The 64287-nt window shown below is 39.1% G+C and overlaps 4 protein-coding genes across 8 annotated transcripts in view; 2 read left to right on the forward strand and 2 right to left on the reverse strand.

Moving 5' to 3' along the window:
• Nucleotides 1-22870: 22870 nt before the first annotated feature.
• On the reverse strand, nt 22871-31322 carry stx7l (syntaxin 7-like). The gene is made up of 10 exons (XM_044105853.1): nt 31208-31322; nt 28956-29048; nt 28781-28850; nt 28469-28559; nt 28240-28377; nt 26892-26932; nt 26697-26787; nt 26526-26598; nt 24877-24959; nt 22871-24130 (listed from the first exon to the last, which is right to left on the reverse strand). Exons 2-10 carry the CDS (start codon nt 29038-29040, stop codon nt 24035-24037), a joined length of 768 nt encoding a protein of 255 aa, XP_043961788.1. The 5' UTR covers nt 29041-29048; nt 31208-31322; the 3' UTR covers nt 22871-24034.
• Nucleotides 31323-32449: 1127 nt separating this feature from the next.
• On the forward strand, nt 32450-35155 carry LOC122824933 (protein LEG1 homolog). The gene is made up of 8 exons (XM_044105854.1): nt 32450-32955; nt 33057-33143; nt 33239-33312; nt 33401-33505; nt 33989-34107; nt 34390-34531; nt 34617-34713; nt 34804-35155. The coding sequence occupies exons 1-8, from the start codon at nt 32658-32660 to the stop codon at nt 34953-34955; spliced, it is 1074 nt and encodes a 357-aa protein (XP_043961789.1). The 5' UTR covers nt 32450-32657; the 3' UTR covers nt 34956-35155.
• Nucleotides 35156-36399: 1244 nt separating this feature from the next.
• Nucleotides 36400-60439, reverse strand: dpf3 (D4, zinc and double PHD fingers, family 3). 2 transcript variants are annotated; one of them, XM_044105855.1, is made up of 12 exons: nt 60298-60439; nt 50708-50868; nt 48552-48659; nt 46147-46280; nt 45734-45829; nt 44630-44702; nt 44177-44218; nt 43184-43321; nt 42978-43106; nt 40576-40688; nt 40400-40481; nt 36400-40236 (listed from the first exon to the last, which is right to left on the reverse strand). In XM_044105855.1, exons 1-12 carry the CDS (start codon nt 60327-60329, stop codon nt 40169-40171), a joined length of 1176 nt encoding a protein of 391 aa, XP_043961790.1. In that variant the 5' UTR covers nt 60330-60439; the 3' UTR covers nt 36400-40168. The 2 variants fall into 2 exon arrangements, with proteins under 2 accessions (XP_043961790.1, XP_043961791.1); XM_044105856.1 differs by lacking the exon at nt 44177-44218.
• A 1038-nt stretch (nt 60440-61477) lies between these two features.
• wdr21 (WD repeat domain 21) overlaps nt 61478-64287 on the forward strand; it is a 4817-nt gene continuing 2007 nt past the window's right edge. Inside the window, exons 1-6 of one of the 4 annotated variants that reach the window (XM_044105865.1) lie at nt 61478-62028; nt 62148-62257; nt 62658-62809; nt 62959-63041; nt 63380-63482; nt 64084-64230. In XM_044105865.1, the coding sequence (XP_043961800.1) occupies nt 61949-62028; nt 62148-62257; nt 62658-62809; nt 62959-63041; nt 63380-63482; nt 64084-64230 (675 nt within the window). In that variant the 5' untranslated portion in view covers nt 61478-61948. Of the gene's footprint in view, nt 62032-62147; nt 62258-62657; nt 62810-62958; nt 63042-63379; nt 63483-64083; nt 64231-64287 lie in introns of all 4 variants that reach the window. The other 3 variants (XM_044105866.1, XM_044105864.1, XM_044105863.1) reach the window with 3 other exon arrangements.

The raw sequence follows: 64287 nt of genomic DNA on the forward strand, positions 1-64287 counted from the left end.
TTTTTCCACCAATAAATGAGAAATATTTAGATGAATCATTCAGAAAACATTTCCTAAAAATACTCCCAGTGTTGCTTTATGACAGGGATAGAGCTGGAATATGTGTGATTGACGAAGAATCTGTCTATCGGATTGGAAAATCCTTTAGCTTGTTTAGTTAAAATTGAGGGTTCAAAGAGACCTAAATTGCCCAGTTACCACTGTTTTTCATCTACATTCTTCAGTTTTTGTTACGCTCCATGGATAATTTTGATTTTTGCACAATGAATGCTTGAGCTTTGCCTGTAGGACTTAAAGTTTCCTGTGGATATTAGTCCAATGACTGTATTTATTCTCTCTAGTTTCCAGATCTGATTATGTGGATGGGATGGTTGAGGTGGCCAAAGGAAATACACAGCTCTGTGTGAGGTAGAGTCGGATATGTCAAGGCTAAGTATAGATGGAAGTATTTGTCTAAGAGAGTTGCTTCAGGTTTAAATCAGAGCTGGATGTCTGGTGGTGCTGTAATGGTAGTCTGCTCAACTTTGCACTTGTTGGCATCGGTTCTATTAAAGGAGGTGAACTGTCTGATCTTTCGTCTTGTTCAGATTCAACACAATAGAAACTGAATGTGAAGCTATTACGTAGTGAGTCTCATTTTCAGTTATCTTTCTGTGAGTGTGATTTTACCTCACATGAGTCTGGTAGCTGTTAGGTTTGATTATCTCTGTAGAGATGTTTTACATAATACTAATTGTACAAACTCAAATCCATTAACAAAAATCTTTATCTGCCAGAGAGATACAAATTATACTGCATAAGTGAAGAAACACTAAATCGCAATAACAAATCAAATGGAATAACAGAGTTGATGATACAGGCACTCTTCTGGTGTCATTTCATGGATGTGGTGCTGCTTGTAGGCGGATACAGTCAAAACTCAGGAGATCAGTACCAGTTCAGGGTTAGTGTCCAAGCTGATCCTAAAACTGTTAAAATACGGAAACATCTGAAGACCAGGATGGACATTGGATGATGCAGGCAGTTCAAATATGCCAAATAAGGATGGGCATCCTGGTGAAGTTTTGCACCAGGAGGCTGTCTTAGAAGGGTTTACATTCTGCAAAGACTTCTGTCTTCTGGGAGCCTACACATGGGTAAACCAACTGATAGTCTAGCTAATGCTAGTCAATGAGACTGGGTTCAGTGAGGCTAGGTGCTAAAAACAAAAAACCTTTTTCAGTTGTTTTTTTTCTTTTGTTTTGTTTGAGTGGGGTTGCTTATAGGATTGAGACCTGGTATGGTATTGCAGCAGCAACCAAACTGTTTAAGACATTAATATTACCTCTAACAAGTCTGTCCATTCTCTTTAACCTCTGTTGTCAAAAATACATTTGTCTACAGGTATTTTCTCTTTTCAGACCTGAGAGAAGATTGTGTTGAAAATCCCAAAAGGTCAGCAATTTCTAACATACTGGTATGAACAACTACCTCTGACCAAGTTAGTAATAAATCTCTTCTCTTTCCTGATGCTTGGCTTGAATTTCAGCGAGTTATTCTCACCACAAGTGAGACGAGTTGCTTTCATGTGATTGGGATTATTGGGTTATTTGTCTTAACGATTGATCAGTCCGTACTGGAATCAGTTTCATATGGATTCCACTTTACTGCTTTCCTTTTTTCTATATCATTTGCTAATAATCTTCAATAACGAAAAAATTACAGAGAAAATCAAACAACGCATAGCCTGCACAGACTAAGTTTCTAAATTAGAGCTCTTGTTTCCATCAGATCTGAGCTCACCCAGCTCAAACAGTATTTACAGGCCCAGGCCTGTCTCCTGTCCTAGTCCAGATTTACACAAGCTACTATCCGCCAGTTATAGCACGGTGTGATATTCACGCTCATTCATAGTTACCCTATGACATCACAAGCCCGCTAAAGCAAAACAGCTGGGGGGGTTTCCACCTTTAGGCTCTGTGGAGAAGACCGACTTTGTGTCGCACAACAACACCTTCCTCATTTAGTCTCACCTTCGGGGTCAGAAAGTGGAAATTGCACAGCTCTCCGTGGATCATGATGTCAAAGCCTGATGGTGACGTTACAGAGAGAGCCTCTGTGCCCCTTGTGGGCCATCCCATCACTGTTTCCATGATTCCCAAACACTGCCCGCAGTCAGCGGAGGCAAACTCATACCTTCCCGTGATTTCACAGCTCCGCAGGAAGAAAAAGAGACTAAAAACAAAAACCGCAGCAAACGTGTTGTTTTCCGTTTGTGCTTCACGTTTGCTCATTTTTGTTTAATCTTCATCTCGTTCCCTTTGGACAAGACCAGAGCAATCAAGTTAGGGTTCAGAGATTTAATGACATCTAATGCTCCCAGTTTCGAATTCATCAGGCCCATCTGGTTCACGGCAATTCGGACTAACGAAGCCTTCATGAAAGGAATAATCTGTTTCTGCTGATTCAGCTGTGCTAACGCTCTAAATATACATTACATGAAGGTGCATTCTGTGTATGCAGAGGTATACCTTAGACGTGCTAAGCTGGTGGGTTTTTCCCAAAGCGGCTCCACATTTGAAACTTCACTTGTGTTGCCTGCATTCAGCTGAATTAAACTGAATTCCATTAGTGGTTGCTGGCAAGCTATTTGAAGAATGTTCCATGGCTTTAACTTCAAACACCCCATCTATATACCACTGTGCAAACTGAACATGAGACCCAAAGCTCAAAATGATTTTCCTGCCTGCGTATTTTTCCCCACTTTGAACTATTTTTCCACTCTTTCGGTTGGAAATCATCGTGGATGCAAACAGCAGAGAACGCTCTTGTTTTTTTTTTCTACTTATTTACTTATATATTTATTTATTTTTTTATGATTGTAAAATCATAAACTAAAAGGAATGCAGAATTTGATCTGCCAAGGCAGTAGATTTAGTTTATAACATTCCATTGTCGTTTGTAATATTTGTGTTTGATCAGCAAAGCAAAACAGGGTGAAAAAAAAAAAAAAAAAAAAAAGAAAGTCTGGGAAAGTGAGCTGTTGCTTTCTTTTACAGTTTGAAGCCGGTCTGCAAAAACAGTTGTGGGGGGAAAAGTCTTAAATGTTTTGGATGGTGATCTGTGGACATTTAACAATGAAGGAGGCATGCGCCAGTTTTTGACAGATGAAAGGGTTGGAGGCCGATGGAAACTTTCTGAGGTTCATCCGTGAAGAGACAAGCAGTGGAAACTAATAATGGATTTGGAGCCTGTGGTGATCTATTGAGATTTAACAATGGGGTTGGTGGGCAGATGAACTGTGAAGATGGAAAGTGTGCCTATTTAAAGCCCCGAGCGGTGGAAAACGTCAAGCCTGGAAACACGCATCAGGGCTAATCTTTTTTACGCATAGCCTGCACAGAATGGCTGGGTCTAGTGTTACTTACGGTAATGGGCTGAGATATGATGTATTTTTGATGTCAGCGGGATTTTTGTTTGAAGGTGGATTTCTGTTTTCGGTCAAATTTTCTTTTTAATCATTCTGTTATGGCGAAGCGAGAGGGATATCCGTTTCATTACCTCTGGACAAATCGTTCTCGGCCGGTTGTATAAAAAAAGAAATTCGCAGGTGGAAAGTTGCTGCGGACCAAAAGTCGGGAAACATCTGCGCAGATATAACGAGCGGAGCCGACGGGTGGCTGAAATCTCAGAAACAGAAACAGAAAGTGGAAACTATCTATTTATACAGCAGCCGTGGAACGTGTTTAGACTAGAGACACTGATGAGAATTGGGGGCCGTAGCTCTTTCAACAAACAAAGAGGAGCTCGTCTCGGCGGCAGATTTACTGCCACACACAGCGGCACGGAAGTCAGGTGGTCTTTACCAAAACACGGCTACATGTGGGTCCCCGACTGCCTGGGCTCTGTTTTTGTGACCTCTCAGCTGGAAGTCAAAGGGTGGGTTTCTAATTTTAAACGTACTGTACACATTAACCCCGTGAGCTTCCTCTTTCGGACCTCCCACTGAACATACCAGCAATCTCAACAAGTAGTGAAAGCCGTCAACAGTGGTGAGGAGATTTCTCCAAACTGCGCAAAGTCTTGGGACCATGAAGTGTTTGTGACCCTTACAATGGTCTGTACTTTACAGATGATATCCCCTTATTCTACCGTGGGACAGGCCACACAAAGAGCTACAGTAGAAAGACTGCTAAAAGCAGTTCAAAGTCTGCTTAATAAAATCGTCGAAGCTGAGAGAGTCGGTTATCAAGTATTGAGCCAAAGGAACTGACTTCACATTCAGGGAGCACTTTGATATTGAATTCAGAAAAACAAATAATAATAATAAAAAAAACCCTTTGTATTATTTTCCTTCCCCTTCTCTCATTTGTTACCAATGGCAATCCATTCGACAATGAATGTGTTGTGACTTTCCAAGACAAGTCTTTTAATCTAAACAACACACACTGCTCTGACCTTTTGGGGCCACCGCCTCTCTGCAGGAATGTCAGTTCCCCCACATTAGCTTGGCACACGACCGCATACCTCGGCTAATTAGCTTCCTGTAAAAGCGTTGGATGAAAACATCGGCTTTAATCACACGCTGCTGCTTCGTCTCATTCACTGCCAAGGAAAATGTTACTCCAAGCACAGAAAAACAAAAACAAACACACACACACACACACAAAAACCAGGCCAGTTTCTGCTTCTCGGACAGGTGTTTCCGCGATGTGCAGGTCAAGATGTTACCTTAGCATTCCTTCAAAGATTCTGAGTGTTTTTTCCTTTAAATTGACCCAAGAGATTGTTTTCTTCTACTCTGGGTGCATTTTGAGGTGTCAAATTGGTTTTTAAGAGTGTGCATTTACTGTCTGTTTTACTGGATGGTTATTTACCGGTTGGCCGTGGTCTCATTGCGGATTCATGAACGCTCCCTGTATTTTCCAGCTGTTGCAGTTTGCTAACTGTCACTCTGCAAACAGCATAACTGCACCATGACTTGTCGATGAGTTTCTGACTTACAAATGCTTGTTAAAAACACAAGATTTTGTCTATTGAACAAAATTGCTGTTCAATAAACAGTAAAGGTTCCCTCTGAGATTTCTGTTTACAAGTCCATAGACGAGATGTAAGATCTAAATGCCTTCATTTGAGATTGCAGGGGGATGAACAACAAACCGGTCATTAGCTTTTAAAAGCCAATTACCTGCCTATTAATCAGTGTTTTCTAATTCCTGCAAAGGTGGTCTTTGTTAACTTGTTGTCTCTTTGTCACAAAGACTATAAAACACTTGCAAAGCTTAAGTATTTTCCTCTCATCAATGATGCAATTTCCAAAGTAAACTGTGGAAAAATGTGTATTCTTCATTTTTGGTGAAGAATACACAGACGTTTTATTTCTTTAATTGTCTACTACTAAATAAATACTTCTGGGAGGTGGATGGCCCGAGCTGGGCTACGGCCCCGGGAAAGGTCACCATTTAATCACAGAGACAAAACATGGAGACAATCTTGGACATGCACACACTTCACTTAAGGGCCTGACATGCATGTTTTTGGATCCTCACAGGGAAACCAGATTGTGTAAAGAAAACCTGCGCACGAATGGTTAGGAGATACAAACTCCCCAGAGAGGATTTTAATATAATTGAGCACATTGGCATGGGTAACCCCAAATTCCTCAACACCTACTAAATGAACCGATGTAATAAACTGGTCACTGAGGGATTTCCTATCAGTTCCAGAGCTTTGGAGTAATTTGGATCATGAGATAAGGTTTTATTTTATTTTATTTTATTTTTTTAAATAGAGCCCACGCCAAGTTCAAATCTATAAGTCAACCTCAAAAATGCTGAATTGGACATTCCCATTAATGCAGCTCATATATTTTTGTTAGGCCCTCCCTGCTTGGTCAGCAGCCATGTCTGTTCAACACCAGAAACTTGAGTTCGCAATGCAGCATTACTGTTATAAAACCCGAAGCTGAGACAAGCTTGGCATCATCATTGGGTGAAAGCTGTGAGACTCTGCCTAACTTCCCAGGAGCTGGAAAAAGACATAGTAAACACAGGGTGAAAAGATACAGACAGAGTCTAAATGAATCTCTTCCTCAAGTAAACAATTAGCAAAGATGACTTTTTGTTAAGGGTCAAACAGATTTGCTTTCTGCTCTAATTACAAGGTTTTCTTCTGTTATATAAACTCCTATTTTCTGTTATGTAATCTAATGAAACAGCATTAGCACAGCTGCAGAACTAATAATAATATTTGTGTGTGTCGCTTTGGTATGGAACCAGCTCACATGTTTAATGACCTACTCTGTCATAAACACCAAAAAAAAAAAAATAAAGTAAAGAGGGAGAACTCTCCAGAACAAAAACACAATGTTCAAGCCACAAAGCCTCTTACTGGTGAAGTGTGCAATCAGGGCTTCTCACCAACTGCTGTGCTTTTGGCTTTGGCTGGGAAATCTGGTCAGACGTTCTGGCATTACTGGGGAAAAATAAAAAAAAATGTAAAAAAATCCCAGCCTCTGTGTGATCCTGCGAGAGAAGGAACATTGGATAAAGTCAACACTAGATGGGTTTGTTACGACTGAGCACAGCAGAAGGAAACTGTTTTCAGATGACTAATGTAGAGGACAAAAGGTGAAAGATAAGTTCTGGGACTGCCTGCATTCAACAAGCAGCTGTAACAATGTTGCTTTTTAAGATCCGCGTGAGGTGTGGTCAGTAAAATAAAGTATGAGGCGGCATCGCTAGCAATGATAGTGAAAGTTGCCTTTTCCTCACTTGTGGTTTCGGTGTGAACACCGGAGATCAAATTGTTCCCAAAAAGCTCTGCAGAGGATTGTGCTGCTCTGTACAAAAATGGTCTGGTCTGGGTTTTCATCTGAGCTAATTGTTTCCAGATATGAAGTTTCTGCAACAGTGGCTAACAGGACCCCTCCCTGTCTGTCTGCACCTCTGGAACCAAATGGCCATTTGCCATCTGCCGACGAGCTGCAAGGTCAGACTGAAGTCTACACCTTTTCCCCGCATATCTGTGGCGTGTTTCTGCCAGTCCGGTCACGATCAGAACTTCTCTGAGTGTCTGTTGTTGCGACCAGATTCTCCTAAAAGTTGACAACATCACTCTTTTTGAGATTTTCTACAAATTGTGAAGTGCCACACAAAACCCAGCACACAGAGGACAATCTGTCCACCCAGATAACTATTTACTACTGTTACCTCATTCCGCTTTACCTTCCCACAATACCTTCGCTGCTGGAAACTGACAGTGGAAAATATTATCTTCCCATCATCCTCTTCTTTTTCTTCTTCTTTTTCACAACAACATGGATTATTCCACAGCCAGAGGAGTCAAAGGTGAATTCCTCACTAAAGTGAGGAGGAAGTGATGACGCAGGAGGAGGGGGTCGTCACGCACCTACATGGCGAAGCAGCAGCAGACAACACAAAGTTTCACGTTTCTCCTACCTAAGTCCACACAGACTAGAAACACATAATCCAAGTCAATTAGAAAATCTCAGAATTGTTATGTTGAAAAGTGTGGAGAAAACAACAAAGTATGTTTCATTAAAAACAAACAAACAAACAAAAAAATCACCTAGACTGACAATTTGTTAAATTGATTCAGATAAATTGAATTTTCAAAATTTCACTGATGTGGCCATTTTTAAAAAATCTGGATGGAAATTTTATTTCAGTATTTTTTCACATCATTGTTCTGTACAGTGTGAGATTTCTTTATAAAAATGTATTTAGGAACTAGTTACTTTTCTGAAGCCAGCACTAGTACCTAAAGTTAATGTAATACTTCATCATGACTAAGCTCTAGCTGAACAATAAATCCGCTTCTCAGGGTAACAGGTTTTTTAGCGAATGTCTAACTTTGTTTAGTTTTTTTTAATGCCGCAAAAATATTTTTTACACTCGGAAGAACAGACAAGTCGCCAGTCCATCACAGGGCAACATAAACACACACAATGCACACACACTCACACCCAAGCGCAATATGTTGATCCCGAAGTTCAAATGTGTTTGAACTTTGGGAAACCTGCTTGTTTTTTTCTGCCAGTATGCGAAAGTTTATGAGGGCCAACTGAAAACAATCTTGAGAGTCCCTAATCAAGTCAAGTCAAGTTTATTTGTACTTAAACAACAAGGTAGTTCAAGGTGCATAAAAACACAAAAATGCAAAGTAATAGAACACAAAAATCCAATGGCCTTGAATTTTACAATTACATGCGGTCAGTTGTTTAATAAACTATGGTGCAAATGTGTTAAGTGTGATTTCAGTCTGAATGATACGACCCTTCCCCCACCAGATCATATCCCGCTGCCTCAATCAGGAGCCAAATAGCAGCAATGTAACATCATAGTGAGAGGATTATGACTCATCCCAATGTGTAATGTTTATAAATCCTCTTCCCCCCTGAATGCAGGATCTTTATCCATGTGTCTAACAACCAAATGTGAGTTGTGCATCACCAGCTGTCAGCTCACTGTTATTTCTCCAGCTGAACTTCGCCATTGGTATGATGCAGCTCTGTCAGAGCAGAGGTGGAGGCGGTGATGACGCATGAAGAGCTCATCACTTAGGTACCTGTCAACTCAGTTGCAGCAAACTGGGATTTTTAAAACTTGATGTAATGCATTCTGTTGTGAAAATCAAATTGCAGTGTTTTTCTAAAAGTGTTGCATTGTGTTATACACCAACTTCAAAAGTCTTTGGAGGGGAAGTATTGTGTATTTTCCAGACAGAAAGTGCCATTTTATTGCAAGTAAAAGTTACCTTCAGTTGTTATACATATATCAAATGTGACTTAAAAGAAATGTAGCTTTGCAATTTGATGGATTGAAATTGGCCTCTGTCTCTTTAAGAAGCTCCTGTTCCTTCTGACACTCAGCACAACATCACCAGCTTCTCGTTATGCAGTTTGCGAACTGTTGGACTGAGAAGTAGCTTCTATACAAACAGTTCCACTGATCACTGCTGCCGCTAGTCTGAAGGAGCTGAGTGGGGAAAGCACTGAGGAGGACTTTACATGATATATTTACAAAGAGTGCCTGAAGTTGACGCGTGGAGGCCCATTGGCTAGAGAGTAAGATTTCAAGCTGTAATAGCTTGCGGGACCAGGGTCTCCTGAGGGGTCTCTCTTACCGCCCAATGATTGAAGAGTGCGATGGTTATGTAACTATGTGGTGATTCTGTGTGAATGTGAGGCCTTGTCCTGGTAGGAAGAGTCTTTTACAGGCCATGTCTGACAGGTAGGTGTTCTGCTGAGTGGGTCAGTCCTCAGCCCGTCTCTGGATGGTCATTACACGTTTTTCCTTTGTATCCTTTGAGTTAATTATCCCCTAAAAAGTTTCCAAGTCGCTATCACCCAATCTGATTTTTCTTGCCACATTTTCCATTTGTCTCCGTCTCCTCCACCCCATCCTTCATCTCGTTTCTTTTTCACTAAGATCTCTGTTCTATGTCACATGTCTGAGGTGTTCCTTCGCAGGGACGGCTTGTCTGCACCTTGCTCGACTGACTTTCATTAGGTATGTGCAGACTCGGGGCTGTAGCTGTCGTTTAAGTGCTGCCGTTTGTGGGAAACTGTATTCCCTGTTACCTTTGCTTCTCACGGTAACTGTTCCCAGGTATGTTATTTCCCTGCTTCTCGGACATGTGGTTTAGCGTGCCTTGGAGGGCGGTGGGTCGCTCTCCTGGCTCGGAGTGTTTGTGCAGGTGCAGGATTTACCCGGCACACCGCCCTGCTGAGTGTTTTGGAGGTGCTTTTTGGAGCAGCTCACCCCGTAGCGTTAGAAGGTGCCGCCTATATGTGGCATTTAGTGGGACAACCCAGAACAGGCATTTCCTCGGCATGGTGGAAACTGAGCAGTTACAGCAGACAGACAGCGAGAGACTCATGAAAGCAAGAAATGTTTTAATAGTAAGAGATTGATAGATGCTTAACCAAACATTGTGAGGTAACCAACAGGTATTTCCACTGCTTTGCAAGGATAATTATACTTTCCAAACTTTTCCACATGTCACATAAAAACTGAAACCCTGAATGTATTTTATGGTAATTTCATGTTTGTGTTGTGGCAGAACAACACAAAGTAATGGATAAATGTGATGTGGAAAGAACAAGACAAGTAGCCTTCACCTTTTCTTCTTCTTTTTCTTCTTATTATTATTATTTATTTATTTATTTTTTACAATAAACATATTTAAAGTGTGGCATTCAGTGGTATCATTACAGCTCCACCCCAAAGAAGATCAGACCAATTCCTTCATGATTAGTAAATACTGTGTGTAATTAGTTACTATAAATAGTAGTGGTATTAATAGAAATAAATTTTATTCTGAATATGCTGACCCATTTCATCCAGCTGTTTTGTGCAGGCTTCAAAAGTTTATTATAGAGAATATTTGCCAACAAACAGCACAAATAGATCCCCACAGCAGATAGATCAAGGAGAAAGTTGCGATGTTTAGTAGATTGATCAATTATTAAACGATATCCCAAGGTTTAAACATCTTACAATCCACTGCACAACTGCAAGACCAGAAAAACGTGACCGTCCTCCTAAACTGTCTGACAGAGCAAGGAGAGCATTAATCCAAAAATCAGTCAAAAGGTCAGAGCAGCGGAGATCCATCACTCAGGTGGAAGTCTGTTAACTGAACAACATTTTTATGGATAAGTGGCAAAGAGAAAGCCATAAGAAGTTCATGTTACACTTTAGTCCATACAGCATGAGCCAGAAGAAGTCAGGGATGAAGAAGAGGAGCAAGAAGGTGCTCTGGTCAGACGAGATGCAAATACACATTTTTTGCCTCCATGCTTTATGTAGAAAAAAACTAAACACGCCACACCCCAAATGAAACATGGTGGCAGGATCATGTTGGGGAAACATGAAGCTAGAAGCAGGGCAATTCTAGAGTTACACTTTCTGTCAGGAAATAACTCCGAATGTATCTATTGTAATCCCATTCTGTTCTTGCAGTCATGGTCAATAAATTATAATGTGCATTCTGATGAAGCTTGTTCATGACATTAAAAATATCTTTTAAATGCGACAACCTTCCAGCAGGTGCTAAGAATACTTTTCACAAAACCCATAAATTTCTATTAAAAATTGTTTTTATTGATCTGATGTAATGTTTTTATCTTAAAGACCATATTTTTATGGCAACTCATTGGCTTACCATTTTTCTTATTAACTATATGACTATAATATGGGTCATGATAGAAGCAGTCAAACCCAGGATTTCTTTGGGGTCTTAATAATAAAACACAAAATGTGCTGCATTCAAGTAAAATTACAGTAAAATTACAAACTATATCTTAATTTTTTTTATGACTATCTATCCAATAGTTTCCTACATCAGGGTATTCAGAAAACCTTATAGTTTTAATATGGGGTTGGTTACTATTATCCTTACTTCCAGGGTTACAGCTCATATATTCCAGACGGTGAAGGTCACTGAAAGAGGAATTAACGAGTCTCCTGTTTCACTGTCAGAAACTGCCTTGAATGCTTGATCGAAACTGTTGTGAAAGATTTCCGGGATAATGAATTCCTCTGGTTTGGTCAGCCAACGTTAAAAATCAGAATGAGCGGAAAGGAGGACTTAATGAGGCAGACGGGAGGCGTGAGGGGCTTGTCCAGTCAGCATGAAGGGCATTAAAAAGAACACCGTATTTTGGATAATTGCAGATTATTGACCAAATTAGTGGATTTAGCTAGAATGAATGAGTGGCGAAACATTTACAGCACATATACCCGTTTTTATCCAACAGACATCCATCTGGGCCTCTTCCATCCTGTCTATGCACGGCCCAAACTGTTGTTGGCTGGAATTACAATAAGTGTATTTTACAGTGTGTTCCAGTTTAAAGCTTGTGAACCTTGGCACTGTCTTACAATGACCACACGGTCAATGGGCCATACTGTTGCTGTATTGATACAAGCGCAGATGCACACCTAATGCACACCTCAAGGCACAGCAAGCACACACACATGCTTGTACATCTGAGCGAACTAGGTTGAGAAATCTGAAAGAAAACAAACAGGATTCCTGTGCAGTACGGTGTGGCATGAGGCTGCTGGACGGAAAAACAAAGAGAGGCCTGTTCGCGGCGCGCAGGAGCATTCCAGCTAACAGAACAGGCTCAGGGACGCTGTTGACCTAAGCTACTTTAGAATGTTTGTGCAATACCTTTTGACCACTTCATTAAAAATACCGTTTGATGCCGAGGCGGCCGTGTGCTGGCGAGGGGCAGTTCAGACTGGTCTGAGCAGAGCAGCACGCCGCCGCATGAAGGAAGAGCTGTTTTTGAAAAGCAGAGCTCCGACCTGTTTATCTGGAGCAATGAGCCACCGGCAGACCAGCGGCGGTCACCGTCTGTGTCACCACCATCAATTTCTCTTTAGATATTTCACTATCTGTCCTGTGGAGGACTTAACTACAGTGCTCTTCTAGTTTCGGATGGGTCCGTTCTCCAACGCTGCTGATCCAGATGTCTGTCTGAATTAAACTCCTCATCATGTCATCAGGTCCCGCAGAGGCATGGCAATGAACCATTCATTGGATTCAGGTGTGCTGAAGCGGGGAAACATCTAAAACACGCAGGGCACTGGCCCTCAAGGACTGACATTGGAGACTGCTCTGTAAAGTGACACAATAGACTGACTGTGTTTTCCCTAGTTACACAAACCCCAAGGTATTTATACACCTTGGGGTTTTTTTTTTCTTCTCATTTTGTAGTGTTACGATCATAAGCTTTAACCTTGGAGGTTTGCTGGCTACATTGGTGGACAAACAGCATCATGGAGACCAAGAAAAACAAGAGACAAGACAAGGTTAAAAGGTTAAAGTGGGCTGGGTCATGTAACTCTGCTTTGAACATTTGCCGAAGTCCATCATATGATAATGGAAAGAGATATGGCAAAACCACAAACCTACCAAAACAACACTGTCCACTTCAATTGACAGGTTAGGCAAGGAAAGAATAAAATAAAAAAAAGCAGGTGCTCTGGTCAAATGATCCCAAAGTAATTGTTTTTCGTGCATTCAAAGCACTATGCCTTGATGAAAAACCAGCAATTTACACCACTGACCATCTGCTCTTACAAACATGGAGGTGATGTTGCATCATGTTTTTTCTCTTGCAGGGATGAATAAACTAGTCAGACTTGATGGGAACCATCATGGAGCGAAATTAATAATTAAAATGTTGTTGGTGGAGCAGCAAAAAACTGGAGACCTTCCAAAGCCCAGAACTAAATCCAATTAAGAATCTGTGGCAAGACTTAAAAATTGATTTTCACAAAAATATCATCCTGATAAAGATAAAAAGGGAACTTTTCTTAAAGATTTGAAAAGAAAATAACTTAAACCCATATATAGTTTCCTTTCCTTTTTTACAGTTATATGCTTTTTTTGTGTAAAGGTGCAAGATACACAAATGTTTCTGATTGCAACAAGACAAAATGGTAAAGCCTTCGGTCGCCGCGTTTTATTACAAATGTGCACAAAACTAATGTACAAAAATACAATTTGCAATTGCGGTTTTTCACTGAATAAGAATTGCAGTCAAAACTTTGTGAGCGAGTTTGTTCGTGCGATCAGTCCTCAAACAATAAAAACGCACCATCATCCTCCCACCACTTCTCGTCACCTTCCATGTCTTTTTTCCATGCCTTTTCTCATGACAGAGTGATGCGAGAGAAGTGTTTCCATTGCAGTTCTGCAAAAATAAACTAGTGCCAAAAGACTTTTCTCAAAACTGCCATGTTTTCATTAAGCAAATTTATTTTCGGAAATCCAATTTGTGCAACATTAAGGTCAATGGAAACAGCTGCTGACATGAACACTTTTGCTGGGTATTTTAACCAGTGCTATAAATTATATAATTGATTGATTGATTGATTGATTGATTGATTGATTGATTGATTGATTGATTGATTGATTGATTGATTGATTGATTGATTGATTGATTGATTGATTGATTGATTGATTGATTGATTGATTGATTGATTGATTGATTGATTGCAGTTTGTTCTGGGTCTAGAAAAAACAATATGAAATGACCGTCACCTCAAGATTCCTCATTTTGGAAAAGAATATGAGTGCAACCTGAACATAGCGTGCCCATGTACACCACTGTGGCTTGTTAATTTGTTGCTGAATCAATATAACACATTGGTTCAGATTTAATTTACAGTAAGCTGCTTTTTGCTAAGAAGCTTGATGAGAAGATTGAGGCAGAGTTACAGATTTGTTATTCTGGTAAGTGAGTCTGACCTTCTCCCCTCCCCTTTTGCCTGAGAGCAATTTCTGCACATCAAAATTGCTCGGATGGAGCAGCCTGCCTGGCCGACACTAAGAGGCTGTGGTCGCACTCGGCATCTGGCAGGTTTCGATGTGCGTTGACCGGCCTGTTTGAACGTGTGAAGTGGGGGGTTGATGAAAGAGAGCATGTGTTCCTGGCAAATATCCTCAAGATAAATTAAAGCAAAAACCAAAGGTCTTTTATAAGAGGTGGGAAAAAAATGCTTTAATGTGGTGACAGGCGTGAACCTTTGAGGGTTAGACTGATCTGTCCTGAACAGAAACATGGGGTTAGGCTGGTCTGGTTAGATCCTCTTTAGCCAGTTGTGTCTTCTTCTCTTATGCTTGAAGTTTGATTTTAAAAAAATGAAATTGCAGATTGAAAAGAAGAAAAAAAAACATTTAGCTGAAGAAATCAGCTATTAGAGTCTGGGAAACAAAACAAGTTGATTCATATAAAAAAAAAACAAAAAAACAGGGAAGGTGAAGTATTTTTGAACTGGCTTTTAGTTTAGAAAACTTGTCAGAAAACGTCTTTTTATTGATCATTTAATCCAATAATGCAAACTTTAAAACCCATCAAACCACAGCTGGGACACTTGAATGCCACTTTTCTTCATTCCTGATCTGAACAAGACTGATTCCCTCCTGCTAGTGATTAAGAAGATTTTGAGAATTGCCCAGGAGCCTTACAAGGTACAAAATATGAAACCTCAGAGACGGAAGCAACCGCTGCACAGCAAATCAACAGCCAATATGTCAGTAATGTATTTCCTCAGACATGTACGTAAAAGTAGCAGAACAATGTAGAACCTGCAATATGTTGCAAACCTGCATGATGTACAATACCAACATGATGTTTGTTCTAATAACATTTAATATGGACGTAGAAAATTCCCATCAATGTCCAGTCATGGTTTAAGTAAAGGAGTAGTGAAGATGCAGATTCTGTATGGAATCTTACATTTATTAAACAATGACCTAATGAGTTGTAATCACACAGATCATCAGCAGACTTGCTGCAGACTACACACCCTCAGTAGCAGTGGTTTAATGTTGGCATAATTTGGTACATCAGTTGACACATTGAGCTGGAACATTGAGTTGGAACATTGAGTGTTTTGTACCTCCAAGCTAAGTTACTGAAGCTGATTCAATAGCATGCAACCATTTTTCATATCTCGTCGTTTTCTTTTAACTCTGTAACTTTTGCTCTATTTGTTGCTGCCTCTTGGCCAGGACTGCCTTTGCAGTTTTTAATCTCGATGGGATCCTATTCTGGTTAAGCGAAGGTTGAATAAAAAAGCTGAAATGAAATGCAAGACAAGGAAGTGGAATCACAAGTGGGGCCAACAGGCAGTATCCGAGCCATCTGACAGTCAGCCAAAACTGAAAGTGAAGGTCAGATAACAGAGATTGATGAGGTCATGTGGGTTTGGTTGCATTGTACAACTTACAAAAGGTCCAATGTTGAAACCACGGAGTGCTTAATAAAGGATAAGAGTCCAAAAAACGTTTACATGTACCTGTCGATCAATACAACTCAAGTCTCGCCCATGTTGTTGAGAAACAAACAGTCATAGACTCTGCAAACATGGCGTGGAGAGTTGTATGGTATATATGACTGACTGCACATAACTACTTTCCGTTCACGTGAGAGACGGCACCACACAGGGACATGACGAACATATCACGACATCGTGAATAAACCCGAGGGCCTCCCTCCTTTAACGTTTCTCTTTTTTTTTCAACTTCCCTCACACTCATCTTCTTTCTGTTGCTGTCCGTGTAGTTTGTGTGTTTGTGACGACAAACTGTGTTTGCTGACCGGCTTTCACCCAACCACCACAGCGTCCCACCCGTCATCGCCTCTCGACCTTTGACCCCAAAGGCCCCACCTGCTCACTCAAACATGCTTGAGCTCCTCTTCGCACCTCCTCTGCCGTTTGCTTTGTCTTCTTTTGACGTCAAATGCTGTCCACCGCTGAAAATTACAGGGATAAATCACTGAGTGCTCCTGACAAGGATATGTTAATAATAGCAGTGAAATCCTGTTTTCAATAAGCTGCATGTTTTTGCATTTTTACTTCATGTGGTCACATTGAAGTTCAGAACCACTAAAAAGTTAAATTCTCGAGAGCGCTGATAGTAAAAAAAAAATTAAATTGATGCGGACCTGGCTGATTTACTGCCTCAAATTACACATTTTGAGTGGAGCGCTGCTTGGCACACTCTTCTGGTATGTTTTTCCAACTCCCTCCAGAATCTCCAACTCTGGTTTAGCAGGAACTTCCTGCTCCAGGCCAAATCCCTCCAGTCCCACCAAGACATACACCCTCAATTTATTACCCACCATTACAGAAACCAAGAGTAAAATACCTGAACATACTTATCCAGAATCTAATTCCTCTGGTTGTCCACCACAAAGTTAAATCTTACTGCTGCACAGCAATAACAAGAGCTGCAGTTAGGCATGACCTTGCTACTACGACTGGGTTGAGGTGTGTGCGTGTGCTGGCGTGTGTATGTGTGTGTGGCCTGACCAGTGCCCACATCCTTCCTGCACAACATCATGGCCACCTAGAAGACACTCGTCCTGCCTTTCTCTGTCTCTACCTCCATCTGTCCTTCATTCCCCCCTATGGCGAGGTCATCACGTCTGTTGGGCAGAGCGACTTTAGCTTACTTTGTCTTCCGCCCCCCGTTGGTAACATTTGCTGTGCACATAGTGTTGTGTGTTTACTGGAGATGATTCAAGTTGAGCAAACGAGGATGGTATTTAAGTCTGCAATATGTGAAGAACAGCTGACTTTAACGGCAAAGTGCAAGAAAGTGTTCTTTAATGTTACCTGTGTGTAAACAAATAAATCAGCATATTGTCCACTTGACCAGTAGCTTGGAGATGCACGTGTGCCTTATTTTATTACTTTAGAAATAAACTGGGCTTACTGAGAATCTTTTTGTAATCATGCCTGAAAACTGCAATTATTTAAAGCTCATTGGAGTTTTAAATCTTTGCTTTTCTAGATTCCTGCGGCAGCTAGCGGAGCTGAGGAGCTGACTCTTGTTTGTGTGCGGGTCTGAACAACAAATGAAGATTCAATTTCAGTTTTTTATTTTTTATTTTATTCCTTTCAGTGTTTTATTATTGTATTAGATAACGTTGATGTTTCTGAAGCCAGTTACGTTGCTATGTCCTTCAACCACCACAAGGTGGGGCTGCTCATTGGTCACTTTATTAGGTGCACCTTTCTAGTGATAGGATACATCTTTAATGAGAAGTGCCTCATTAAATAAGGTATTGGAGATATTACTGCCTGGTTGAATGATGATGTTAGTACTAAAATACAACATTAATACATCACAACTGCAAAGATTACATCAAGCTAGGGCAAACAGTGACTTAAATGCTACAAATGCTTGCTAAATGTTGAATTTTGCAGCTGCTTTATGTTACAGATTTTAGTACATACATCCTGGATATTCCTAAGTCATTCAGAAGTGAGTGAAAACATGAACCAAATCTAACAAAAACTTAATAAAAATCAGATTTTTTAATTTATATTTTTATTTTTGCTTGTTCTGAACTTAGGACCAATCCCTCCTAAACAAATAAGGACGTTTTGGCAGCTTTTTTATGGAAGCAGAGTGAACGCTGTCTGTCCCATGAATCCTTTCTCCCAAAATGTTTTTTATCTTTATTTTTGGTGGATTAGCAGCATCTGGGAACTTTTTGTAGCGTTGGTATTTTAGAAGTTCCCATGAGCTTCCTGTTCTCTCCTCTCCTTAAGCTGCACCAAGTGCTGAATTTGGCTCTTTGTGATTTTAAGTGAACAGGGGCCTCTTTCTGAGTGACCTTCAACTACTCAAACTTCAATGGCCAGGCCAAGACAGTTACAATGTGTTGAAGAAATGCTGCACATTTGCTTAATTTCTTGCTCTACTTGCAAAATGGACCCAAACCAAACTGAATGAAAGTGCTTAAATGCACCAAGCAAACACAACAACAGGTGAGTGCAGCGGTGATAAATCATGCATAGAACATCCTGTCTCATGGCCGAAGGCTACTTCCTCCTCCTTAAAACATCAATATTTACCAGAATATAAAGAAGCCTCCAAATCCCCCCTAAAAAAACAAGCAAAAAACCTGATGGCACATTTTTTTTGTTGTGCTGCCAGGTGTCATACCATCAGTGCCAACTGTATCTCATCTTTATTTATGACTTTTCTCTAAATATTCATGCATCACACAGAGAGGACAGTTTCGAAGCAAACAGTGCATTCCTCATGCTGCACTCCAAAATAAATGTCACATTCCTGGGTCTCAGGTAGGAATGCTGCCCTCTACAGCTCCGGACATCCCGGAGGATTACAAGTGAACGGATAACACATGTCGTCAACAACACACTTTACTTCGTCTAGAGCTTCTATTGAAAGAGCTTTTGTCCATGTGTGCATTGATGAATGAGAATGTCCTTAAACTAATATTCTCGTTTATTTTGTAAACGCTACAGTGATTTATTATTATTATTTTTCTGGTAAGAGAAAAATGTTAAAAAACTTTAGACTGCAAGAAATGCAGGCTGATTCAGCATTGCAGGTGGAGATTGGAGGAGGACAGGGAAGAGGAACATGGTTGAAGATGCAATAAGTTTGTGCTCTTTTCTCCAGAAACTGGTCATCAGTTTATGCCTTAGATCAGACTAAAAATCCCTGTCTTGATCCAGGGGCACATCAATCTCACCGTGACTATGAGGAGTGCTACAGTCTTAGCGGGTTTTGAATCAGATCAAAGCTGATGATCAGACGTGATAAAACCCCGTTGGAGGGAAAATCAAATCTCTGACTGGCGTAGTTCAATTACCGTCGTATGTTGTCGGGGAAATCTGTTCAGTACTGGTTGCAGCAAAACATTTACCTGCGCTATTTTAACTGAAGACATTCAATGAACGTTCCCGCAGGAGGTTATAAAACTAGCAAATCAGCAAGTGATGCAACACTGCCCTCTGGTGGCAACATTTATTTTTTATTAGACACTGGGGCAAAACAATTTCTGTTTTTTGTTTTGTTTTTTTTTTTGTTTTTTTTCAAGTAACGTTCACGTAAACAATACAAGCCTTCTATAAAAAACTATTTATTTTTAATTATCTGAAAAAGATGTAGTGAACAAGGTTAAATGACTAAATACCTACGAAACTGTTGTAGTTCTTGCTAGTTATGTTGGGAACAAAAAGAGGACCATGCTAAATCATTTAATAACATATTCTGTGCAAACACCCTGAAAAAAACATTTAGGAGAGAAAATTTAAATATAGATGTGAAACAATCTGGTTGCCTACGTATCCAAATAATCAAATAAAGAATTTGGTACGGCATTTTTTGTTTCGGTTTTAGTGTTTAGTCACACCAGATGTCAAATATCAATTTATCTTGGTGAATATTATCTTAGTAGTCGCTAAACTAAAGTAAAGTTTAACTATCTTAGTAGGATTGGTCATTTTCATCCTTAAGGTCAAGGGTCAGAAAACACATTCCACACTCACAGTGACATCATACTTTCTTGTCTTCAGATTAAATAGTTATTTTTTTTCAGGTTTTTATTCATAAACCTTCAGATGTCTGTCTAGAAAGTTGAAGCACACCCAAATAAACAAAAAAACAGGAGTTTATCAGAAGGATAGTTTCAGCATGACTTCACCATATTCCATAACTCTCCTAGACAGAAAATACTGCCGTGTCAGAAAAAATACTGATAGACTCCAAAGAAAAGATTTTTATTTGTTATGGTGTTTTTTTTTCTTCACATAACAAAAAATAGCATTTTAACAAGATTATATTTGCTTCTTTGTATATCAAGAATACCTCTATCACTGCGCAGTCCTTAAGAATGAAGCGGGTTTGCCAGGTTCATGATTAGATGGAAATGATGTTTAATGCATGTAAGCCTTAAAAAGTCAGAGGAGAAATACCTTTTCATTTAACATAAAAAACCTTTGGACAGACATGGGTGTTTTAAGTTTCCAAGAAAAACATTTAGGACTTTATAATTGTGAAGAACATTTTCTATATTTGACTTTAAATGCTGCCATTGCGCCAATTGCAAATTAAAGTCTCCTCTTTCTTGATTGTTTACATGGAAAAGAGTCACCTTCCATTAAACTGATGTTTCAGGAAAAAGCATGTTGCAGCTTCCCTGGAGAAAGGAGAACTAGGAGAAGCTTGCCATTTCAACAATGACGTAAATTCAAGCCTGATGTCAGTGAGCTCAGTGTTTGTGCAGATGAGTTACTTCTGCTGTTCATCACAAAAGATGACTTCAGACTTCAGGTAAATCTGCTTTGTCTGGGGTTAGTCCAGTTCCAGTGATTGTTTGTGGTTCCCCATGGCCGTTTGGAAAGACAGTAATTTATCACACTACCAAAAATAAACATCTTTTATGCATTGATTCCAGTCCTATCCTCCACTTTAAACCTTTTTTAACTCATTATGCGGTAAAATAAACATGCGAAAATTGTCAGTGACTCTGAACTCCTTAAAAGCTTTCCTGAGCTTCCACAGCTGTGACATTTTGGTTGCAGCTGTGGACCAAAATGGAAAATCCTGCTCAGCTCTTCACGACAACCTGCAACTTTCTAAGTTTGGCCCCGAAAATACTCCCTGTCCTACTGACGCCAAACTGTATTTACAAACTCAAGATCCAAATCTGCCTCGTCTCTCATCCTGCCAAGGAAAGTTTTCCCCCTGCGTCACGGCAGCCTGCTACTTCCATGTCCGAGTCCAACTCCAACACTGTCTTCTCTGACATGCATGAGGTAACTCCAGGCTGCTCCCTCACCCTGTGCTCTGTTGGCCATTACTTCATTCAGTTCATACAATAAACAACGAAAGGACATAATGTACCGTGTGGTTTCTAACTCTTTGAAGCCCGAAAGAATAAGAGGGAATAATTATTAGCGGCTTCGTTTCAAGACTTTGTACAAAAATGTAAATTTCCTTCCTCAACTTTAATTATTGAGCTGAACTCGTTCACTACAGATACCTTTCCTTCCTGGTTAATGCGTCTCTGAGGACATTTTTCTGTTTTCCTCTCAGATGCTTCATCCTTCCTCTAGAGAGAAAGTACTTATCTTCCCTTGTCGACATGCCTCATTATTTATACACTGCACATTAGGTTAAACAACGTCGGGTACAAAGTGTGGACAGAAAGAAAATGTCTAAGTTTAAAGATCCTTCAAGGAGCCTAATAAGCAGCTGATCCAAACTTCTGCTTGTAAAAAAAAAAAAAAAAAATTATAAGTGGTTCAAAAGGTTTTTGCGCGATCCAATATGAGTAAGGTTTGACATAAATCTCAAATCTGTTAGCATGTGTACAGCTTGTGACCAATGTCTGACTTTAGAAAGCATAGAGCCTCTCTGTGCTTGAGATTGTGTTTGGTGAGTATGTTTTTCTGTCGTTCATTGTGCAATAGAGTAGTTATGGACATTGCTAAAGTAGTTATTATAAAGATTCATTTTAAGGGAGAAGTAACATTTAATAGGCCACAGGTAGTTACCACACTTTCTGCAATGTTGTCTCACAGGATCATTACAGCACAGATATTCAGAAAAAATAATCCATCCGGTCAAAACATTTCTCCTCCAAAATGATTGGGAACAAATTAATTTGCTGCACAGAGAGTTACCTAAAGTCCAGATGCAGGTTTTGGACAGGTCCAGTTTAGCAAGGACAGTCGGTGCATAAAAAATGAAAATAAAAAAAAAATAGCCCAACATCAAAATCAGTGAAAGGAAATTTTTTGTATCGAGAGTTTATTTGCTTGGACATCATGTACAGCTGTGCTGATTTCAAAGTCCAACGGTCCAGCCACGGAGCTGAGGAAAAAGAGAGTTTAATGGCAAAAATCAAAAAGGTTTAGAAGATGGAGGTGGTTATGAAACCGCGGCAACACCGTATTGTTTTTACAACTGCATAGCAGGTCAAAAGTTTAAATGACATACAAGATCTGAACTACAATCAGAAATGCCAGAAGAGTTGAAAAGGAGGCTTCATGGATGAAGAGCAGGGTCAAAGATTAGAAACAGGAGGAATGTTAAACCACAACTTCTCTTGATTTAAAATTATGTAGCAAAATCAAATGAGATGGAATAGCAGACAATGTTACTGTAGAGTTTCATCTCTGCCACATTGAGCTGTTAGCATGTAGAGGCTGTCATACAGCAACAGCCAGAGGCTTTTTCAGAGTTATTGCAAGACTGACTGCTACTGGAGATCCTTCACCAAGAAGATTCCTCTAGATTTGAATTGATGACATTTAATGTCCTTTTTTGGTTGCAGTATTTTTGAATGATTTTTTTTCTATGCGTCTCTGCCGAGCTTCATCAAGCACACAGACCAACATTTTCATTATCCAAAAGCCATAATCATCAAAATTAACAGAAATAGTGTTGAAATATTTCACTCCCATGCGTGATGGATCTACTGCATGTGATTTTCACCATCTGAAATGAGTGACAACTATCAAAGATGTATATCCGTAGGCAGCTTTTCCATACAGTGACAGGGAATCTGCACTCATTTTGTTCTGTAATTTATTGAGAATTACAATCAGATCTTAAACCTCCATATTATCATACATCGGAAAGAGAGTTTACAAAGGCATTAGAACATTTCTGAAACTGTGGCATTAATGTCTGTCTTTCATTACAAGATTGTACATATACAGTAATATCAGGCCTTCTCAGGCTTTGGCTTAAGTTTGGGATTGGTCATGTACAGTATATGATACAACAAACAGTAGGTAGCAGTCCAATAAATGGTCTTCACACAGTTTCTACTGTCATCACAGTTCAATTTCTACTGAACTACAGTAATTGGATATTTTCTTTTACAAATGAATACCAGATCAAATAAACAAAAGAAAAACAAAACAATTTTTGTAAAGGTGCACAAAAATTGGATGAAGCCTCTTGTGTCAAATGTCAGTGGGTTAAAATAAACCACACATACAAAAAAATCAAAAACAAATGGGAAGGGAAAAAAAAAATAATAAATCATCATTTCTCAGAATTGCTCAGCCCTCACCAGGTGAATTATGTACAGGATGGACAGTATATACATTATTTGACCAACAAAAACTTGTTTAAATACCTATTTTTGATTGGAAATAAAGAACCTAAGGAACAAATCTCGCCTCTATTGTGTGGAATGTTAGACAGCTTTATATTTAAATTTTAATGTAATGTGTTAAATATAGCGCAATCTGCTAAATGTGCATTCTCTAAATCATTTTGATTGCTGTACACATGCCTAACTTAAAGCATAACAAGTGTTAGGTGAATTTTGTTTGTCTGAAATTGTCAATTACACCCTGACAGGAAGAAGCTCTGAGAAGGATGATCAATACTTACCTCCATATTAATTCACTATACCAAGACGTTACCTATAATCTGCATAATCATTAAATTCAAAGGAAAGACTCGGAAAATAGTTGTGGCATCACTTATTAAATGAAGCAATTAAAAAAACAAAACAAAAAAACATCAACACTGCATCATCTAAATCAAATGATTCATTTAAGGCCAAACTTCACAATAAATCTACCATCTTTGTCAAAAACAAGGCAAACAAATTTTGTAATAGGCCGTTCGAGGGTAAGACAGACAGACAACTTGGGATAAGAGGGATTGTGTTTCATATTTTGTCACAGCTGACAACATCAACAATAAGAGGAAGGTCTTATTTTTTGAGAGCGCCCCAAATAATAAGTCCTATTACGACACCAGCAACAGCCAGGACTATCAGCAGGATGCAAATCTTCTTCCTGGAGCTCCGCTGAAAAAAAGGAAGCAAGAAAATTAAAGTTTCTTGGAGATTATATGGATCAAAACTAGTTTTTTTAGTTGTTTCTTAAATTAAAATGCATGATACATATTTTACCCTTTATTTTGAAATGCCACATTTTTAAAATCTGCGTTCGATTTTGTTTTCAACATCCTGACAAAGCTGGCAATAACTTTGGAGCCATCACAGTTAGAAAACTGGTTCATTTGAGCTTAAATTCAAAGATCTTTAAATCACTTTGTGCTAAATGATACTACAATGTCACATGATCAGGTTGAAATTTCAAAAACCTTTTTCCAAAAACTTTGGGTCCAATTTAAAATCCAGAAGTGAAATGATCAAGAGGCAAAAAAAGGCAATGAAATTTCCTGTTTGTATTCATGGATGTGTCTAGTAACTTAAGAAACCCCAATATGATTAATAAGTAGAACACAAACAACATTTCAAATTTTACCCAAATGTCTTGAAAACAAAAGTCAAATTTTGTAGTTTTAAGACCGTTTAAGAATCCTGCAGATGGATGATCCACAATACTAGGAAATGAGCGAGCTTCTTCTTTTCTGTGCCGTTATTTATGAAATCACAGTGACTAATGTTGCTTCACAAGTCTCCCTCTTATGGAGGGAGAAGCGATCTTACACGCTGCTTCATCATGATTAAACTGAAGTTTCTAATATTAAAAGCTACTTCTGAGCTATTCGTCTCAGTTGTGCATGTTTTATTGTTTTGTACTTTACCTGATATTCTGCAGCTCTTGCAAGTTGCTGTTGGCCAGACTGGATATGGGTATCTGCACTCTCCACGTTAGCTTCTATACTGTCTGCAAAACAGAAAACAAGCACACATATTTACACCATTTTCACATCATATTAGGTACTGGAGCTGGACATAATCCTAAACCATCTTTATTCACTCCAAATTTCCTAGGCTCATTGTAGAGAAGACAAGTGAGCTAACCACTCAAAATCAGCTTTATCAACTTTTGCCAACACATCAGCAACAACAAAGAAGACTATTCTTTGCATTTTAATCAGTTGGAGTTGCACAATATATTGAATCCTAATTTCAGTGCATGCAAAATTGAAATCACAAAGGACAGCTTGGACGCAACATTTCACATTTTGTTTGCTGATAATATATTTGACGAGTTGGATGAACTTTCAACTGTTACGTTTTTTTTTTTTTTTCCCCCACAGCTAATATAGATCTTAGTGATCGAGAGGCTAAAGCAATAGGAGAGTGGTGGAGAACAATAAGAGAGTAACTCCATGTGTCCTGTCAATCATGGAGCCTTTGTTTAGATCAGGAGCCCAAACAGAAATAAAAATGATGCCATTATTGTTGGGAATATTCTCTTTATGACATCACTTTTGTCCTTTTGGTGCAATCTATGTGCATTTTTAACAATGTTTTTCTTTTTTTTTTTTAAATGAACAGTCATACAAAGAAAATGTATAAATTCTCTTTGTGTAAAAGTTTGATGATTTTCTTAATATTTAAGCTAAATACAAAAATAATTGTGTTTTTCCAACTTAAAAAAAATAAATCTTATGATAAATGGTGTAAAAATAAGCTAATTTGTATTATGTTGCCCTTTTGGTTCTCAACTAATTTTGTTCAGCTGGATAGAAGACAAAAATAGTTTTCAGGGTTTTAAAGGTTGCCGATACCTGGTCTACATGCAATTTGAGAATTTTTTATTTAAAAAAAATCCTATATGAAGAAGGGAGTTCTAAAATTAGCAGAGCCAAACATACTGGCACTCCTAACAATCCCTTTAAAAATGTAAGTGAGGCTTTTCTGATTTATATTTGATTTTTTGAGTTGATCAGAGTTTCTAGCATCGTCTAACTAGTAATCCATAATCTTCTGTTTCTTTGTGTACAAACACACAAAGGCGTGTTTTTAAAGCCACAAGTCACTACGGTGAAGGACCCGTATTTTATTTTGCCAGCTATCAACAATGGGAGTGGTGAAAATGGAGGAGTTTATTTTTCCAAACATCACTGTTAAGACAACTCCAGCAAAGAGTGTCAGCGAGTCTCAATAACGAGCTTTGCTAAGCTCTACTGGGATTTTAGCTGGAAACATTGAAATCTTCAGGTACAAAAATTCCATATGAGATCGGCAGGAAGCAAAGGATTAAAATGTGGGAATTTGTTTCTACTTTTACCCCTGTGCCACCACAACACCCGGAAAATCACTATTATCCATGGGACTAGGTTATGGTACGAATATTTAACTTATTCTATGTAATTTGCTAAATTTTATTACATTTTTTGGGAGTAAACAACAAACAAAGGGGCTCTTTTTTTCTTGCTCTTTTGTAGTTTAGCCTTACGACAGAAGAAAAAAAAAAAAGACACCAAAAATAACTGATACTCACCTATCATGTCTCCCTGCTCATGAACCATCATGCCCAGATCCTTAAAGATGTCATTTATGTCTGTGATGTCGGACTAAATTCAAAGAACACAAGGCATGAGGTGCTGCTCACATCTTTAGCTGCTAACGCACAGAGCTGAGGAGTCGCGCTCGCTTCCTGTGTGAATCCTACCTCCAGCTGCCTGATGGCCGACTCCCGCTCCTGGATCAGTTTCAGGTCTTCTTCAGTGATGATCTCCGCTTGCGATTGCACCTGGGAGTAACTGCATGGACGCACGCACAGAAATTTTGACTTTAAACTTTTACTACAATGGCGGCGGCGGCAGAAGAAGGAATATGAATTATTATTAAAAGCTTTTGGCTGAACCTTGGAGGGGCATTTCCAAAGCTGTCGTCAGGCTGACCTCCCTGTTAAAAAGATAAAAGTGCATATTTATGTGCCTTATTTTGAATGTTTGATCAGAGAGCATTTTCCTTAAGCCAAACATTGACTCAGTAAGCATAAAGTGTAATCTCTGTGAAGTGCTTCATCAAATGTACCCTCATGTGGCATTAGCAGAACAATTCCTAAGGCGCTACGTAAAGCAGAAAGTCACTGATCCCGCTTATAAAAATGAAAAACGTTGGTACAGAGACTTCTCTGTCTGGTGAGATAAGCAAAGAGAGAAGAGAGTTGCCAAGCAAGTTGGCTTCCCCAAAGGAATCCAAGTGTAAACACAGTACTGCATGAGGGATAGGGAAGATGAGAGCTGCTTATAAAACCGAACTTCTTATACATCTGGTATTATATAAGATTGTTACAAATGTTTTTTAGGGATGCAAGACGAGCCAAGTTATTATTTTTTTTGTTTCAACCATGATGCGAGTCCAGTCATATGTCAAGTCCAATTTCCACATTTCAGCAAAATCTTCTGAAAGACGGCCTGAAAAAGTGCAAACTCATCTTGAATAAAAACAAAAAATAAAATAAAAAAAAATCACCTAATTTTATTCAAGATGGGTTTGCACTTTGTCAGGCCCCAATTCACAGTGTGCCAGCAGCAAAAAGCAAATAGACATCTACTTGTAGCTTTCTTGGCCATCCGATCACATTGGCATGGCGACAACTACATCTGCATTAAGCCGTTTCCATAGAATATGAGGAGAGTTCCCAGACATCAGTGATTTGCTTCTGAGAGCTTACTGTGGAGGAGGACTCAAATTCACTGTATCGTCAAGTACACATTTTGCATGAGTTTACCCGTGTTCAGCATTATAGCAACAGCCAGAGGGTCTGAAACTGAAAACACTCGTGCTGCAGAGCTCAAAGTTGTTTTTTTTATGAGTTGTGTTGCAATTTTTGTATAATTATATCATAAACGTCAAGAGTTTTTGCTCCTGTTGTGTTGTCACTTCTGGAGAAATCATCATACACAAGGACACTGCGAGATACATGCATGTAAACTGTGGTATAAAAATCTCCCAACTTCTTCCGATTACTTTTCGGTAACAATGTGTACAAAAGGGCACAAATCACGAAGAAAACGACTTCGCTGCTGAAACAATGTTCACAACAGTAACATAAGACCAAATCTGTAACTTGTACCATTAAAAATTAGATAAAAACTTCCTGTTGAACATTTAAAACACTGCAATCTCTGCAGGAACACGAAAAGCTGCTCAGAAGCTCTTAAACTTTGACGGTCATCCATCCAGTGAGGAGGCCACTTACTCACCGACAGTCTTGAGCTGGCTCGGACCCGAGCGACAAACTCCCGCTCTTTGTCGGCCGCCTGCCGCTGCGTCTTCTGCAAGCTGTTCAGAACAGCGGAGAAGTCGTTCAGCAGCCGATCTTTCTGTAGCTTCCTTTGCCGCTAAAGCCGCCAAAACAGAGTAAAAAAATAAATAAATAAAATTACTACTATGATTTCTCACAGGTCAAAACAGCCATTTAAAAATTTGTACCTGATCTGGGCCAATAGGAAGGGAAGTGAAGACTTTCATCAGTTTGTCGGTGTCTTTTGCCAGCTGGTTGCCTTGCTGTTGTTTTTGTTGACTATTGTAGAAAAAGAGTATTTGTTTATTATTTAGGAATAAAAAAAAATCCTATTGTGGTTCTAAGTTAGAAGGATTTATTTTATGTACATAAACATGTGTGGGTAGGTTTTTACATGGTACCTCAATGTACTTTTAAGCTATCGTTTTAGTCAAATAATTTGACAAAAAAAAAAAAAAAATCAGACAAGCAACATCTCCAACTAAGCCTAAATTACTCACAGCGTCTGTCTGAGCTGGTTGCTGTCCTGGTCAGTCCCCAGCAGGAATACCGCTCTCTGCAACTCCGAGGCTGAGCAAGAAGGGAGAAATAAACATCACAGTCTCAATTCTGTGATTCAGAAAAGTGGTTGTAACCCCAATAAGGGTGTCGCTGATGATAATGTGTCTGCATTACTCAGCAGCGTGATCCTCTGGATGTTGGAGCTGATGTTCTGGACCAAAACATTGGGATCCTCCGAAATCCCAGCGCGGTACGCCATGGCGAAAGCTGCGGTGACACGGCAACACAATCAGAGCTCATTCATGAAGTCATGCTGAGATCTCATTACCACAGCTACTGCGCTCTGCTGCTCCCGTGACTAACACATGACAGTAGCTTTTAGCATGTAGCCTCCATCTCTGGGAATATGCACAGGAGTTTTTAGTGTCTACTGTGGTGTAATACCAGCTATAATTTCAGATGCATGTGGATCATCTTAAGAAGCAATTAAGAAACAATTTAATTGGGTTTTTTTTTGGTGGGGACACCAAATGATTATGTTCTGTGGTTTGTCTTCGTTTTGAATGTATCTATTTTAATGTATAAAGATCCCAAACACCTTAACTGTTCCAATCTTATTTTGAACAATAACTGTGAAACACTAAAAACTCGGTTAAACTGCATATGAGCGACAACTACTGAATGAATTAAATTAAAACCATCAGTTCCTTTAGTGTTTAATTTGTCACATTTAAAAAAAAGCAATAGACTAAAGGCCTGTTTTGAGCCTCTTACCAAACTAAAGTGCACAACAGTACTTTGGTTTTACAATATCACAAGATTTGAGGTTAGTTGCAGGACAAGCTAACGCCAATAAGGTGTCCCAAGTTTGAAGTTTCCTTGTAGTGAAAAGAGATAACGTACAAATGCTGCCGCGTCGTGGTAATTTAAACACATTTAAAGTAGTGGATATGATCGGTTTCACATGCAAGTATCGGCTGATCATGAATCAGCTGGCCGATTAATCGGTGTACCCCAATCAAAATAAGTTATTTATGCAGCTTTTTGTTTCCATTATAATCAATACAATCATATTACACAGTTCTGTTGGACATTTTTGCATGAATACCACAATAAGCTAAAACTGAGGCAACTTCTCTAAAGGCAATCATAATATGAGAACTCATAATAAAAGAAGAAATAAATATATGTTGGGTGGAACCTGCTTCCCATTTCCTGCTTCAGCAGCTTTGGTCATTTTGTTCCAAACTGCCTCAGATATTTAAAAAGATAAACTGTCTACAACACAACATTTTACTTTTCTTTTGAACTAGATAAAACCAGAATGAGAATGTTGGACTTCAAAAAATTAGATTTCAGTACCAGGCAGTAAAAGGCTGATTGGCGCATATCACTTTAAAGCACAGGTGTCAAAGTCCAGTCCTCAAGGGCCGGTGTCCTACTGTTTTTAGATGTGCTACAGGTGCAAAACTTTGGAATGAAATGGCTTAATTACCTGCTCCTTGTGTAGAGCAGTTCTCCACAGCCTTGCTAATGACCTAATTATTCTATTCAGGTGTGGTCCAACAGTGGCACATCTAAAAGTTGCAGGACACTGGCCCTCCAGGACTGCAGTTTGACACCCCTGCTTTAAAGACAACAGCGATGCTGACCAAAGTGCAATAAAAGCCGGTCAAAATGTACTATAAAAGTTATTCATAGTCAGCAGCCAGTCAAACTACGTTTTACAATAACACAACATGAATTTACACAAGGTCAACTGCTAACACAAGACGAGAACAACTGATTAAAGCACACAGACTCAGTGGCGCCCACCCACAGAAAGAGGCTCCTTGAATTAAAACAAGTAAGGATTAGTTTGGTTACAAGAATTTATCTGCTGCAGTGTAGCCGGGTTGGGCCAGAGGAATCATAATGCGGGTCAGCCATGCACACTTCCTGTAACTTAAAGGAACTGAGCCCGGCCTGCAGAGAACCAGCTGTTAACCTGTCGCATCCACCTTAGACAACCTTTCTGCTTCTTAGTTCCGTAATATTTCTCCTCTGACGCTATTTACGTCTCATTTTGTGTCATTTTTGCTCTCTCGGTGTGTCCCATTGGAAGCATAAGCAATGCGGAAATCACTCGAGGGATTTAAATCTGAGGAAAACGGGACGAATTCAAACGCCTTTATCTCACATCTAAACGAATAGTTCTTTTAGATGTAGAAACTATTAGCAGCAAACGCTAACAGCTGACACGAACATGGAGAGAATAAAAGTGAGTAACAAAAGTGCATACTGCATTCCGTTTAGCGAAGTCTGCATATTAACTTTCGTTTTGCTGCTAAATATAAAGCGGCGACGTAAAACTGAGTTTTAATCCTAATATGTGGGCTCTGTCACTGCCAGATTCGGCTCGGTTCTGGAGAAGTTTAGGACTTTACCTTTGTTGAGACTCGCAGCGGTGGTGTGTGTTTCCTGATTTGGAGCCACTCCCCTGTCACATGATGTCGTCTGCGCTCAGCCATCACATCATCGGTCGGCCTTTAATAGTGGAACAAAAAATCTCAGGAGCAGCCAAAAAAAAAAAAAAAAAAATTGTAATAAAATAAAGCCCCGTTCTAAAAGTATATCAATGTAAAATAAGAAAAATAGAACATTTAACAAAACCCACATTGATTTCTGTAAAAAATAAAAAATAAAAATAAAAAAAAATAAAAAAAATGGAGGGAATGAAATAACGTTTTAAAATTTATACAAGAGACTTGGGAATCCATGCCTTCCTGTTTCACCGCGCAACAAATATAATGTGACACAGAGGACTTTCCACTCTACAAAACGGGAAATATAAGAGTACATTCCATTCATCTCAAATGAATGTGTGACATTTAAACAAACAAAAAAATAAATACATAAAAACAACAACAAAAAAAATTCTTTATAGCATGCAGTGTAGGGGATACGAGGAGAAGTTAAAAAAAAATCCCAGACACTCCATGTAGTTAAAGTCTTTATTTTTTTTTAATATTGGAACTCATTTAAAATATTTGTTTTAAATATTACATTATTTCTGAAACATTAAATCTTGGATTTTTATCTTTTAGCCATAATCATTGAAATAACAAAACCTATTTGAAGGCATTACTTTGACCTGTCTAAACAACATTTGCTTTACAACCCTGTATAACTGCTGGCTGTTTTGTGAGTTTATTTTATTTTTTATTTTTTGCAGCCTCAGACTCTTCAGGAACATTCTGAACATTGGTACTTTGGAATTAGTGTTGACATGCTCTTTAAAATACATTAGATAGTAAGAACCACCTGTTCTTACACGCTGTTACGAGCAGACAGGTGCAGTGTTAGCACATCAAAGTTTAGTGAGTTTAAGCAATCAATGGATCAGTCGTTTTAATCGTTACATAACCTCTGACAGACTGTGATCACCGTTAAATGCAAACAAAATGAGGTCCTGACAGGTTGTTTCGGCCCGATAGGTCATCCTTTTATGTGACGATGCTTGCAGATCTGGTGTGGCTTTTAAAAGCTTCAAATCACAGAGGCTTTTTTGTTTTCTGTCTTTTTTTATGGGACCAAATGGTTTCAAAAGCCAGTGTTTTTCATTGTTTTTTTTTTTCCTGAAATGTGTATTTTAACATAACGTGGCCAGTTGTACTTTGTACCATGCTGTGTCTGGGTATTTGGACAGTATTGAGCGGTGTGCATTCGAATCTGCTTATCTTTTTGACTGCAAGGGTCCGTTGACCCCCGGGTCACCAGGATATAGCATTAAACTGCATGTGAACAGCGAGAGTACATAAGCCCTGTTAGCTCAAACAGTCGTCAGTCCTGAGTGCACTCTCTCGGCTCGCTTATTATCCATCACCCAGGACAATCATGTTGCATTTGGCGGCCCTTGGGCTCCTCCTCGCTTCAGCGGTGACTTTAAGCAGCTCTGCTGTTGTTCTGGAAAATGGCCTGCCGAACCTTTGGTCACAAACCGCCAGCCAAGTGACTGAACTACCTATTCAAGATGGGATTCTGACTCCCAATCCTTGGAATTACCTAAACCGCCAGAGTTTATATCGTCTTATGATTGCAGGTACAGACCCTTACCTGACCTACATGGGGACAACCCAGACTGAGAATCCCTTTTGGGGGCTGGCACTGCAGCTTGGATGGATGCAAACCTCAGGTAAGACAGCCTTTTGTTTCTTTTTAGATTGTGTTTTTATTATTTGCCAAATGTCCCCAAACACTGGGAAATGTGAAAGTGTAAATCTGCTGCTTCTGTAGGTCGCCTTGCCGACCCTTCCGGTTCAACAACCTGTGGTCTACAAACAGGAGACGCCATGTGTATTTCACCCGAGAGTTTTTGGGGCTGTAAGTGTAACAAACAAAATATGAACACAAAGCACTCACAGAAATCACTGCCCATCTCTGCATGCTATTTTCCTTTGTTTTTGTTTTTTTTCCAGGTATGAACTACTTCACCTCAGCGTTGCCTTTCCTGTCTGCTGCACAACAGGGTTTTCTGGGAGAAAACATTCAGGTTTTTTGGGGGTGGGGATTTGTCACCATAAAAGATGCAACCTGAATATCAATAATGGTGGACACAATGATTCTTGTAATGTTTCCAGATCAAGCTGCAGGGGGTTGCAGGTGTAGAGGGCTTTTGTACTACCTACACTGAATGTTCAGCTAGCTACTCTGATGCCATGACCAAGTGGGATGCTTTTTTCCAGGTATTAAAATGACACCAGAAATGTACTCACTGTTGTTCGTGTGCCTTAAACTACCAACACTTTCCTTTTAGTAAGCTTTCCAATAATATGCAGTTTTATGCAAAGACACATTTTGGTGTAACCTTTTCTGTCTTACCTGGCTGGTGGAGGGTGTCCATGACAACATTAAAGCTGTCGTCCCATGAGTTTGAAGGCTGCAATATGGCAATAGCAACATTTCCATTTTAAAAATCCCCTTTTTGATTGGCATAATGTAACATTCAAATGTTTTTAGGTATAAGTTTAAATTATGTGGACGTAATAATAATCAAAAATAACAGAAACAAATGCTTGAAATAAATCACTCTTTGTGACATGAATGTATATTATGTGCATTTCTAATTTTTTTTATTTGAGTGACCTAAACACTTTCCATATTTGATGACGTTCCAAGTTATGGAGCTGTAACTGTATGACTTTAATGATCAGCATGTGTCTTTTAAGGCTCTTAAGCCAACGTCTGAGTCTACTCTACCTGACAACGAGAAGAAAGACTCCATCCTTGGTCTCTACTGGACAGCTCAAATGGCTACCACTTACGTCTCTTCAACATGCAGTGTCAAGTAATCCATCCATCCATCCATGAATTTGGATGTTGGCCTTTCTCGGAATTTGCATGTTACACGATTTAGTGGATGTTCAAAAGTCTTAACAATTCAGTGAATATCACTTATGATTACCTCAAGTTTTTACTCAGTTTACTAATTGCAGCTGTCTAGCTCTGAAAAAAGAAAGAAAAACCTCATAGAAAATCACATTAACTGCAATGCTGAAATATCTTCAGCCTGAATATTTCCAAATATTTTATCTTTTTTTGTGTCATCTCCTGGCTTTTGTTCCCTCAGGAAGAGCCACTACTCCGCTGAGGAGCAGTCATTTGCAGACAGCTGGCTGGACTCTGCAGAGTATGTTGCGGCAGCTCATTTCCACTCCAACCTGGAAAAGTCTGTGCTGTTCCTGAATCCTCTGCCAAGCCGAATTTTACGAGTACTTACATCGTCACTGACGTATTTTTTTTTTATGTCTTCATTTTGCTGAATATTCGTCTATTGTTTTTCACTCCTGTCTACAGGCGGGGGATGCATCTCCAAACATTGCTGATCTGACTGAAGAGGAGAACTACTCACTGACCATTTTCTCCTGGATGAAAAACATCAATACCGTTCTTGGTAGGACACACAATCACAAACAAAATGGAAAACATCTCCAATCTGGATCACTAAGTCCCAAAGGTTGATAATGATCACATCTTCTACCAGGTGGATCAATGGTTCGCATGTGGAAAGGGGCGATGTGTTCGGTGACTACTAGAGAGAAAGGCAAAGAGCTGTTGGAGCAACTTCTAACAAATCCCAGCTTCCCCACAGCCACTTTCTTGTCCTTCATCACAGAGATGACTACCTCCTGCTGAGATGAACACAAAAATACAAAATCAGAAACACTGTGACATCAATATGATCACAGTCCCTTTAGCGCCTAAAATTACATATTTTTCATGAAATCAGGAGGAACATCTTCACTACAGGATGTTGATCTGCTCTGGATCAGAGCAGATGTTCTTCATGTAAGCCTTGTCAATTTATGTAAACCCATAAAACATAAACAAGTGAATACATTGTCTTTATTTGATTATTTTGGAGTGTTGTCTAGAAAGTCAATACTGGAAAGTGATGTCCTGGTTTATGCTAAAAAGTGCTTTAATTTAGTTTATTTATGTAGTGCTGATTCACAACACATTGTCTCAAGACACTTTAAGAAAATTATTTTACAATTGACATGTTCACAAAAAGACCGTTCTGAAATACAGATTAACCTTTTTTTTGTGACACACTTCTCATGAGATTTTACATGCAACGCAGTCATATTGTATTTTAGGGCAACAGTCGTAATGTGCTGTTTATTTTAAATGTTTTGAGAACCACTGACGTACAGAGATCTTCAGTAGCTCATTACTGACCTCTAGTGGTAATGTAAACAAAAAAACAACACCATGTATTTCTTCAAGTAAAACGTGTATTTTAGGTAAAGTATTCAGTATTAGTTCCCTGTTGTTTCACTTTCAAAGATGGTTTGGAACTGTTATAGTTGTTGAGTGATTTACATATATATATATATATATATATATATATATATAGATATATATATATATATATATATATATATATATATATATCTACAGTAGAGCTGTTGCCTTGCAGCAAGAAGGTCCTGGGTTCGATTCCCGGCCGGGGATCTTTCTGCATGGAGTTTGCATGTTCTCCCTGTGCATGCGTGGGTTCTCTCCGGGTTCTCTGGCTTCCTCCCACAGTCCAAAAACATGACTGTCAGGTTAATTGGTTTCTCTAAATTCTCCCTCGGTGTGAGTGTGTGAATGGTTGTTTCTCTTGTATGTCTTTGTGTTGCCCTGTGACAGAGTGGCGACCTGTCCAGGGTGAACCCCGCCTCTCGCCCGGGACGCAGCTGGAGTTGGGCACCAGCAACCCTCCCGACCCCATTAGGGAAGAAGGGTGTTCAGATAATGGATGGTTCAGATAAAGATATTTAAAGCAGAGAGAATGGCTGAATGTGCTGGCCAGTGACGAGAGCAGCCAGCAGGCTCTTCAGATGTCCATCCCCATCTCTTCATTTTGCTTACAAAACATCTAAAGTACATGTTGGGGAAGGAGCACTAAAACTAGATCTCCTAAGGATAAAAAAAGTGAGAGGCTATGACAGCAGCAAATTGGCTTTTATATATATTGGCTTTATATAATTGGCTTTTATATATATATATATATATATATATATATGTATATATATATATATATATATATATATATATATATATATATATATATATATATATATATATATATTCATGCAGACAAAAATCCTTCATTGACCACTAAAAACATTTCTAACAGGAGTTATGGAGAAGTCTTTATTCAGACACAAATTCAACAATTTAGATTAACAAAATGCTGCACAAAATTTCATTTAGTGAAATTATTAAACAAAAGAACACATTGACTTACTTAAAAAAAAAAAACACAGATTTTATTAGCCATAAGAAATCTTTCATTGTTATTAATATACTAATTCTATGCTACAGTTTGATTGTCCGTGGAAAGCAGTATCAAAAACAAACACACAATAACAAGACACAAATACAATATTTAATTTTTTCTTATTTTTTTCTTCCTTTTTTGGTGCTTATTGGACAGACTTATTTTTAGACAAGCATTAGCTTCGTCAGCAGTTTAGCTCAGTATAAAAACAAAATTTCGGCTGAAGAGCTTTAAACGTTTAGTGAAGCACTTCACGTACAACTAGAGCAAATGTTGTTATTTTAAACAGACAGAAATGCATTACGAAGAAACTTTTTATTTTTTGAGAGGCTGAGATTAAAATGTATATTTCCACATTGATTAATTTAAACCAGTGGCATAAGTAAAATAAAAAACAATCCAGAAAATGGATATAAAATAAACTTCCTAAAGGTGTCACATCTTACATAACTGTTCACACACAAACATGTCATTGTCTTGGCAGTGGGTATTGAGCACATGTCTTGTTGAGCATGTTAAAATGCTGGATTTGTGTATTTTGGTCTTTAAAATACTAAACAGAAGACTGCAATTAAAAAGCGAAATATTCCAGATAGTTGCTTGATCCACACATTCCTTCAAACTCACAGCATCCTCTGGTTAGGATGTTTGCAATTTTTTCACATAAATCCATTTTTCGTTTATCTTGGCATCGTCTCAGATAATATAATATTAACAAAGATGGAAATTTGAGTCTATTTGTTTAGCAGGAGAGGAAATCCCACATCAAAGCAAATCCAGTAATCCACAGAGGTGGGTAAGAACTAGTTATGTTTACTTGAGGAACATTTTTAAAACAATTAATTTTAGGAGTAGTTTTACTATGCCATACTTTTTACTTCTGCTTAATATGAAGTATCACTATTCTTACTTGAGTAAAATTTCTGCATACTCTACCCAGTGTGAGTAACTTCACAGAATAAAGAACAAACATGTCAACCAAGAACGTGTGAGACACAGACACAAACCTAGGGTTTATGTCGAAGTGATACCTCTTGTTTGTACAAAAGCTTTGTTTTAACGCTATTTTCTGTCTTTGTAGGTCAAAATAGATACAGTAAACACTATTGTCACTGGAAGTACTTACAAGTATATACACTTTGTACTGTAAACATTAGCTTAATAAGTTCTATATTTAAAAACATGATTTGGAAATGTGTTTCTTTTGTCATAATTTGTCATGATCAGTTACACAGTACTTAAGCAGCCGTGTAACCAAATACATAAGTAATTTCTTGGGAACTACTTTTTATTTTTACTTCCACTTAAAAAATATATATATTAAAGTGGAAGATCTGTGATGTTGTGGGCCTGATTCTCTCATTCCCTGATTATTATAGAAAAAAATCTGGTTGACTCTGTCTGAACTGAAACTCAACTCAATATTCATTGAGAATATGATATAAATAGTAGACAAATAAACCCAGAAATGCTTAAAGCAACCATTGTCTGTAGCTGCCTTCAGTTTTCTAAGTGAAAAATAACAAAAATAAAACTAATAACAGACATACCAATTATTGTGGCACCAATGATTGTGTCAACAAGAATGATTTCTTAATGTCTTTTTTCTGACTGAATATATCCAAAGTCAAGATTATTCTTTTCCAAACTTCCCGCATGAGTTTCTACTTCGGCTAAAAAGAAGAAGAAAAGATAAATGTGTAGAGTTGAATAATTTCTATTCATCTTTGCCTGAGGGTTTTGTTTTGTAAGCTGCACATTTCAGCAGCTTTTGCTCCTTTTAACCTAGAAGTCTTGCCTAAATCTCAGTTGCTATGAGAGTTTATAGAAGAACACATTTTTCCAGAACTTCGCCATATCGCTACGGTTCCCACCATAAAAATTGGGAATTAGCGTTAATTAAGGAGGCGTCATCTTTGTGCTTATCAGAATCCAGCATTAAGTGTAAAATTAAACGATTTGACAGAGTGAAGCTTTAGCTTAGTGATGACACAGCGGATGAGTCATATTTACAATTTGTTTGTCTTAACTTATTTATGCTTTGGACATAATCTAAGAAATGTTTTTTTTTGTAAATTGAGAAAATGGTATAATTTATCTGTAAAAGATGATGCAGTCGTGCTATAAATAGTATTTTGTTGAGATGGGAACAGTAGAAGTTTGGGAATCCGGGATTTAGAGTAAATGAGGTCATTGACAGCATGACTTAGCGATTATCAGCAATATATAAATAATGATAAAGAAAGGTGAAATTATCTGTTTGCTGAGCACCAGAAATAACACTAACTCTAAGGATACAGAAGACAGACGTTGATTACAAAAAAACAAAAAAAACAAACGATACTCAAAGAGTTTTCAATCCCTTCATTTCCTTTCGGCTCTGGACGTAAATTTCCAAGGTTTGACACGACACGGTGAAAAACTGGGAAGACCAGCGTAGAGTCTTCCCAGATATTAGCCAGAAACGTCACTGCAGAGTCTAAACATCGGAGCGGAGCTGGAGGGAGCACTTTAAACAGAAATCAGTCAAACTAACTCAGCTTTCTCCTGGCTGGAGACCCCAGAGCAGCAGAGGAAAAGAAGTGATATGCCATAGCAGACACCCTCTAAACACTAACACCTAAGTAAAGCGAAAAACAACAGCGGGTTATCGGTTCTGCCTTGGCTCCTTGACGTCCACTGGGTGGTGAGGTAGAGATGTGCTTGAACGGTAGACCTGCTGTTCGCTGACCTGCGGTCGAGGTTGCACGCTGATGACATGTGCATCTGTTGAGTGTTGCTTGGCTACATGAGAGGTGAAAGGTTTTGTCTTCTTAAACAGGAAGCTGCTAATGTACTGGAATATGTCCATGAGGGGGGGTTTCAAGAGCTGTTTGCGATTCTCTGTGTGGGTTTTAAATTCTGTCTAGAAAGTTTGCTCCACGTGTGTGGTTCCACCAAACTGCAAAGAGTATGTACAAACACTGATTGTGTACCGTGCTTGGCAAAAAATGGCATAAAAGTTTCCACATCAGGCCAAAGGATAAGGATAAATTAGGCTAAAGTACTGGCCTCATTTAAAGTTTTTGTTTGTTGGTTTGTTTTTGATTGGCTAACACAAAGTAGTGCATAATTGCAGCGGGAGGAAAAGCAAATGTGTTTAATTTTCCAAATAAAAGTTTGTATTGCGTGGAATGCATTTGCATTATCGAACACCCTTTACTTTGATATTGCTAAATAAAATCCAGTGCAGCAGATTCTCCTTCGAAGGTTATCTACTTTTTAAATATCAGTACGGTCAAGACAGAAAAAGGTCACAAAAACATAACCAGTCGGCAATGGGCGGTGCTGAGGGCTGCCCACCTAGAGGCGAGGATGTTAAATTTGTTAATAGAAAAGCCACCAGAAGCTGCCACAGATGAACGTTGTCATCAAAAGACTTGAGTGTGGACTTGGCTAACCAAAAAGTGAAAAGAGTCAAACTAAAGTTTGGATTTGGGGCATGCAACACTTTTCAAGGTTTTCTAAAGGGGTCTCTGAAGGGGCAGCAATGCTTTTCCATGGTGCTGTGTGCATGTGAATAATCCGATGGCTTCTATTATGCTTCTATGTTAGCCGAGGCCTTGTCTTTTAACAGGTCCAGACAAAGGTGACAGCTCCAGCTCCCTGGAAAGACACAGTGAGAAATCATCTCTCCTCTCTCTTTTCATACATAGCCTTATCCTAAAGCCTCTCGCAAGCATAAAGCACATGACCTATATGGTTTGAGTCCACTGATATCTTTGGTAAAAAAAAACTAAAAAAAAAAAAAACTAAAACCAGCTCTCACCTTCAGGAGGTTGGGTCATCGGAGGCTTCAGGCAGTACATGTGATATCCCCGATCGCAGTCATCGCAGAACAGCAACTGGTCCTGAATGGAAACACGCACACACTCGACATCATGAGAAGAGAGAGATTTTCTGTGACGGGTCCGACACGACGAGCCTTAGCGTGACGATGCTCACATCGTTCTCTGAGGTTCCGCACAGACTGCAGGACTTGCACTCGATGCACTGCCACTGATACGTCCTGACCGCCTGCATCATGTTCTCTGTGAACTGCAGACATGTGGGGTGACCTTTGGAGGGGCAGCAAGGTCAAAAAAAAAAAAAACACAAGGAGAGACATTATTGGACATATAAGTTTCCAAATTAAGTGATGTTTATCTTCTAGTTTATAAAAATACTTTCTGTTGTTGGGGTTTTTGAATCCATTTGCAAATTAATACAACTCTCATTTCACCTGTGTGAACATGTCTATGTACCCTTGTGTAAGTCATTTGTGTAAAGCATCCCTACAATCACAATTCACTGTACCGGTAGTGCATTCAGGCGAACATCAAATTTAGTGTGTTGCATGGTCAGAAAGGCATCTCTTTCTGCAGGCTTGAGAAGGCTTAAAACAAAAAATTTTTTTATGTAAAACAATAAAACTTTTCTCATTATTTTAAAATAAAGTATCCCTGTCCATCTACTTTGTGATTCTTTAACTGTTCGCATTGGTTTATCACATAAAATCTTAACAAAATTAATTGATGCTTGTGGTTCTAACTTGACTTAATGTGAAGATATTAATGTGGTCCTCCAGCCAAAATGGAAACCTCGGCGTCAGAGGAACACAGGCAACGTCACACTGGCTCGCTGTTCTCCTGTCCTGACAAAGCTCATTCGCTCAAATGCATTTTTCCGCCTTCTCCCTGCAGGTGATCTGAGATATGATTTGCAGGGATGAACAAAGCAGAAGGGGGGGAAGGGGGGATGTGGAAGAAAGAGATGCAGACAACTGCGGCATCATAATGCATGAAGCTGAAGAAAACAAACAGTGACGGCATGTCATCTAAAAGCAGAAATCCTTGCAGAGGGATGGAGCCAGAAGAGGCATACAGAACGGAATCAAGCAGCAGATATTAAAAATGGGGAATATCAGGGTTTTTTTAGCTGTTCAGTCTCACTTATTGAGGTCATTGATAAGCCACAAAAATAGAAATGCTTGTTTTGTGGCAACTTTGAAATTGACCTTGACAGGCACTTTTCTTCTAACCTGACTGAGATCTATTTATTTATTTATTTATTTATTTATTTATCTTAAATGTCTTAATATTCAAGCTGTCATATTCCCAAAAAATAAGTGTTGACTCAGTGTGGCTAAATACGAATGCACAAACAACTAATAATACATTACATCACTGCCTCAGCTTGTATTTGTCTATAACATGAAACCTCCACAACGTACACTGACATTCAAGCAGAGCTTAATGGACGCTAGAACATTAAGGGCAGGTAAACAGTCAGGGCTTCTCTGAAGGGATGAAAGCCTCTTTAAAGTTCAGACATTGTCAAATCTATGATAAATCTTTACATTTTTCATAAATCTTTTGAATCTTTTGGAGTGTAACTTTAAATTGTTTCACACACACACACATAAAATGGGTTTACTAAAAATAATTAATCCAATACGTCATCTACACCCACTCCTCCTTGAATGGTCACAGGGGGCTGGTACCTGTTTCCAGCAGCCATTGGTCAAGAGGCAGGGTTACATGCTGGACAGGTTCCCATTCTGTCACAGGGCAACAAAGAGACACAAAGGAGAAACAACCATGCACACACACACACACACGCACACACACTCATACCTAAAGGCAATTTAGAGTAATCTATTAACCTAACTTTCTTTGGACAGTGGGAGGAAGCTGGAGTCCTGGAGACAATCCACACATGCATGGTAGAGGCATTAATCCAGGTCTTTTGTTGTGTATTAAGATAATCCGTTATTAATGTTGCTAACTTCTGCGTAAAACTGCTTGGTTCTCTTACATCGTTCTCCTGTTTTCCTTTTTCTGTCACAATTATTCCAAAAACTGCGTCCAAACCAACTTGGCCTAAGATGCAGAAAATAATTGCCCTCGTTGTTAAAATGCGATTAACCACATTTTTTATTTACCACATCCAGACCTAATTATTGCCAGATCTGTAGAGTCAAGACATTACTTAAACAGAAGCTGTTTGACAACAGCAAGTAGGCAAAAAAGAGCAGCATGCCGCAAGCTACAGCGCAAGGACTTGTTTTGAGCCAAAATTCCTCCGAACCGACGTAAATCCGCACATAAAAAGAATCATCGTTTGAAGATCGCATTTTGTGTTTACTCCGGTTATGTTTTTCTAGCATTAAAATGTACTTGACACCGAAACGTTCACAATTTTCACAAAATCTGCGAGGAAGCAAATACTTTCAAGAATTATTTCGGTTGTGCTCGTCAACCCATCTCAAATTCTAACGGTTCTGGCACCTTCTGGGGTTTGCTTGTTTTTGTTGTCTTGCTTTAAAACGTGTCTGGGAGCAAAGGGATCTTGGGAAACAAACTCACCAGAGCGACCGCAGTCGGAGCAGGACACCAGCTCCTCTGCCTGCCCCGTTTTCCTGTTGGCGTCCTGGTCTCCCAAGCAGAAGTCACAGTAGTCGTTGGGAATGATGCTTCCATCGGAGCCCTTCTGAGCTGTCCAGAGGAACAGGAAAACATCATAAAGGAATATTTTGATAGAGATGAAGTCAGATGTGAGGGCTGTGTCTTACGTTTGTGGTTGTCCGAACTGTGAGGCGACGGCGGAGCCGTGTCTGCGTCCTTCTCCTCTTCGCCTTCCTCCTCGGCCAGGTGAGTGTGGGTGTAGTGGTAGCTCAGGCCCGGACGGTTCTTGTAGCGCTTCCCACAGACTGCGGATGAAACGTGCAGTGTCCGTTAGCAATTCACCAGCCGAGGTCTGTACTGGCTTAATGAAGGAGGATGTAAAAACAAAGCCAAAGCAAAAAAAAAAAAAAAAAAAGCAAACCGAAAAGTTAGAAACTACCTTTGGATGTACTGGTATTTATAACTCGTTAGACTGTTTTAAGGTTATTTTTACTTTATACCCGCATCCAATTGTGCTGAACCCATTAAAAGTAACAATTTACAAAAAAAAACAAAACAAAAAAAACAATAATGGAATCATTTCCATGCCAAAAATGTTGAAAGCTTCCCGAATTGCCTTGAGTTCCTAAATTAGCACATTGATCCTGAATTAATTTCAATTTTCAAACAGCTATTTGGTGTGGTGTAGAAAAGCATAAAGGAGTTTCAACTCATCAAATCAAATCATCACACCTCCACCACTGAACTAGGCAATTGCAGTGTGGTGTGTGTGAAGCAGCCAATTCAGTATAAGTTGTAGTTTTCCCCCACCCCAAAAAAAAAAAAAAAAGATTTCTTGATTTGAAAGCACAATTCAACTTTCATAAAGTTCACAAAGCAGTAAATAATCGCACCCAGTGGAAACACTTCCTCAGTGGCTTTAGAAAAACCGACGCAACATGCATCTGTCGGTGAAGTCACACCAGAACTTGCAACCGGTAGCGACAGAAGCTCATGGCAAAGCGTTAGTATCATGCATCGCTTGCACTGAATCCACAAAGAGAAGCCCAGGCATACAGCATCAGAGGTTTTCTCTCAGGCATTCCTGTGCTGTTAGCAAAAAGGCTGATCACTGCGGTATAACACGGAGCTGGGAGAAAGAAAAGTTCAAATTCAGATACCTTCTTCAGCCTTTTTTGAGTTATGCTTTTGTTTGTACCTATCTGGAACAGAGGAGACACAGAAGCAAACCATGACGGAAAGGGAATGAAACAAAAATGGAAATGAAACCGATTTGCATGAGTTTCAGTGCACAAACAATCCGACTCCTAGGAGGGAAGGGGGGGGATTTCGTCCAGGTAACAAAAGGAGCCATGCTGGTCAATTCTGCATAAACATCAGCGTCCCTTTACATGCTTATTTTAGGAGCAGGGGAAAAAAAGGAGGGATGACATTAACAGACTTGAGAAGCTACATCTGCTCTTCATCAACATGTATTTTCTCTTTGAACAGACATTTTAGATCTCTTTTTTTTTGTCATGGGAACTTGTGCAGGAAGGGGGGGAGGGCGTGTAATAACAGCAGGATGACAGGGTAAATGATACACTGAGGAGACATGTTCTGCGTCTCCTTACTGTCACAGATGTAAGGTTTATCCAGGTCTTCTGCATTAACAGATTCTGTCCTTCTACGAGTTGATCCTCTGCTCTGCAAGGAAACAACAAATGTTAATGACACGTGCAACCCTCTTACGCTTACAGGTTAAGGCAAAAATTATACCGGTTTAGTTCATGTTACTACTCTCATTTATAGTATAGTATGCTAAATATAAGGTTCCTGTGAAAAAATATATTATTTAAGGCTTTTATTGATTTATTTCCACCTTTCTTCCACACATTGTCAAAATTGTACAGAACAGCAGCAACCTGTGTCTCTGCAGCTGCATGAGGCTTGTTGGACTTTCTGCAATGGCTCTTAATAGCTTTGGTTAAAAATGAAAAGGAATCAGTTATTGTTTTTAAAATACAGATGTAATAACAAATGCAGGTTTTTAACCATTTTTCTAAATGTTCCTGCACTGAATTTTAACAACGAATGTCATTAACTGTACCAGTAACATGTTTTTTTTTTGGGTTTTTTTCCCCACTAGGGGGTCTTTTGTGGGCTCTACTGTCCCTTATTTGAAAGTAGGCTGACAGGAGAGGGGGAAGGGGAGGGGGGAAGACATGCGGCAAATGTCGGCCGGGTCCGGGAATCGAACCCGCGACCGCCGCGTCGAGGACTGAAGGCCTCCAAATGTGGGTTGCGCTATCCCCCACTCCACCACAGCACGCCCCAGTAACATGTTTTAATCATTAAATTGGAATCCATGTGCTTTTTAAAATAAATATGTATATCCTCTTTTATGTTTATCTTTATTTTAAACCATAAAAATAGATAATAAAATGCTGGTTATATAAAAATAAGAAATTTTCTGAAGCAGATATTTGTCTGAAAAGTTGTTCTTTCTTTTGTTTTTTGTTGTTGTTTTTTTCATGAGACATTTGCAGCTCCAAACGAGTTTCATTTGGCTGTTTTGGACATAAAGCCAATTTAAATCATCTCTACCAATTCTGATGGGAAGAACAATCAAATGCCCAGTCCTAAAAAAAACCCAAGTGTTTTAGTCATAATGAAAAAAAGTGAATATTTAAGCAATGTAACTGACAAATGACATATTTTTGGCTTTTGTTACCCACTTTGCCTCTATTCCTGTTCTTTTTTTTTGGCGTATCTGCTTCAAACTCTTCATCTTCGTGGAAACTGTCCCCATTTTCCTCTGCCTCCAGAACTCTCTACAAAATAAAATATGAAAAAATAAAAATAAGCAAACACACCCCTAGTAGGTTCAAATTAAACAAGACGAGGAAAAACAAGCTAAAAATACAAATACAGCACAGAGGTTTGTGTAGACTTAAAACACATCATGGTTGCAAGGCACTGTAATTTTGTTTTCACATTTTTAATGGGTTTTACAGATTTTTTCATGCAGGAACAGCAGAAACGATACTTTCACAACTGACAGTCACTGGTCTGGCACGTAAACCAGGCAGACACCACAAAGGTGAGAAAGAAAGTCATTCATTTAAATGCTGTGTTGGTTTAAAGTTACCTGTATTTCCAGAAGCGTCTCCTCGTCTTTACTGACGTTGTTTTTTTTCTCCAAAGCGTTGTCGCCCCTCAACAGTGCCTCCAAGGCGGTGGCCTCCCCCGGAGGCCCCTCGCGTTTGGGCGCCAGATCAGCTTCTGTGGAGGAAGGGTAAAGGACGAAGAGCAACAGAAAGAAAAGATTTGGCTTCAGTATGTGTCTCCGTGTGTCACAAACCATTGTTTGTACCCGTTTGTGTTACATGATAAGCCAGCGCAACTGTTCCTCCGACATCAAAATATAAACTCAGTTCCAGTTGCACTTCAAAGAGCAGGTAAGAGGCACATCATCATCCCCGTCACTTCTTACTTATTCATTTCCGTGAAGGTGGATTTGTGAAAGCCCAAACTCACAACATCACTCCTCTTTGAACTTTAAAAGCTGAATGAAAATCAGATGAAAGCAGATATGTGCGTTTAAGGTTTCCTTGTATTAAGCATGCGATACACCCAAACCTTTAGTCTTTTTGGTATCCGCCGACTTCAGAGGAAGACTTGCAGGGCATTTTCTTTATCTGCTAACCCCCACCTCACCTCCAGCAGCAGCACAAACATCTCTAACCTTTATTGCTTTTCACCTGTGGGAACTTCCATCAAATACCTCAAGTCTTATGTTTTCCTCTATCGTCAACCCTTAACGTTGAACTCTACTGAGAGCGCGGGTCAGGGAAGGTGGTTATGTGAAGGCTTGTGAAATTCTTGTAGCTTCTCAAGCTTCACTCAGAATCCATCAATTTATTTAAAAATTTCTTTTGTACTTCAAGTTTTATGTAAGGCACTAGATCGAGCAAACATTTGCAAAAACATTTTTTTTTCCTTAGTCAGGGTTGGGCTCAGAGAAGACTCATTCAGAATATCTCTACAGGGTAGAGATTTTTCTGTCAGCAAAGATAGAAAAGATCCACTGCATTGCTTTGTTGCAAAGCAAAACTTTTGTAGCAAGTTCTACACGGAGTGTCTTTTTTTTTGTCTTTTACTATTATTATCTTCTATTGCAATTTTCACTGTTTTGAAATTCTCCTGCACAAACTTGCTCTGTCAGTCGGGCCAATTGTATTTCCCTGCTCATGTGTAGGAGACACCATCTCTTCACTGTCTGCACATGCAAAAAAGTTGTGATCATGCAGTCCCTTCCTCATGCCGCCCTGGGCAACCGCTCATGTGGTATGTCAAAAACTGGCTCTGGCAGCGAACAGAATCTTTAAGCTTAATATTTAAGATTTCTCGCATACAACTAATTATTCTCAAGTACACTGCTATAGTCTTGTGCATTTTCTTGAGCCTGAAAACGGCAAATTGGTTCCAGACTCTTTTAGCTGAGCTCAGATAACACAGTGCAGCAAATGTACATAAAGAAGGACTGAGAAATCACCATTATACATTCATTCCTAAGGAGATCCTCTGTGTCCCACTGCATATAGACAACCCTTTATTCAGAAGGTATTAATGAAACGAAGCACTCGATAAAACTCTGGAGGAACAAATTCACATTCCTCTGTCGTGGTATCACATATATTTTGCCCGACCTGCACAACGATATCCTGCAAATGCTTTCCAGCTTTAATAGTTAAACAACCAGTATTGCTTTTTCATTTTTTGGCATTAAAGGTTGGTTGGTTGTAGCTCTGGGGAGTTTCTTATACTTTTGTTTGTTTTTTTTTTCCTCAAAGAAGGAAAAATCATTCTTCGCAGAACGCTTTGGAGTATTATATTGCATCTGGAGGACACAGAACAGGGAACAATAGTGGCAGAGAGCAGAAACAAAGAATTGCCTTCATTCCTCCTCTTATCGGGTTCCCTGGTATTCCACTTCTAAAATCCCCCCCGCCCCCCCCAAAAGACAAAGCGCTGTGCGCACGAAGGGATGAGAACTGACAAAATAAAGGATGTACTGCCGTCTCATAAGGCTAAGCTGCATTTTAATGCCTCATGGACAAATGATTATAGAGGCCCAGTGAGGGTGCTCCTGTGCTGGAGTTGGGGGGAGCAGGAGTCATGTGTGGGGGTGTATACACACGCGCACGTGTGTGGGGGTGTATACACGCGCGCACGTGTGTGTGTGTGTGTGTGTGTGTGTCTACAGCAACAGAACAGTGAGAGGGGGCATTGATTCGAAGGGGGAAAAAAATGAACCTGGGGACCTGGTGAGAGAGAGGCTAACCAGAGCCAGATGGCCTGATAGCAAGAATTAATAAAACAAGCAGAGTGCAGGAACACAGCAGCACCAGGAAGCACGTCAAAGTGAAAGCTGCATGTAAAAATAACTCGATGCGTGGATCAAAATGGGATAACAGAGTCGCAACTTGCAGCGTTGAGGGTTTTAATTGAGCGTCTGTGTGTAAATCTGTCAGGCTGTGTTGCTTGAATTACCTAGCCGGAGCTCACACAGGCGGAGCTGGGGATCCAGGGGTGGGTGGAGTCGCCTCTTTTTCCTCCAGCAACGAGCGGGGTACGTATACATCTGCCCCGCCGCCTGCCCTGGACCAGGAAACAAAACACACACAGCCATATAGTCGTTAATGCAGGCACTGTGGAGGAATTTTGAACAACCTCTGCCAACATTTTAACAATTTATGCACTGAGTCCAAGCACAACAGACACACGGAAAAACACTTAGACTCCCCTCCCTTCAGCCCCCCCAGCACTTATTGTGTCCAGATTTCAGTAATGTTCAGTGCAGTGGTCAGCATCTTGAGAAAAATCCTGACCCCAGTCAGATGCCATTAAAATGGTTGTCTTATTTTAGATTTTTCTGGTTGGTTTCGGAATTTCCAGTTTGAATACGGGCAGAAACCCGTATTCTAAAGCAAAGGAATGAAAATTTTAAATCTGACTTTACTCTAGTAAATTTGATCTTGTCTCTGCCTTTAATCTTCATCCCCCCCCCATTATCTTGGAAGAAAACAGAGAAGAAGGGAGACGGGGTGGGAGGTGAAGAGGGGGTTCAGTTATGTCCACATGAGCAAAGAGAAAAAAAAATGAAGAGAAGGAGGTGGAGGCATCAACCCAGAATAAATGCATATATTGCGAGTTAGGTCTGCCACAAAGTATAGGGTGTGGCCTGAAGGGCTTTGCATACAAGATGGAGCGCGGGCTATTTATGTCCAGATCTCAGCAAGGAGCAGATTGTTCCCTTTGTCTGCACAGAGAACCCACATGTGGATGGCGAATTCAGAATACTTGATTCAGGATAAATCACTGACGGGCACCTCATCATGAGATACACATATTTAAGGGTTGTTTTCTTTTATCACAAATATTTATTAGCTAAACATTTTATGTAATGAGCTAACATGCTTCCCTGGGTTGATCTAAGCCTGGAAGCAGAATCAGAGTATTGACAAAATCCACCCACTAGTTGGTATCTCACCAATTTTCTTGAGTTGACTCCTCGTTTTTGCTATGTTACTCCACTCACAGCAACTCACTGCATTTAGACGTGTGTATGCGCAGAAGACAACTTGCTGAATTTCAGACAGATCATCAGGGTGGCAAAGAAAGGAAATTCAAGATTCTTTGATTCTAGCATGGTCTAATTACTTCATCTATTCCTGACCTTCTGGGATTTCGACCCACGGAAATCTTTGCTTTACAGGGAAAAAGAAAAGCACACATAGAGTGAGCAAGCAGCTGCGTGGATAGGGGTCGGAGAAGAATGAGCAGACTGGTTCTACCTGGAAGCACTGAAGGGCTACACCAGCAGAAGACCCCACTAAGAGCCGCTCCAGTCAGTAAGCACAAGCTCAACAGAATTTAAGAATAACATGGGAAACTAGTTTTAGACTTAAAATTAAAATAATCTTAGCCTAGCTGTGCTTATATTTCTAGATCAAAGTTCAGACTTCTGAGACAAGTGCTTCATTTGAACATATTAGTTGGTACCCTATTAGTAATAACTAATAGGGTACCAATTATATTAGTAATAACTAATAGGGTACCAACTAATGGGTACCCTATTATTTGGTACCCAAAACTAAGACAACTACAGAAAGCACTCACTACAGCAGTCACCTGCTTTCATGCTCCTGGCGTTCCTAAAATGAATAAAAGATTAGAATAAAACCTAAAACTACTTAATTTGCTGCAGTAACTAGCTGTGCCGCAGGGCTTGCGAGTTAGCACAAACAACTCTTTATTTTTGTAGTAACAACTATTTTACCATCTCTGCAAAATGATATGTTTCTTGCTGAGACTTTATCATAGTTTCTTTTTGATTCTAGCATACAAGATGGAGTATATACGAGTATATACGTATCTCAGCATATATGCGGAGATACGCGGAGGTATAGTCCAAAACCTATAGGAGGTCTTGGACTATATTATCTACTCAATAGACAGCCTTCTTCTTCCTGTGCAGAGGCTCCGCAGTAACACATTTCAGGACAAATCAGGTAAAAAGGAAACAGATATTTTCAAGTGGGTTGCAAAATGTACCCAGATCTGATTCTGCAGGGGGGAAAAAAACAGATTCTTTTTTTTTTTTTTCAGGACCAGGCAGACTTCTTGGCCCTTGCAGAGTTTCTTACCTGGTCGGCGGTGGCGCTTTTCCATCCAGATGTAGCAGTTGTTCTGTGCCACGCCAGTTTGCGAGTCCAAGAAGGGCATTCGCACGCTGCGCTCAGCACAGAGGCGGGCGTTGTAGCTGCGACAGTGTTCAATGGCCTCTTTATAGAACTGGTCACCCAGCCTGAATCCAGGAAATCGAGAAAACAAGAACGCAGATACTCAAACAACACTGCAAGCATACAGTTGTGGAGCCAACTGAGAACACAGCAAAATGCATCAGGCTAATTTACATTTTGTTCTACAACAATTACCCCATTCACTCAACATCTGTGCTACATTAAGAAGATGTTTATTTGATGAAAAAACACTTACCCGCAACTTCATAGTCTTATTTGTGCTATCAATCACAGCAGCATAAGGCATGCTTCTGTGATTTCCACTTTTTCTTTGTGATGACATGCTGTCGTTATTACATTCATAACATGCAAATGCTTCTTTCAGAATGGCAATACTATGTGCTGCTGGGCTGATTTTTCCAAATCACCTTAAAATCAAAACAATTTTAAGACTTATGCCCAAAATATTTCTCTTACATGGTTAAATCAAATCAGTCAGTCACTTTGTTTAGACTTAAAATAGACGGCAAAAATCCCATTTAGAGCCTGTCTGACCGCATTGTTCAAATTTACACAGCCTCGCAAAAAATAATTGTCACCCCTTTTCTAATCTAGAACCACCCAAGCCTCTGGAGGAGCTGCAGAGATCTACAAATCAAGTGGGAGAATCAGCGAACAAGAAAAATATTTTTGGAAAGCAGGAAAAGTGTCAAAAGGAAAAGCCTTCAGGAAGGAACACAGCAAACACGCTGAAGACGATGCTCTGATCAGAGGAGAATAAATTCATCATATAGGCCTGCAGTCAAAAAAAAGTGCTGCGGAAACAAAATATTAACGTAGTAAAGAAAAATCTAGTAGCAAGATCGATATGTGAATTGCTTTAATGGGAAAATGGGTGGATTTCTCACACAGATTTCTTACATTTTTTTCTTTTTTGTCAAACATAGATGTTTCAGATCATCCAACTACAGTTTTTATATCAGACAGAGACAAAATACAAGAAAACCACAGAACTAAGGTTTCAAACCTAACTTGGCCCTTTGTGAAAACACAATTGCCTCCTTGTTAAATCAGGAATTAACTGTGATCAGCAACATTTTTTTGCTCAGTTTCACAAGCCACACACGGGCCTGATTGCTGCCAGACCTGTAGCATAAAAATAGGTGTAAATCCTGTCTGACGACATGAAGTAGAGTGAAAGATCTCAAAGGACATCATAGCTCAAAATAAAGAACTTCAAGGGTTGAGTCAAGCAAAAACAGTCTGCAAAGCTTTAATGGTCATTTCAAAGGTTTTGGGACTCCAGCAAACAGCAGCATCTGTCCTTATCCACACATGGAACAGGATGGAGCAATGGTGAACGTTTCCAGGTGTGAGCATTTTATAAAAATCCCTGCAAAATAGTGCATAAATAAATCAACAACGACTCAGGAGATCACAAAATAATCCCGGAAAACATCAAAAGTACTCCCTCAGATGTTAGACAATAAGAAACGCTGGACAAAAAATGGATTCCACCACATACTTACAAAGTGAAAATCATAAAATACATCTTGATAAATTCCCAAGCTGTTTTGGAAAATATTCTGTGGACTGGCTTAGATTCTTCAGAACATGAACACGCGTTTCCAATTATTGATAAAACCATTACGTTTTCTCTCTGTCAAAGAAAAAAAAAATCCAGAAAAGTGATAAAATACAGCTTTACTACTTTCTTCTTTGTATTGCTCTATTACAGAAAGTTACTATCAAAAAACTTTGCAATTCTGGGTTTCTTCCAGAAAACTTGTTAATCCCAGTGGTAAGGGTTAGCAGTGAGACACCATGTTTTTGAGATAAAAAATGTTTAAAGTTGACAGGAAATTTTTAAATATCACTAGGTATTGGAAGACATTACCAAGACATTCCCTAAACACCAACTGTGAAGTTTTAGAGAAAGGCAAACATTAAAAAACCTAAATAAATAAACAAGCAGTGCTTAGTCTGGTAGGGACGCAAGAAAAGCCTGGTGGCCCACCAGATTCATAATACACTAGGAGAAACCCTGCAGTGTATATTGTAGCATAGTATAATACAAAAAAAAATAAAAATCAGTGTTTTGCAAGCAAGGCAATGTGTAAGGCAAGAACAAACTTGAAGATAATAAATAAGTTTACTTCTTTAGATCTATGTGCTGTAGAGTCTGGACTTTAAAGATTTAGAGTGAAGGCCTCAGAACTGACAATTAGACACGAGCAGAGAAGAGAAAAGCATATAAGAAAGATGAACCAAGCAAAGCTGTCAAAATGAAACATCAGTGGGCATGTCAGATTGAAAATCCTGCTGAAAAATGCTCTTCATGCCGATTCAGCTACATTCATCGAGGCTTCAGGGGCAGAACAATTAAAGATGGAGAAATGACACCAAGATCAACACCCTCTGCAAACTGTGTGACGTGAGAAATACACAAAGGAGACTCTGCTGTTGATGTCATGTTGAAGATTTTCTCTACTTGACATTGTTTAAGCCAGAAGATGCAGCTCTCTGAGAGTTTAGTGTATCCAGTCTGTCAGGGCTGTGTTTTGTTTTCGGTTTACAGAGTGCACACACGTCAAGTCTGCTTGACCGTCACCAGCGCAGACGAGGAGTCTGGGAATACTCCGAACAGATATGCACGAAATGGCACGATGGGCAAAAACAAGAACATTAGCCCTAATGAAGAAAAATGTGCAGTATGTGGAGATGACAGAGGAAAGAAAGTTTGTTGTTGAATCGAATATCTCTCTATAATTGCATTGTATTGGTATGAATCTGATTTAGATCGCAGTTGGTGGAAATATTGGTGGAAATATTTTGGACCCATCTCTAGGGTCTTTCTCGCAAAGACCCTAGAGATGGGATCTGTTGTAAATTGTCTCTTCTAAAAACAAACTGAATTTAAATGATTGAATTAAGATGACGGATTAAGAGGATCTGGGGTGTGGTGTGGGGCAAACTCATATTACTGATGTAAGTATTTATGTACAGAAGAAGCTAAACAGAAAAAAAAGATTACATAAGGGGATAGCCATAAGGAGGAAAGAAGGGAACACTCGTAAAATTATGCATGAGACATCTGGAGAGCAGACTAATGTACCTCTTATCAGTTTTCCTTTTTTTCTCAATGCAAATTGTAGCTCAGCATTTGCCACGAATGACAACAAAATGCCCTGAACTTAATCAGAAATTATTTTTTTTTATCTATCTTTTGGAAATTGAATGAATTAGGATTACAATGGAATTAATATTTGGGAAAATAATAAGGAAATACATAGGAAGTATTATTAAAATGTGACTAAAAATAGAAACTACAGAAATCACTTATTTTCTAATCATACTTTCCACCAGAATACTGTGCTCTAGGCCATGGTTGTGAAGGACCCGACTCAAACGAGGACAAAAAGAGTTCAAATCAGAAAAAATTTCAACTTAATTTTTCCAAAACAGCAAACAAAACACAAAAATTCAATGCAAAAACAAATCAAAGAACAAACAACAATCCCGGGCCCAATTCAACTGAGGCCAACTGAACTCCAACCGAACACAAACAAAACTGACCTTCCTAACAAAGAACAAAAGGCTGCTTAAATAGGGGTGGAGTAACCTAAATCTATCACTTGAGGGACATAACAAAAGAATAAATACAAAATTAACTAAAGCATTCTATGAAACAAATAAAGCAAAACTAACTTTTAGTTAACAGAAACAATAATAAGTGAATATTTAAGTGACAAGATTAACTAATTAAAAACAACTTGAAACAAGTCTCCTCCTTCAGTCTTTCAAGACAAATGGTACGCTCCAAGTTTCCTCCTCCAGCTGTTTTGAATCAGCAGCACCTCAAACGAAACACAAGTGTAAGTACACCATTCAGACAGACATTAACTAAAGGGTGCACCCATTAGAAAATGTATATCTAAATGAAATAACTAACTTATACACGTAAACTAAAATATAATATAAAGAAAAATACTAACACGATGTGGTGGTGGGAGGAGCATCCACCACACTGTGAATCATTGGCTTGACCCACAGATATTTTGGTCCTGATATATTATTAGTAATGGTATTAATTACATAACACAACAATTACTTCAACTGCTATTTGAAAAGAAAAGACCTTTTGGGGGACATTTTCTCTGTTGGCATCCTTGATTAATTAATTGTATTGCTGTAACATGGCATCGCACTGACATTTAAAAAAAATAACTCTTAATTTGAGTGCCAAAAGCATTCACAGACCAATCATTTTTCCTTTAATGATTTGCTTGTGTTTTTATTTTTTTTAAATGAGAAAATGCAAGCATTAATATTAAGCACTCCTGAAGACCATTTCAGCAACATGACAAATAGAGCCATAACAGAATCCAAATGATAATAGTTCTCATTTTTCTGTAAACAAATTGTACAGCCACATATTTTTACTGAGGGAAAATATTTTATGAAGCTGGAATTAGAATACAAATGCACATTCACAGCGTGGTCTGGAGCATCCTTTTCCATCTCGCTGAGAGGTTAATTTGCATATCTTGTGTGGCCTTCAGTCTTCAGCGATTCCAGCAGTTCACAGATTGAACAAGTTTGATCCCCTTCATATTACTCACCTCACAATTCGACACATTTAAACTGCTGCTCTTTGAAGAAAAGCCACTTGAAATGCCAGAGAATGAGATGAGTTTAACTCAAGCTACAATATGTCTGTTCCCAGTTTATGAATCTTTAAAAGAGGCGACTGTAAATAAGAGCAAACCCAAGCTGCTAGTTGCTCAACCTCATGTGGTTTCTGGCAACAGATGCATGTGGAAGTTGTTGGCAGACGTTTTAGCTCATACAGACCTACAGAAACGGGGAATGCAGCTGGTGATTTTTGCCAACACGTGTTTATACAGTACGAGAGCAGCAGTCACAATGCAGATCTTCAGAAGAGACTTCCTGTCACATAACTCACATTCCCAGAGGTTAAGACCTTATATCAGCTGTCACTATTTGTTGCCTGAACTGAAATGTGTGTGTGTGGAGCCTGCAGGCATTTCTCCTCATCTCTCTCTTCCCATCTTCTTCGTCTTCATCACTCTGGCTGGATGTTTCTGTCCGGATTTCAACAGCCGAACGTCTGTGCAGTCTCCCCGGGGGAGCTACGTAGATTCTTACATAAGTGAGCGACTGTGCATTTGTCTGTGAGGTGTTTTCAAAACTTGAGTGGGAAACATATGGAAAACCATTTTGGTCACTAATCGCACGTTGTCCTGAGCCACCTGGCGTCTGACAAACTGCATTAAAATAGCCATACATGCTTCACTTAGGGCAAGTAGATAGTTCATACGTGACAATAGATGTTTTCAAAAACACCATTTGGACTTAATTAAACACCTGGGTGATTTATAATTCGTAATTTCATCCTCTAATTATGACGGCCAGTAGGTGTGAACAGCTGTCATGCAATGAGTACAAAGAGAAGTTACATCTTCCAGACCAGGGGAAAACCATATGTCCATTACATACATACATTGTACGTCAATGTATGTAATTGACATACATTTATGAGGTCCTTTATAGTTAAATATGTAGTAGGAATTCACTTCCTCGCAAGCGTACGTACAGTCAAAACACTGAGAATTTGAGTGAGAGCACACGGGTATCATGTATTCCTCGGGTGGTTACAAAAGAACCCTTGAGAGCATTAAATTACTGTTAATTTGTTGCTCCCCCATGTTAAAATAAAAGGACTTTGGGGAAAATAAATGTGCATGAAAAATGTAAGGGTGCTGCATTTAACTGTAAGTTATAATACTGCATAGAGATCTGGAATCTGATAGATAAAGGTCATTTTTAGACAATCAAATTGTAAATTATGACCTGAGTGTAAGCCAGATGCACATGGCTATGCAAAGCAAAGACAGAGAGTTGTCAATAAGGAATGTTACTTGTTACTAGGTTAGAGAGTAACAATTAGTTCCTGTGTTAGTTTACAGACAAAAACATAATTTTCTGAAGCAAGGGCCAAACATAAAATATAATAAAACTGTAATAAATATTAAGGCCAGGATTTTAACACATTAATTTTAACTAATTAATTATACAGATTGCAACATGTTAAAAAATGTTAACAGATTTTTTTATATTTTTTATTTTTATTAGGTCCAAGACCTATTATTATTTTTTATATTTCAGATTTCCCAAGCCAGAATCTTTGTTCTGGCTTGTTTCCAGTAGGCCCTTAAATCCGGTTTATATTTGGTCCAACATCAGTGTCTGACTGTACAAATGCATTTCTGAAAACAAAAAAACATCAAGCAGTCAAAGTTACAAATTGCAGGTTGATACATTAAAACCCTCTGAATTAGGTATGGGACAAGTAAATATGTTTGGGAACATTGCAGACATACAGAAACATGAGCAGCATATGACCCTGAATAAGTGCGAAACCTCAGGGGAATCAGAGGGCAGGCGCTACATATGGGCAATTAAAGCTGTGGAAATTTTTGGAGTCTGAAGACTGGGAGAAGTAGAGTGGGGTAGGGGGGTTGGGGGGGGCGTGAGGGAGGAGGGAGAGCTGATAAGGTAGAATGGCAGCAGGGTGTGGGGGTGGACGGGGTCTGACATGACCTGGGGCACACGTGTTCCCTTTCAAACCATGTCACACTCATTCCTTCTCAAAATGCACAGATATGTCTATGCATGAATGCATTCATTCTTTTTACGCCACACACTGGGAATGAAAGGGAAGGAAAAGTGAAGACGGAGGAAGGAAAGAAGATACGGAGGAGCTGAAGATGAGGGCCTTGGGACCTAGATTGAGATGATTTTGCTGCAACATATTAAAAAAGAAAAAATGCTCCCACAGAAATGAATAGAATTGTACAAGATGATGAGGTGATGAAAATCGAGCTGTTCCTATGTGCAGAACAGAAAAAAATAAATCTATCCGTACCACCAAAAACCCTTCCTGAGCGTTCTGGATAAACAAAAGCCGGGGTTCAACCCTGTACTCTGGGTGCATTATGAATGTATTAGGGCCTAAATGCAGCCAGACACACACACACACACACACACCACCACCACCACTTCCATCACTCGCTCCCCCTTCTACAAACCGTGAGGGGGAGGGGCGACACATGTAAACAACAAATACAACCCCAATACGTGAACACTTTGCTCCACTTGCATCAAGCTGTTTCAAATCTCAGCCCTCGTCTTCTCAATCCTCATGGAAACGCCAGCAAGCCCTCTTCCTACCTGAGCTCTTTGTTACGTTATAAATCCAAACCTGACCACGGGATGTCGGCAGGGCATGCAATATGCACATCTCTGCATATAAATTACGGAGCTTATTTAAATACTTCTCATGTCAGCTCCTCATTAAACCCCAACCCTGCAATGCCTCTCCAGGTTTCCATCACAAAGGCGTCTTTGTACCTGCTTTTTTTTTTTTTTTTTAAATACCCCAAGACAATGTGTATGGCTAACCATGACTGAGAAGGCCAGACACACATGGTGACTGTCAGGCTCTGATAGTTTTAATGAATCTATCAGAGAATAACAGGGCAGATTATTATTTTAAAGCAGGCAGCCTGGTTGACTGCTTCAAACCAAAGTCGAGAAGATCACTCATATATTTTGCAAAAATACATCACGCGTGGTTTATAATGCACAGTGTTTCCCCCCCTTTTTCTCAGAAATTACATGTGGGTCCAATTCACGTGAAAAGAAGATGGATCTCCCTCCCTCAGACCCCCTTATGACTCTCCTTTTTTTACCCAGTACCTTTCTCCTGACAGATGGACCCAGGAGAAATACTGGGACACTCTTAATCTGCTGCTCTACATACACAAAAGCTATAAACTGTCAACATCCTAATCTGCTTTGACGGAATACAAGCATTGTCTTTTACCCTGGCAAATGCAGGGATTACAGTATTTTGTGTTATAGAAAAATAAATAAATAAATAAATAAATAAAAACTCAGAACGTGTGCATCAAGAGAAGGGATACATTATTGAATGATGTTGCCACACAGAACAGAATTCAAATGTAGTGACTTAATTTCAGATGCAGGATAAATTGATAAACCTAACGAGTCATTACTGTAGGAACTTGCACCCTTCTGGCTACTGATGATTATACTAAAATCTCACTCTTACAAAGGACTTTCTATAAACAGCCCAACAACTTTTGGTATATAAGCATTTTAATCTGCTACTTTTCTAACTTTCTGGACAGCTAGCTGTGCAGCAGCAGTAAAATTAGTGTAGAACTGGAATAACAAGAAATGTAATTTTATTTTTGTCATTAAGTATACAGACAAGGCTAAAGTTATCACACCTATGACAGAATTTATTTTGAAGTAGTTTTTAAATCTCCCTAGAAGTTTGCTTCTGTCAGGAAATCACACAAACGATAAGAATCTAATAATAGGAGTATAGATTTGGAAAACAACAACAAAAAATTAGGCATCTTTATTGGCATTACAACAATTAATGTAATTAATTGATGGCAGGGTTTTCTGTATGTTTCCTTTGGTATTTATCATCTCAAAGATGTTGGAGTGGTGATGCACTCCAACATCTTTGAGGCTGGAAGACCTCTGTGCCATCACCCTAATCTTTAGCTCCCTCCGCTGATTCTCAATTAACTCTATTCGGGAATCTTCTCGACCAAATGTATCCATCAGGAGAAGGGTCCCAATAAATTTCCAAGGCAATAGAATGTACCAGGAAACGCAGTGTAGACACATCATGGTCAAGTGGAGAACAAATACTGTAACAGTGGCATTACCAAGAACTGGAAATTACTCCACAAAAGGCAATTCTAATTTATAAATTTCTAATTATAATTCCATGCTGGCCTTTGGAACTGTTGATCGATGGATCAACAGTTCCAAAGAGTTGGCACTAAACATTTAGGCTTCTGGCTTGAAAATGAAGGAACCTGATCTTTCATCCAGAAAGCAACTCAACGCATTCAAATCAGAAAAAGAATGGCTTCTTTAGAAGTGGAGTAAAGTGAGGACTGTGCGCAGGAAATACTCTGAAAATGCTAGCGTTATAGTTTATCTTATTTATAGCGGATTTTTCCCACATCACAAGCAGGTGGGCGCAGACTTATTTTCCATTTTAAGTATGAGCTGAAGTTTGCATCAGTGCAAGTTTTGCATTACTTGCATGACAGTTCCTATGCAAATGTAACTCGTGTGGTTTCTCCAATGCAAAGTTGTGCCCGTGCCGCCTTCATAAAGTGGGGAACTTCCTACCAAGTGCACGATTCCGATCGCATGTTTTTGCATATTGTGCATGCTTTTATATTACTGCGGCTGCACAGCCATGCAAGAGGGCAGGAGACCTGAAAACATCTGAAGCCGTTCAAGTACACGAGAATCCTGATCTGTATTTATGAGCTGCACAATATAAAGAAATCATCGCTATCCCTCCTTAGTGTGTGACAATGATGTCCTGAAACATATAAATAAATGCTACTTACGATTTTAATGGATTATGAATGACTGTCGCCATCTTTCGTTCTGCAAGGCTGTAATGTAATATTCCAAATCTCTGTGCAGTTTCGGACCGTCATGAAAAAAAAGTAGAAGAAAATACAACAGCCAATGCTGTCCTGTCTACTGTGCTCCGTGCCAATACAACCCCAGCATGAAGACATTGGGCGTGGCTTCACAGAAGTATGTCAACAGACCCCACACGGGACTCATCCTGTGAAACAAAGTTGATTAATATGTTTAAATTAACCCAAAAACTTAGAACCAATATGAGTAATTAACATTGTGGGCTTTCCTTTAAAGCTTTAAACCCTTTAATGGTTCTGCCAGATGAAAAGGCATTAACTTGTTCCTATTTATTGTATCTTATATCAGAATATATGAAGGAATCACGGAGGCAGTGATTGTTAGAGACCGGGTTTATTCTCCAATATATTTTTAAAATTTTATAAAGCAATTACTCAGGAAAAGCATGCTCCATTCAAAGGCTCTCGGATATCACACATCCTAACGGAAACCTAGATTTCGTCAAATTATAACTAAAACCTTGTTTTATTATTAAGTGATTCGGAAGAACGTGGTTCAAAACTTAGTGATCATCATCACATTTGAAAAGTTTTTTTCTCTTACATAAAAATAGATAGATAAAAGTCGGACAAAGGTCATGATTATTCACAAAAAAAGTCGCCATATTAATATAAATTACTATTTTTATGCTCTGGGATTTTGGGGTAAAACAATCAAGCCCTTTTATTTAACTGTAGAGGTCAAAGATGCTGAAAATAAAAAAGCGTATTTTGTTCATTTGGATCGAAAAAACTGCCGATTTTCAAATTCACTTCTGGATAGAAAAATAGCAAAATTTTTCTATCTCATTAAATCCTCCACCCTCCAATTTTACTACGGCTTTTATTTACCCGATCTTGTCAACTCTTCAGCCTCCTGACAGGTTAGGTTAAGAAATCAAGAATTTCGAGTTACTTTCAAAGGCAACAAAACGCTTACAGAGAAAATAGCCAATGAAAACATTATACGTCAGAAAGTCTTTGTTAAAGTTGTCCAATAAATTAACTGAAGGGCGGGGCAACTGGATAACCTGGTGTTGCATTAAATGACTTCCACGGAAAATAAACGGAAAACACACAAATAAGAATAAATAACCAGAAAAAAGCAGAACGTTTATTTTTTGATAGAGTATGCTAACGAATAACAACATTATATGTTTTAATCTAAGAAAGGTTACATTAGTGTTCACGATCTTTATGATAGATCAAACTTTGAAAATTAGATCTCTCTATTCTTTAGTAAACGTATTCCCATTTCCGAGGTACATCAAAGTCCTTACTACGTCTATCTACTAAGCTCAAGAGATTCAGATTCGATAATTAACGTTAACATTATTACATTGACATTCTTAGGCTTATTTTCAATTAACTGTATTATTAAATACTTTAAAACCTTCGAATATGCGTTTTATTTGCACGCTTTGAGCTCCTGGGAATAGGTTAGCTTCGGTCTCGTGAGAACCGAAGCTAACATTGCTAAGCTAACGAGTAAACACATTGCAGTTCATCACCCAGAAGTGAACCACGGGCGACGTGGAATGATAAATCTGGCTGTAGGAATCAAGGAACAGAGATGAAGAAGTGGAAATGGCGACAAGATCGTCGAAAGGGTTGGTACAGAGGAAATCGACAGAGACCATCCAGCGACGAACAGTGGTAGCCATGTTAACGAACCACAGCACTCATTTAAGACTCAAAAACGCACGTTATAATAACTCTACATATTGTCTCTCATCCTAGAATTGGCTTTGATTAATATCTTCTGTTGATAGGCAGGAGTATAATGATGCTGGGCCGTCTCACAGAGCATCTCAAAGGGAACATGATGACCAATCTGCCTCAGCTTCTTCTTCCTCCTCTAAATCCAATAGCGGAGTACCAGGTATCCTAATGATTACCCCCTTTTCGGGGGACCTTTGGTGCAACTTGACAATAGAAACTCAAACATTCTGAGCAAAATAATAATAGAGATATATTAGACTGTCGTCTTGATGTCCAGTATTTTTAGTAATTAGATTCAAAAGGGCAAAATACATACATTAAATAGGTTTATTGCAAACGTAACAATATACATTAAGTTTTTGTTTCTGTTTATTCTGATGATGATGAATTTCCAGCTAATAAAAACCCTGAATTCGGATGACTAGACTATTCAATTTTACAGACTTACTTATTCAATTGTATTGTATTGATGATAAATTGATTTTGATGTTCCAGTTATAGCTAATTGAGTGATGAAAATACAAATTATGGATGCTTCAGTTGTTTCTCTGTTCTGTCAGAGCTGCCCGGTTTCTACTTTGACCCTGAGAAGAACCGTTACTTCCGTCTGCTTCCTGGACACAATAACTGCAACCCACTGACCAGAGAACAGCTGCAGGAAAAGGAAAGGGAGAAGCAGAGACATAAGAGACTGGCAGAAGATGAGTGTGCAGTAAGTGTGCTGTGAATAGATAATCTACTTTTTCCAGTCTAATAACACATGAAGACGTTGCATTTGTAAATTCTGCTGAGCAACATTAGTTGATTTTTCCTGTTAAGGCCTGAGGCTCTGAACATTAAACCTGCATCTGTCTCTTACAGAAGGCCCCAAGAAGTGGATTGAACACGTCCTTGTTGCTGCGCAAAAGGCATCTTGGGCTGTTACCTGTGAACTCCTATTGCAGGTAAGCAGATCACTACTGTGTGTGCACTATTCAGGGGGGAACATGGGGTTCACACATTTCGATTCCCACAGCTTTACTGCATTACAGTAAGCAGCACCAGTAAAACTAAATACAACTTCAGAAAAATTTGGTTCCACGTGTAAAAGAGTTTTATTAAAGATATATTGGCCAATATTCCTGTTGCTGGCCAATTTTTGATTTTGGATTCTAAATGCCCATAAAGCCAACAAATCCACTTCAACAGGATTTTTAAATGAATCAAAATTCAAATCATGGAGAAGAAATTGTTGTTTCCTAGGTGGGACAGATTGCTAATGTGACTTTACTTTAATAACCAGGCTTGTCCATGAGGTAAAAGTCAGCGGAATGAAGCGCCACAAGCTACAGATTCAGAGCACAGACAACAGCAACCCAAACACAGACAACTTCAGGATCATCGTGGTGAGAGCACTTCAAAATTGGAACTGCAATATAAATCAAATCCTAATTGTTATCACAATATCAATGTGTGCATTGTCACAATCACATGAGATTGCTTGGTAAGGGAAGGTAATTTTTTTTCTTTTTATATGGCACATTTTCAGCAACAGGGCAAATCAAAGTGCTTTTACCTAAATAAGAAGGAAGTACAAGAAACAAAAGGAAAGAGCAAAAGAAGAAAAAGAAAACAAAACACCCACTTTGCTCGGCTGCAATATTTATTGGGTTTTTATCATTTCAGAGGTTTTAACTTTCTGCACTGTTAAAACTTGACTTGTCCAGATGGATGGACTTCACCGCCCTGGATGCACAAATTAGATACAGATTCAAGTGGACAAAATGCTTATCTTGACAGGAAGTGGCTGGGGTTGGGGGAATTGTGAAGATGGAAAGCAAGAAAAAGAATGAGAAAGTTGAGGGTTGATGACAATCGTTATCAGTGTTGGAGTTTTAAACAAAGGCAACAATTTGTTTTCCTGGTATTGTGTAGTTCAGATCAAAATTAGTATAAACCCCCCAACCCCTCATTTGTTATCTCATTTCCTTTCCTCGTCTCTCTCAGGGGGATTCTGTGTGCGAGCGAGTGTTCACCGTCAACGACGTGTCTCACGGTGGCTGCAAGTACGGCATTATGAACTTCAGCAGTGGGAGCCGGGGCTCTTTGTCCGTGGAAATGTGCGATAATCTGTACTTCACCAACCGCAAGGTGGTAGGGCATTCCTAGAAGACATTCATATACAGAGATCTACCTCGCTGTTCTGTCTGG

This window comes from Gambusia affinis, linkage group LG22 (assembly GCF_019740435.1).
Source record: "Gambusia affinis linkage group LG22, SWU_Gaff_1.0, whole genome shotgun sequence".
In the NCBI taxonomy this organism is placed as follows: Eukaryota; Metazoa; Chordata; class Actinopteri; order Cyprinodontiformes; family Poeciliidae; genus Gambusia; species Gambusia affinis.

Excerpts from the sequence above, each read along its gene's own strand:
- stx7l (XM_044105853.1), bottom strand. The coding sequence starts at position 29,040 with ATGGCGTACCGCGCTGGGATTTCGGAGGATCCCAATGTTTTGGTCCAG. Across the intron at positions 28,560-28,780 it reads AACCAGCTCAGACAGACGCT|TCAACAAAAACAACAGCAAG; the intron begins GTGAGTAATTTA and ends TTTCTACAATAG. Across the intron at positions 24,131-24,876 it reads CAAGAGCTGCAGAATATCAG|CGGAGCTCCAGGAAGAAGAT; the intron begins GTAAAGTACAAA and ends CCTTTTTTTCAG.
- LOC122824933 (XM_044105854.1), top strand. The coding sequence starts at position 32,658 with ATGTTGCATTTGGCGGCCCTTGGGCTCCTCCTCGCTTCAGCGGTGACT. Across the intron at positions 33,144-33,238 it reads ACCCGAGAGTTTTTGGGGCT|GTATGAACTACTTCACCTCA; the intron begins GTAAGTGTAACA and ends TTTTTTTTCCAG. Across the intron at positions 33,506-33,988 it reads AGTGGGATGCTTTTTTCCAG|GCTCTTAAGCCAACGTCTGA; the intron begins GTATTAAAATGA and ends GTGTCTTTTAAG.
- dpf3 (XM_044105855.1), bottom strand. The coding sequence starts at position 60,329 with ATGGCGACAGTCATTCATAATCCATTAAAATC. Across the intron at positions 48,660-50,707 it reads AAAGCGCCACCGCCGACCAG|GGCAGGCGGCGGGGCAGATG; the intron begins GTAAGAAACTCT and ends TTCCTGGTCCAG. Across the intron at positions 40,689-42,977 it reads CTCCGACTGCGGTCGCTCTG|GTCACCCCACATGTCTGCAG; the intron begins GTGAGTTTGTTT and ends GCCCCTCCAAAG.